The sequence below is a fragment of the Phoenix dactylifera genome, chromosome 7 (assembly GCF_051530095.1).
Source record: "Phoenix dactylifera cultivar Ajwa chromosome 7, Ajwa_hap1_PhDact_Kaust_v1.1, whole genome shotgun sequence".
Lineage (NCBI taxonomy): Eukaryota > Viridiplantae > Streptophyta > Magnoliopsida > Arecales > Arecaceae > Phoenix > Phoenix dactylifera.
This window is the reverse complement of record NC_143196.1, coordinates 29,851,199-29,904,222: the sequence shown is the minus strand read 5'-3', so window position 1 is coordinate 29,904,222 and position 53,024 is coordinate 29,851,199. Positions and strand designations below refer to the sequence as shown.

General features: G+C 37.3%; 4 protein-coding genes across 17 annotated transcripts in view; 1 reads left to right on the top strand and 3 right to left on the bottom strand.

The window, feature by feature from the left end:
- Nucleotides 1-10,821: 10,821 nt before the first annotated feature.
- Nucleotides 10,822-20,437, bottom strand: LOC103703289 (thyroid adenoma-associated-like protein). Of its 2 annotated transcripts, XM_088701573.2 has the most exons (5): nucleotides 20,315-20,429; nucleotides 16,954-20,213; nucleotides 16,299-16,570; nucleotides 14,835-15,434; nucleotides 10,822-13,432 (listed from the first exon to the last, which is right to left on the bottom strand). In XM_088701573.2, the coding sequence occupies exons 2-5, from the start codon at nucleotides 20,188-20,190 to the stop codon at nucleotides 10,897-10,899; spliced, it is 6,645 nt and encodes a 2,214-aa protein (XP_088557699.1). In that variant the 5' UTR covers nucleotides 20,191-20,213; nucleotides 20,315-20,429; the 3' UTR covers nucleotides 10,822-10,896. The 2 variants fall into 2 exon arrangements, with proteins under 2 accessions (XP_088557699.1, XP_008784315.3); XM_008786093.6 differs by having other exon boundaries at nucleotides 16,954-20,437.
- Nucleotides 20,438-22,312: 1,875 nt separating this feature from the next.
- Nucleotides 22,313-35,220, top strand: LOC103720215 (transmembrane protein (DUF616)). 2 transcript variants are annotated; one of them, XM_039127261.3, is made up of 9 exons: nucleotides 22,313-22,471; nucleotides 22,597-22,763; nucleotides 23,691-23,738; nucleotides 23,907-23,954; nucleotides 28,828-29,183; nucleotides 31,704-31,915; nucleotides 32,190-32,446; nucleotides 32,537-32,715; nucleotides 34,789-35,220. In XM_039127261.3, exons 2-9 carry the CDS (start codon nucleotides 22,607-22,609, stop codon nucleotides 34,861-34,863), a joined length of 1,332 nt encoding a protein of 443 aa, XP_038983189.1. In that variant the 5' UTR covers nucleotides 22,313-22,471; nucleotides 22,597-22,606; the 3' UTR covers nucleotides 34,864-35,220. The 2 variants fall into 2 exon arrangements, with proteins under 2 accessions (XP_038983189.1, XP_038983190.1); XM_039127262.3 differs by having other exon boundaries at nucleotides 22,330-22,763; nucleotides 34,789-34,865; nucleotides 35,016-35,220.
- A 542-nt stretch (nucleotides 35,221-35,762) lies between these two features.
- LOC103720216 (V-type proton ATPase subunit D-like) lies at nucleotides 35,763-48,296 on the bottom strand. 11 transcript variants are annotated; one of them, XR_005512152.3, is made up of 5 exons: nucleotides 48,001-48,296; nucleotides 46,312-47,204; nucleotides 44,864-45,012; nucleotides 37,792-37,871; nucleotides 35,763-36,266 (listed from the first exon to the last, which is right to left on the bottom strand). XR_005512152.3 is itself a non-coding variant. In XM_039127263.3 (3 exons), the coding sequence occupies exon 2, from the start codon at nucleotides 47,130-47,132 to the stop codon at nucleotides 46,338-46,340; it is 795 nt and encodes a 264-aa protein (XP_038983191.1). In that variant the 5' UTR covers nucleotides 47,133-47,204; nucleotides 48,001-48,296; the 3' UTR covers nucleotides 35,763-36,266; nucleotides 46,312-46,337. The 11 variants fall into 11 exon arrangements, 4 of the variants coding, with proteins under 4 accessions (XP_038983191.1, XP_089780539.1, XP_008808041.2 ...); XR_005512153.3 differs by having other exon boundaries at nucleotides 37,792-37,868; XR_005512154.3 differs by lacking the exon at nucleotides 44,864-45,012.
- A 1,210-nt stretch (nucleotides 48,297-49,506) lies between these two features.
- The window catches only part of LOC103720217 (cullin-3A-like), an 11,658-nt gene continuing 8,140 nt past the window's right edge, over nucleotides 49,507-53,024 (bottom strand). Inside the window, exons 2-4 of one of the 2 annotated variants that reach the window (XM_088701572.2) lie at nucleotides 50,202-52,298; nucleotides 49,711-49,974; nucleotides 49,507-49,552 (exon numbers count right to left, since the gene is read on the bottom strand). In XM_088701572.2, the coding sequence (XP_088557698.2) occupies nucleotides 50,258-52,298 (2,041 nt within the window). In that variant the 3' untranslated portion in view covers nucleotides 49,507-49,552; nucleotides 49,711-49,974; nucleotides 50,202-50,257. Of the gene's footprint in view, nucleotides 49,553-49,592; nucleotides 49,975-50,201; nucleotides 52,299-53,024 lie in introns of those variants that run through there. The other variant, XM_088701571.2, reaches the window with a different exon arrangement.

The window sequence follows — 53,024 nt, the reverse complement described above, 5'->3', positions numbered from 1 at the left end:
ATAATCTGACCTGAACTAGATCTCGCTCGATGCCCTATATGAACCAACCCATTTGCTATCCTCAATGGGGTCTATATTGATAGAGTTAGCTGCATCTTCCAATGACAAGCATAAAACTATTTGTTAGTACTTATAAAAAAAAAAAGATACAAAAAGTTAAATTATTATACATCATATTTATATGTTATAGTTCGTAATGCATACTAAAACAACAACAACATACACAGAAACATATATATGCAGGCACGTAATACACACATACATCCTTAAATACTTAATTCTTAAACTATCTAAAAGTGACTTAATTTTCCATCGTCTGGATTCTAAACTAACCCTAATCATTCTTTAAAAAAGAAAACATAAGCCACCAAGGATTTTAAATATTGCTACAATAATATTAATTAGTTTTTTAAAAATTTGAAACATACTATATTACACTAAGGATTTAAAATATTACATTGAGCTCTCTCCTCAATCCACCGACCTACAAAGACTTGAGATCGATTTCTTCTATGCTAATGGATTTCCTAGCTGGATGATGTCACCTTTCTTGGATGTCTCTTTTCCTAACTCGACATCCATACAGCTCAATAATTGTATATCATGTCCGTAACTTCCTCCACTGGGTCTGCTGCCCCAGCTGAAATTCCTTAGCATTGATGGAACAAATGTAATCAAAACCATCGGACCTGAATTTCTTGGCCCCTGTGCATCATCGGCAGGAGGGACTGCATTTCCCAAGCTTGAAGAGCTGGTATTTGGCTGGATGGATAACTGGAAAGAATGGTCGTTTGGTAAGGTGGAGGGGGTTGGTGAAGAAAGAAGAGGAGCCCCCCAAGTTGCTGCCTCATCTCAAGAAACTGAAACTTAAAGTGTGTCGCAAGTTGAGAGCTCTTCTAGAAGGACTACGGCATGCCACCAGTTTACAGGAATTGGATCTCATGGATGCCGATAACCTAAGAGAAATCGACAACCATCAAAGCAAATGTGATTCTAATTGAGTCTATAACGACAAATCTCAACCATGCAATTTTTAATTATCCACAAAGTTTTGTACCAATTTTTGGTGGAGAATACTAGAATTAGCCCACTGAGACAAGATGTAGAAATGATTCAAGGAGATCGCTTGAGCTCTAGCCACCATGCTCTTCTTCTTGGTTCAAAACATCCCTCCCTTGCATGTATTGGGCTGGACTTGAACTAATGGAAACAGAGTTTGGGTTTACTTGAAGAACTAAAAGAAATAGAAATAGGTTTCCTTTCTGCTTCAAAATTCATAATAATCTCAGCATAAGATGGGATGCCCAGCTATTAGGAAACTTTCTAATATAGTTAGAGATGTGTCGGGTCTTGTTTGAAGATCAATGTGTTGGATGGAGCTCAAAATTTGAACCAAATCTAAAATCTATGTTAGATTTGAGTTGTATATTTTTCAACTTGTATATCATCTAAGTCTGATTTAGGTCAACAAAAAAAGGACATAATCTGACCTGAACTAGATCTGGCTCGATGCCCTATATGAACCAACCCATTTGCTATCCTCAATGGGGTCTATATTGATAGAGTTGGCTGCATCTTCCAACGACAAACATAAAATCATTTGTTACTACTTATCAAAAGAAAAAAAAAACTAAAAGTAAAATTATTATACACCATGTTTCTATGTTATAGTTCGTAATGCATACTAAAACAACAACAACATACACAAAAATATATATATGCAGGCACGTAATACACACATACATCCTTAAATACTTAATTCTTAAACTATCTAAAAGTGACTTAATTTTCCATCGTCTGAATTCTAAACTAACCCTAATCATTCTTTAAAAAAGAAAACATAAGCCACCAAGGATTTTAAATATTGCTACAATAATATTAATTAGTTTTTTAAAAATTTGAAACATACTATATTACACTAAGGATTTAAAATATTACATTGAGCTCTCTCCTCAATCCACCGACCTACAAAGACTTGAGATCGATTTCTTCTATGCTAATGGATTTCCTAGCTGGATGATGTCACCTTTCTTGGATGTCTCTTTTCCTAACTCGACATCCATACAGCTCAATAATTGTATATCATGTCCGCAACTTCCTCCACTGGGTCTGCTGCCCCAGCTGAAATTCCTTAGCATTGATGGAACAAATGTAATCAAAACCATCGGACCTGAATTTCTTGGCCCCTGTGCATCATCGGCAGGAGGGACTGCATTTCCCAAGCTTGAAGAGCTGGTATTTGGCTGGATGGATAACTGGAAAGAATGGTCGTTTGGTAAGGTGGAGGGGGTTGGTGAAGAAAGAAGAGGAGCCCCCCAAGTTGCTGCCTCATCTCAAGAAACTGAAACTTAAAGTGTGTCGCAAGTTGAGAGCTCTTCTAGAAGGACTACGGCATGCCACCAGTTTACAGGAATTGGATCTCATGGATGCCGATAACCTAAGAGAAATCGACAACCATCAAAGCAAATGTGATTCTAATTGAGTCTATAACGACAAATCTCAACCATGCAATTTTTAATTATTCACAAAGTTTTGTACCAATTTTTGGTGGAGAATACTAGAATTAGCCCACTGAGACAAGATGTAGAAATGATTCAAGGAGATCGCTTGAGCTCTAGCCACCATGCTCTTCTTCTTGGTTCAAAACATCCCTCCCTTGCATGTATTGGGCTGGACTTGAACTAATGGAAACAGAGTTTGGGTTTACTTGAAGAACTAAAAGAAATAGAAATAGGTTTCCTTTCTGCTTCAAAATTCATAATAATCTCAGCATAAGATGGGATGCCCAGCTATTAGGAAACTTTCTAATATAGTTAGAGATGTGTCGGGTCTTGTTTGAAGATCAATGTGTTGGATGGAGCTCAAAATTTGAACCAAATCTAAAATCTATGTTAGATTTGAGTTGTATATTTTTCAACTTGTATATCATCTAAGTCTGATTTAGGTCAACAAAAAAAGGACATAATCTGACCTGAACTAGATCTGGCTCGATGCCCTATATGAACCAACCCATTTGCTATCCTCAATGGGGTCTATATTGATAGAGTTGGCTGCATCTTCCAACGACAAACATAAAATCATTTGTTACTACTTATCAAAAGAAAAAAAAAACTAAAAGTAAAATTATTATACACCATGTTTCTATGTTATAGTTCGTAATGCATACTAAAACAACAACAACATACACAAAAATATATATATGCAGGCACGTAATACACACATACATCCTTAAATACTTAATTCTTAAACTATCTAAAAGTGACTTAATTTTCCATCGTCTGGATTCTAAACTAACCCTAATCATTCTTTAAAAAAGAAAACATAAGCCACCAAGGATTTTAAATATTGCTACAATAAAATTAATTAGTTTTTTAAAAATTTGAAACATACTATATTACACTAAGGATTTAAAATATTACATTGAGCTCTCTCCTCAATCCACCGACCTACAAAGACTTGAGATCGATTTCTTCTATGCTAATGGATTTCCTAGCTGGATGATGTCACCTTCCTTGGATGTCTCTTTTCCTAACTTGACATCCATACAGCTCAATAATTGTATATCATGTCCGCAACTTCCTCCACTGGGTCTGCTGCCCCAGCTGAAATTTCTTAGCATTGATGGAACAAATGTAATCAAAACTATCGGACCTGAATTTCTTGGCCCCTGTGCATCATCGGCAGGAGGGACTGCATTTCCCAAGCTTGAAGAGCTGGTATTTGGCTGGATGGATAACTGGAAAGAATGGTCGTTTGGTAAGGTGGAGGGGGTTGGTGAAGAAAGAAGAGGAGCCCCCCAAGTTGCTGCCTCATCTCAAGAAACTGAAACTTAAAGTGTGTCGCAAGGTGAGAGCTCTTCTAGAAGGACTACGGCATGCCACCAGTTTACAGGAATTGGATCTCATGGATGCCGATAACCTAAGAGAAATCGACAACCATCAAAGCAAATGTGATTCTAATTGAGTCTATAACGACAAATCTCAACCATGCAATTTTTAATTATTCACAAAGTTTTGTACCAATTTTTGGTGGAGAATACTAGAATTAGCCCACTGAGACAAGATGTAGAAATGATTCAAGGAGATCGCTTGAGCTCTAGCCACCATGCTCTTCTTCTTGGTTCAAAACATCCCTCCCTTGCATGTATTGGGCTGGACTTGAACTAATGGAAACAGAGTTTGGGTTTACTTGAAGAACTAAAAGAAATAGAAATAGGTTTCCTTTCTGCTTCAAAATTCATAATAATCTCAGCATAGGATGGGATGCCCAGCTATTAGGAAACTTTCTAATATAGTTAGAGATGTGTCGGGTCTTGTTTGAAGATCAATGTGTTGGATGGAGCTCAAAATTTGAACCAAATCTAAAATCTATGTTAGATTTGAGTTGTATATTTTTCAACTTGTATATCATCTAAGTCTGATTTAGGTCAACAAAAAATGAACATAATCTGACCTGAACTAGATCTGGCTCGATGCCCTATATGAACCAACCCATTTGCTATCCTCAATGGGGTCTATATTGATAGAGTTGGCTGCATCTTCCAACGACAAACATAAAATCATTTGTTACTACTTATCAAAAGAAAAAAAAAACTAAAAGTAAAATTATTATACATCATGTTTCTATGTTATAGTTCGTAATGCATACTAAAACAACAACAACATACACAAAAATATATATATGCAGGCACGTAATACACACATACATCCTTAAATACTTAATTCTTAAACTATCTAAAAGTGACTTAATTTTCCATCGTCTGGATTCTAAACTAACCCTAATCATTCTTTAAAAAAGAAAACATAAGTCACCAAGGATTTTAAATATTGCTACAATAAAATTAATTAGTTTTTTAAAAATTTGAAACATACTATATTACACTAAGGATTTAAAATATTACATTGAGCTCTCTCCTCAATCCACCGACCTACAAAGACTTGAGATCGATTTCTTCTATGCTAATGGATTTCCTAGCTGGATGATGTCACCTTCCTTGGATGTCTCTTTTCCTAACTCGACATCCATACAGCTCAATAATTGTATATCATGTCCGCAACTTCCTCCACTGGGTCTGCTGCCCCACCTGAAATTCCTTAGCATTGATGGAACAAATGTAATCAAAACCATCGGACCTGAATTTCTTGGCCCCTGTGCATCATCGGCAGGAGGGACTGCATTTCCCAAGCTTGAAGAGCTGGTATTTGGCTGGATGGATAACTGGAAAGAATGGTCGTTTGGTAAGGTAGAGGGGGTTGGTGAAGAAAGAAGAGGAGCCCCCCAAGTTGCTGCCTCATCTCAAGAAACTGAAACTTAAAGTGTGTCGCAAGCTGAGAGCTCTTCTAGAAGGACTACGACATGCCACCAGTTTACAGAAATTGGATCTCATGGATGCTGATAACCTAAGAGAAATCGACAACCATCAAAGCAAAAGTGATTCTAATTGAGTCTATAACGACAAATCTCAACCATGCAATTTTTATTTATTCACAAAGTTTTGTACCAATTTTTGGTGGAGAATACTAGAATTAGCCCACTGAGACAAGATGTAGAAATGATTCAAGGAGATCGCTTGAGCTCTAGCCACCATGCTCTTCTTCTTGGTTCAAAACATCCCTCCCTTGCATGTATTGGGCTGGACTTGAACTAATGGAAACAGAGTTTGGGTTTACTTAGAGAACTAAAAGAAATAGAAATAGGTTTCCTTTCTGCTTCAAAATTCATAATAATCTCAGCATAGGATGGGATGCCCAGCTATTAGGAAACTTTCTGATATAGTTAGAGATGTGTCGGGTCTTGTTTGAAGATCAATGTGTTGGATGGAGCTCAAAATTTGAACCAAATCTAAAATCTATGTTAGATTTGAGTTGTATATTTTTCAACTTGTATATCATCTAAGTTTGATTTAGGTCAACAAAAAATGGACATAATCTGACCTGAACTAGATCTAGCTCGATGCCCTATATGAACCAACCCATTTGCTATCCTCAATGGGGTCTATATTGATAGAGTTGGCTGCATCTTCCAACGACAAACATAAAATCATTTGTTACTACTTATCAAAAGAAAAAAAAACTAAAAGTAAAATTATTATACACCATGTTTCTATGTTATAGTTCGTAATGCATACTAAAACAACAACAACATACACAAAAATATATATATGCAGGCACGTAATACACACATACATCCTTAAATACTTAATTCTTAAACTATCTAAAAGTGACTTAATTTCCTATCGTCTAGATTCTAAACTAATCCTAATCATTCTTTAAAAAAGAAAACATAAGCCACTAAGGATTTTAAATATTGCCACAATAATTTTAATTAGTTTTTTAAAAATTTGAAACATACTATATTACACTGAGAATTTAAAATATTACATTGAGCTCTCTCCTCAATTCACCGACCTACAAAGACTTGAGATCGATTTCTTCTATGCTAATGGATTTCCCAGCTGGATGATGTCACCTTCCTTGGATGTCTCTTTTCCTAACCCGACATCCATACAGCTCAATGATTGTATATCATGTCCGCAACTTCCTCTACTGGGCCTGCTGCTCCAACTGAAATTTCTTGGCATTGATGGAGCAGATGCAATCAAAACCATCGAACCTGAATTTCTTGGCCCCTATGCATCAACAGCAGGAGAGACTGCATTTTCCAAGCTTGAAGAGCTGGTATTTGGCTGGATGGACAACTGGAAAGAATCGTCGTTTGGTATGGTGGAGGTGTTGGTGAAGAAAGAAGAGGAGCTCCGAAGTTGCTGCCTCGTCTCAAGAAGTTGGAATTTAGAGTGCGTCGCAAGCTGAGAGCTCTTATAGAAGGACTACGGCATGCCACCAGTTTACAGGAATTGGATCTAATGGATGCCGACAATCTAAGAGAAATCGACAACCATCAAAGCAAAAGTGATTCTAATTGAGTTTGCAACGACAAATCTCAACCCTGCAATTTTCAATTATTTATACTAGAATTAGCCCACTGAGACAAGATGTAGAAATGATTCAAGGAGATCACTCGAGCTATAGCCTCCATGCTCTTCTTCTTGGTTTGAAACATCCCTCCCTTGCATATATTGGGTTGGACCTGAACTAATAGAAACAGAGTTTGGGTTTACTTGGAGAACTAAAAGAAATAGAAGTAGGTTTTCTTCTGCTTCAAAATTCATAATAATCTCAGCATAAGATGGGATGCCCAGCTATTAGGAAACTTTCTGATATAGTAAGAGATGTGTCGGATCTTGTTTGAAGATCAATGTGTTAGGTGGAGCTCAAAAAATGAACCAAATCTGAAATCTATGTTAGATTTGAGTCGTATATTTTTCAACTTGTATATCATCTAAGTCTGATTTAGGTCAACAAAAAAAGGACATAATCTGCCCTGAACTAGATCTGGCTCGATACCCTATATGAACCAACCCATTTGCTATCCTCAATGGGGTCTATATTGATAGAGTTGGCTGCATCTTCCAACGACTAACCATAAAACCATTTGTTACTACTTATCAAAAGAAAAAAAAATACTAAAAGTAAAATTATTATACACCATGTTTATATGTTATAGTTCGTAATGCATACCAAAACAACAACAACATACACAGAAACATATATATGCAGGCACGTAATACACACATACATCCTTAAATACTTAATTCTTAAACTATCTAAAAGTGACTTAATTTTCCATCGTCTGGATTCTAAACTAATCCTAATCATTCTTTAAAAAAGAATACATAATCCATTAAAAATTTTAAATATTGCTATAATAATTTTAATTAGTTTTTTAAAAATTTGAAATATACTATATTACACTGGGATTTAAAATATTATATTGAGCTCTCTCCTCAATCCACCGACCTACAAAGACTTGAGATCGATTTCTTCTATGCCAATGGATTTCTCAGCTGGATGATGTCACCTTCTTTGGATGTCTCTTTTCCTAATCTAACATCCATACAGCTCAATGATTGTATATCATGTCCGCAACTTCCTCCACTGGCCTGCTGCCCCAGCTGAAATCCCTTGGCATTGATGGAGCAGATGCAATTAAAACCATCGGACCTGAATTTCTTAGCCCCCGTGCATCAATAGCAGAAGGGACTGCATGTCCCAAGCTTGAAGAGCTGGTATTTGGCTGGAGGGACAACTGGGAAGAATGATCGCTTGTTTGGTATAGTGGAGGGGGTTGGTGAAGAAAGTAGATGAGCCCCCAAGTTGCTGCCTCGTCTCAAGAAGCTGGAACTTAGAGTGTGTCGCAAGCTGAGAGCTCTTCCAGAAGGACTACGACATGCCACCAGTTTACAGGAATTGGATCTCATGGATGCCGACAACCTAAAAGAAATCGACAACCATCAAAGCAAAAGTGATTCTAATTGAGTCTGCAACGACAAATCTCAACCCTGCAATTTTTAATTATTTACAAAGTTTTGTACCAATTTTCGGTGGAGAATACTAGAATTAGCCTACTAAGACAAGATGTAGAAATGATTCAAGGAGATCGCTCGAGCTCTGGCCACCTTGCTCTTCTTCTTGGTTCGAAACATCCCTCCCTTGCATATATTGGGCTGGACTTGAACTAATGGAAACAGAGTTTGGGTTTACTTGGAGAACTAAAAGAAATAGAAGTAGGTTTTCTTCTTGCTTCAAAATTCATAATAATCTCAGCAAAGGATGGGATGCCCGGTCTTGTTTGAAGATCAATGTGTTGGGTGGAGCTCAAAAATTGAACCAAATCTGAAATCTATGTTAGATTTGAGTCGTATATTTTCAACTTGTATATCATCTAAGTCTGATTTAGGTCAACAAAAAATAGACATATTCTGACCTGAACTAGATCTGGCTCGATGCTGAAACTCAAACTATATAAAATTACTTCTTCTTCACTCTAAATATATTTTCTAATTTATTGAATAAGCTTTAATTTAAAGTAATTTCTCTTTTTTCATCTCAATAACAACATCTCTCCTTATCTGTTATTATTTTTAAAAACATATTAATTTAAATTTTACAATTTGATTTCCTCCAATTTCTAACAATGTAAAAAATAGTTAGAATAATTTGGTGGCATACTAGTCATCTATAAATTGAAAATCCAAGTCAATTAGGGATATAATAACAGTAATATAGTTATATAGAACTACAGTAGTTATATAAAGTTTTCTTTAGGAAGGAATAGAGTTATATAAAATGAATAGAAACAGGTCACAATGCTTAAACAAACCTCTAATTTTTTTCTCGTTTTCTTGTCATCTAAGTTGTGCCTTACTAATCATTCAAGAGGCATGAATATATTTCCCATCAATGAAGTCAGAAATAATAGTTACCAATGTTGTATTAAAAATAGTTGGAGTCCGATGGAGTGTTTCACACTACTTGATGTAGCTTTGTGAACGAGTTGGAATCGTGTCCGACTGAAGTGGTCGTGTCAATCAATTATGGCTGTTTCTTGCTTGCATGATGGCTATGATTGTTTGGGCCATACAACATTTACAAGCATGAGATTCATGTACCGCATAGGTATCATATAATGACAACACTCAAGGGCCGTACACGATACGGGCTTCTCACAAGTATCTCGAGCTCGGCTCGATCCTGACTCAGGTTTTCTGGAAAATGAGTCGAGCTCAAACAATCTTAAAACTTATAGAGTAGCTCAACTTGAGCATAATAAAGAAGCTTTACTCCACAGCCTAAGCTCACAAAAAAAAAAAAAAAAAAGGATTAAAGGGCCAAGCTTAAACAGTTGAAATTAAGTTGAGGCTTGACTCAAGCTCGATTTGAGTTCGAGTAGCTCATCAATATGCTGAGCGAAGCTTGAAGGGCTTGCTATAAATAGACTGCCATGGTTGATGAATCAGCCGAAGTGGCCCAGACTTTGGGCCGATTTAAGTTTAAGATATTATTTAGGTTTTTGAAAAATTAGAAAGATATTCTTTTTTATTTTAAGATGTTTAAATTCTCCACCGTGCAATTAAAAGTTAGTCTGTTAGAATTATAATTTCTTTTTCCTCAAATAGAATATTAATTCAATATTTTTTGTAAAAAAATGTAATCATATTTCTGGAGTATGTCCAAGGTTAGGCCATCTAACTCAATAACTTTGGGGAATTATTTGATTTGTGAATAAATAGAAAGAAACTTGAATAAAATCCATTATCCAGCTTTAAAATAAATCAGGTCATGGGAATCAATACCTATCGGCCTGTTGGTTCCAGCACAAATTTTCCGAGACAAACTCTATGAAATTAGCGACAGAAAACCTATTCTCAAGTATAAGATCTTACAAGAGAGGCCCACAAAGCACTACAAGAACTCAAGAAGCCACCACCAGTAACTACAAGAAAGAAGAACACGAGGAAATAACTGTTGATCACAAGGCCAGCAGCCCCAATATTATCTCCAAGTGAGCCATCAAAATTTGACTTTTGGTATCCCATTGGGAGGGGGCACCCAATTCACAGGCTGTGGTATAATAGACGGAAAGCGGCTAGAGCTGCAGGTGATCCAGTGCCATGATAAACGGAAACTTCAAAATACTCGAATGCCACTCTAACAAGTTGGGTTGCAACATACCTAGGATTAGAAACAACATGCTGAAAAATTCTATCATTGCTATGAATTCAAAGCATCCATCTCCATATGATACATATTGTTTTAGCTTAGATATATCATTTAAATCTGGACACTCTAATTGTTCCAGGTCACAACAGTCACAGAATCAGTATTCAGCAGTAATATGTGAAAATCAGGTAATCCCCTTGACAAGATGAGAAATAAGAAAAATGGAAATCATATCATTTGATATGTACACTGCATGCAAGCCTAGTGAAAATTCCAGTAATCTTATCTATTGAATGATTTTGAGTTTCTTTTATAGTTTACAGATTACAAGTCAGTGTCATCTAAGAAGAAAATAAGGATCAAAACCATCCCAGACCGAGTATCCTCCTTGGAATTGTGGGGTTTGTGAAACTCCAAGCATCTTCTCATGCGACTGGATCACCAAGAAATACAAGTTAGAAATTAAAGGATTTCTAAGAAATGGTCTGATAAGCTCTCTAAGTTCCACAAATTCCAACACATAAACCTTATGAGTATCTGTTATCTGTGCCGACAAATCGTAATCTTCATGTGGGCACTGTGTGAGTGCATAAAGGCCAAGCAGATTGGCATATATGGATACAAAAGCATCCTTATGGTTCCCAATACCTCCAATCCAGTCTGTTCTCTCCTCAGTGTTGAGAAAGCTCTTGATAAATGATATCAGTTGGCATAAAAATCCAAGTCTCCAACTCTGTATAAACACTTTGATAGTGCTCTTATTGAAGCCTTCATCAACCCCATCCATCCAAGGTTTTGATGTTGAGAGCTGCTGTAAATGTGAGCAACAGATTTGGCATATCAACAGCTTTTCTTCATGGTGGTTATCAATCTCTTTGTCAAATATCCGTCGAACTAGATCTCGACAGGAACTCACAGAAATAGCAGTGCTCAAGACCAATCTTGATAGGTAATTGAAGTATCCTAGCCAGTGGCTGAAGACTGAAGATAGAAACTCAAAGCTTGATTCAATCACTCTGTCCACTTGGGTCGGTACTGCATCATTTTTGAGGCTTCCATTCAATCCTTTGAAATTAATGCACTTTTGGACATTCTTGGCAAGTCTTTGTCTAAGCCCGACATCTTCATCCTCTAACAGCTGGATACATGTGAACCATATATCTAGTATCCTGAAAGCATAGAAATTGATGACTTCCAACATCTTCAACTGGGAAAGTTTCTCCGCCATATCAGAAACATTTGGTTCTTCAGATGGGATATGGCTGTTTGACACAAACGAAGCAATTGATTTGGTTTCTTCGAGCAATCCAGATGCTACAATGGCTTCTGCAGTTGCCTTGCGCATGCTTACAGGTTCAGATGGCGAACTATGACGCTTAACCAGGCTAATGAAAGAATTAATGCTACTGAGGGCTTTGGCCCAACCCATAGCTTGGCCGATTCTGCTGTGATCACTAGTAGTCTCTTTTTCTATCAGATGTTGATTACTGTAAACAGAATTCCTAAGCAACTCCACAAACTGCTTCACGCAAATACCCATGCAGCACAGAATGATTTCTCGGGTCTTTGCACGCATCATGGTGCTGTTCAGGTGAACCAATCTGTCCCACAAGCAAAATGCCGAATCACAATCTGTCCCAATATAATTGAGCTTTTCAACTTGCAAGCCATTGGACATCACAAGTCGCAGAATATTCCAGTTAAAGATAATCCTTAAAACATAATAAACACATTTTGGATTCTCTTCCACAAATAAAACATTCGTCAGCATTGGCTGCAGATTGGGCCTAGCCCACTTGTAAATAATTCCATCACCATCACCAACTTTCATGGATTTCACTAAACGAAGAAGGCCTTTGAGCGTTGCAATCCTAACTTCATAAGTAGAATCAGAGATGCAGGACATTATCCTTTCCTGCAGTTCCAATGGAGAAATATCAACTTCAGACACCCTCAACAAATTTAAGGTGGGTGAAGTAAATCTCTGTAGCTGCATATCCTCCTCAGGAGCCTCAGGAATTCCACCCAACAGGCAACTAAAATAGGATGAAGCTGCTTGCCTGCGGAGCTCAAGTTTAGTTGGATCATGCAGTAACAACCCAAAAGAATTTTCAGCACCCAAGCATTCAGAGGCTAACTCAAGCAAAAAAGTTTGGATTGTAGCTAAATGTTGGCTTGTGTATGTTCTTGCAATGTCAAGCATCAAATCTAGAACCCGTAAATATGAGCTATTTAGGGTAGGACAAGGGCATAAGTTGATGCTGCCAATCCATGAACACTTTGCAAGCTCCTTGATCAGTTCACCAAGAATCTGATCTTTCTTGCCTATGTCGATTAAGTTTCTGCAGTTGTTATCGAGAAGAGAAGATAACTGCAGTAGAAGTCCATGAATCGAGTTGAAGGAAGCAGCACAAGTAGCTCTACTTATATCACTGTTGCTCATATTAGCTGACATTGAGGCACTGGATGTTGCTGTAGTTACATCACCATTGCTCATGTTAGCTGAAAGTGAGGCTCTGGATGTGGAATGTCTTCCATGAGGCAATCCATGGACCACTTCATTAATGACAGTCTGCAGTTTGTCATTGGATACCAGACCAATCAAAGCCCTTGATGCAAGAACACGAACTCTGAGATTACTTTGGGTTGCACATTGCCAGATAAAAGGCATAAGCAGAAAGGGATCCAAAGCATCATCCATTCCGCTGCTGATAAGTGACGGCTTCAGCCTGGATAAAAGAATAAGAACCGGGCACAAGCTTGGGTGAATGGATTTTGCCATGTTTGATTCCATATGCCCAGAGCATGCGTCCCTAAGCATAGCAGTGGCAATCTTCAATTCACTAAACAGGAATGGATGCAGAGCAGGATACCTACATAAGAGAAACTATGGTCAGTTCTTAGTTTAGACATAAATGAAATATCTAGCATGGCCAGAAGTACATGATAAGCAAGTCATGCCCCCATGGGTGATGTCCTCTTCTTGGCCAGGATTCGTTCATAATACCAGCAAATGATAACCATCAAAACATATTTGATAACAAAATAATTGATGTAAGCCAATTAAAATAAAAACATCCCTAACTCGGCTATATCATATTCCAAACCCCTAAGTTTGATTCATAGCTCCGATATCCTATCATTGAGATAATCTCAGTAGCTTTCTATGAATATTTTATATGTTTTTTGGAAATTGATAGGCATACTCTCAATTTACAATGTCGTTGCAAAAATTAAATATGGTTGCATACAATTAAGTCTTAGCACTTGATTGCACGCCATGCACATTCCCTAAATCAAGGAAATAGTGAAATTTTTATCTTTCAATGTGGAGATAAGTCAAGGGTAAACTTGAGAATAACTGAAGGCCTTAGAATTCTTATTTTGAAGCACTCTGTAGTCTAACCTTAGTTACCAACAACACCTTAATGGAGTTGCAACATCAAAAGGGCATCAATAATCAAGTCATTATGCTAATTAGAGAATATATTGTCATTAAAAGGCACGACCAAGTTTTCAAAATGCTTGCAGTAACTCAGTGCAAAAGCAATCTAGACTCTTTGTTTAACAATAAATTATACTAATATTATCAATATATATCGTATTACCAGAATCTAGACCAACCATTTGAGGCACATTATGAAGATTGGAAAAATCATATAAGAGTAACAGTAGAGCTCAAGTTAACATTGAAATTTTAAATGATTAATTAGAAGCTTAAAACACGGTAATGCCTCTGAAAAAAAGCTATTTAGTTCATCGACCTGAAAATAGTACTGTTAAGACTAAACAACTCCCAATGAAACCCTTAACAGAATCCTATTAATACATATTTTTAGCGAAACTTCAAATCACAAAATACAAGTTTGATTGCCATAGCATATGTTACATTATAAGAGTAAGATCATAAGGGGTATTTGATGCCTCAATATAGACTCATCTGATAATTCACTCTTCACTGTTCTTGTTGAATTCACCAGTAGCTCAAATGAATCAAACAAAAAAAAAGGATTACAAGGATATAACAAACAATGGAAGTATTGGATGGTTATGGCTGCAATTTTAGTTTGCAAATGAAGATATGTTCTATAATTTACTTCATAATTGCTATATAAGACATAAAACACCAGTAGCACAATACAGGTTTAAGTTTGAACGGGAGGATCATACATTTATGCCATCGAGAATCTTTAACATATCTTAAAAAAGATATTAAAATTATTGCTGTCAAAATCTTCATGCTGTAATGACTCAAAATAATCATGGAAGCATTACCTGTGAAAGAATTCAAGCCCAGTCAATGCACGTCGTGCTGATTGGCGTTTTTGTACATTCAGGAATCCAATCATACGACGAACCAAGGCAGTGTATGCAAGACAAGCACCATTGCGAACCTCCCAGTAAGGAGATGAAAATGAGCGTATCGAGACAATCATAGCATCAGAACAAAAACCTGATGTATCTGCTGCTAAATTTGTGTCATTAAAAGCAGCTCTTAGTACATTGAATGCATGTACTGTGGGTACAACACCCTTGTCTCGAATCTTAGAGGCCCTTATATTGACATGAGTTTCTGTTTTCATATCTCCCAATGCTGTGTCATTTTGATTTGTAGATAATTCCTTATGCACCACTTCAGTCTTCCAGTCACCGTCTTCAGGGGCATTGCACAATGACTTGTTTGCAACATCTATCAGCCACTGCAATGCCCTTGGAAGAAGTTTCTTTGGTGTTCCTTCTGGCTCTGAAAGAAACAGAGCTATGAAAGCAGCAGGAATTCCTGCACTTCTCCTCAATAAATCATCTACAGTTTGACCCTTTGCAGTAGTCCTTTCCATCAGCTGTTCCATCCATGAGTCTGTTAACTTGCAAAGCCTGCAAAGAAGGAAAAGTTCTCAGTGCATTATATTTGACTAATGTTCAAACCTTGTTTACATGGTACCGTGTAAACAAATTAAATTTCTTTTTCCATTATATTTTAAGTTAATTAGGGACATTTACATAGTACCTTATATAGACTTAACAGAAAAATAAGTAGGATAGCTCCTCATCAGGCTGTAAAAAGGAAAGATATACTTTGCAATCATATATTAGCAGATGATGAGGAAAACATTATTTAGGCAAAATACAACTCAAGTTGATGGTTACACTTTCCATGATGTTCACAACATCGTTTTGTGCACAATGACATAGAAGACACAAGCATACTTTACACCATTTATACAAAATAAAAATAAAGCAGCAAGTGCTACCAAAAATGCAGCAGAACAGAACAGCTCTAATGATTTTATCGAGCCTTCCTTTTTTTCTTCAAATATCAAGCATATATTATTTAGAGAGGAAAAGGTTTTGTGACGTGAACTTGTAAGTTTCTCAAAGCATGAGAATCACACACATGCACACGCGCACAGGCATGCCTGCATGCAGATATGCACAAAGCCACAAACATGCATGCAGACGCATGCATGTACAGACATCCACAACAAGATAAAACAAAAGCAGGTTGTGTGTAAGCAAAAGAGGAATTTTGCTTTTAGTTGTCATCTCATTTTCATTCTATAGTTTAGATTACAAGTTTCATGGGCTAGCAAGACTAAGGTGGTTTTGAGAAAAACCAAAAGGAATATACCTATTACATGTCCATGATAAATGAAAGGAATATTCATTTCAAGCAGATGAAATGAATCGTTATGGAGACAAAAGCCCAATCACCAATAAAAGAACAAAAACTAAGCACACCTTGGTACATTTGAGCAAAGGAGGCGATTGCAGAGAGCAGTGAATCCAGCCCTGGTCTTATCAATTGCACCATTATGCTTCATTTTCAAAAGAACTTGCAAAAAATGGTTCCCTATGGTCTCCAGTTGTACCAAATCGAGAATTCCATCAGACATGTTGATGCTTTCTATGTCATCAGCATTGCTATGAGGATAATCCTGACTAGATGAATCTGAAAGGGTGCAGCTAGGCAGTGGAATTTTTCTAATGATGGTTCCTAGAAGAAGACTGACCTGAAAAAGGAAACAAAAGGCTGTCATTAGTAGTTTACAATAAAAAATGATAAGCTATTGATATCTAAATTGTACAAGCATACTCTTGTGCACAATACACAAACTTTTTTTAACGAAAATGATCAATATAAAACCTAAAAATTAATTTTTTATTCGCTTGTTTTCAATGTCATATTACTTAAAATATACAGAAAAATATTTACTACGTTAGCAAATAAACTTAAACAGAATCTCTGCTGTATTAGCCCATGAAGGAAAAAGGTTATATTCGTGAAATTAGCCAGAATTATCAAAAGGAGAGAAACAATAAGCCTTTGTAGTTAATAGCAGGCACATAGTACAGCAAGATAGATGCAGAGTGAACAACGAGCATTAGTCTTTACCTCCTTCATAGCAAGCCAACAACCAACCATAACAACCTGTTCAGCTGGTCTAACATCATTTTCAGATTTCAAATTGCTATCCACTGGTTCTGACAAGGATTCTGATGGATCCATCTCCAATGGTACTTCTGAAAGAAAAGCAGCATCATCGACCATATCATCCATATCATAGGGCATACACCATGCATCTGCAGAAACTACCCAAAGAGCCAATTTAGTTACTCGCATAATTAGTTCCAGAAGCTTCTCTAGTAGACACCTCATCTCAGAGCAACTTGACAGGACTGCCTCAGAATTCCAATTCAATTCCTCGAAAGTGTAGCGAAGTGTAAGCAAAACTCCATGAACAAAGCTGTTCCTACAAGCTTCTGAAAGATCCTTTTCACCCTCCTCGACAACAACATACAACCATTCTATAAGTGATGATATGTACTCTACAACAGGACTCCTAGTTTTAGGAATATCTCCATTCATCAACTCTGTTTGAGAATTGACACAAACAACATTACCAGAAGCTCCAATTATCCAACCAAGATCGAGTACATACTTCTTAAATATGAGGCGGAAAGTCAAAGCACCAGCATCACTTTCTCTGACACGTGGACTGCAGACCAATCTCTTTGCCCACCTGATCAAATGATTCACTGAGTCATTGGAGGAAATTCCAGGAAGTGGGGTTGGAAAGCATAAGAGAATGCGAAAAGAGTTTTCTCTTAGTCTATCCCAACTATCAATTATAGATCCTACCAATGACAATGTGGAATCTGATGAAGTAATTCCTTCACTATAAGGATAGAGAAGATGAGTTCCTTGAGGTGGTCGTGGAGGCCAGACATCAATCATTATCAAAATAAGCTCCATGGCCATGATTTTCCTCTCATATGGAGCAGAAGGATAACAGGAGTAAAAAAGAAAGCAACTCAACCACTTCATAAATTGGAAAAGGTCCCTCGCTCGATGGACCATTGCATCTTGAGCATAATCATCAGGACTATCTTCTATGCCACCAGAGCATGCAGTTGGCTGCCATAACCCTTGCTTTACTTGTCTCTCTAATGCTGTCCGAACTCTAGAGAAGAACTTCCTGAACAGGCTTGTCCACTTCATCTGAAAAGCTGTTGAGCTACAGCGCATGTTCAATGGCACTGCCTCTTTCATCAGGCTGAGCTCTAAGGAGGATGGCAGACTAGAGGTCTTGGGGTTGAGAAAGAGAGACTCAGCTGCATCTATCCGTAGACTGTCATCAGCATGTGCCAGTGCCAAGATTAACCACTCAACAGGAATTCTAACATTAATTCCTTTTATACATACAAGAGCAATATAATCAGAATTTTTCTGCTGAGTCAAGGAATCATGGTACAAATCAATATCCCCCTCAAGAAGAGCAAGTGAGCGGGACACCTTTAGCAAAGAAACTAGTGCAGCTACACAGTGGTCGATCTTTAGATCCATATTGAATCTGCTCTCTCCTATGCTTGGTCCAACTGAGATAAAAGCAAGCATTGGGAATATGCTGTCTGTGTCAACATCAAGAATGACGGGAAGAGCATAAGTATTTAGGTTAGATCGGAGCTTCGAATTGCCAGATATGAGTCCATGCAATAAAGGAGGCAGGCTGAACTCTCTGAAAGAATCATATCCCTTATCAATGCCATCATGGCTCCAACATTCATCACGCAAGCATTCAAGGAAGCATTTCAAAAACGATGTGGCAGCGCAGCAAACATCATCGTCTATATAGGCATAAGCAGTCTCAAAGAGGAGGTCCGGATTCAGTTCCAGAAGAGTCTTTGCGCCCAAGCGTTTGGTGAGAGAAGCTAAAGGAACATATCTGCCCTTGCAACGGGTCCCCAAGTGAAGAAGGTCCCCTGCAATATTGCAGAGGAGTGACTTATATCTTTCATTACCTTCTACCGAAGGAAGAGATGACCCAATATCCAAGAGGAGATCAAAGATGAGATGCACCTGTTTGACCGTCTGACTCAAAGGATCTTCTAAATTATTCCATATAATTCGCAGTATGCGGCTGATCATGTCTTCAGGAAGGGGTTCATAATCTCCGGAGAAATCAGTAAGTTCCGCTAATATGGAGGTTTTTATCTGCTGCAAACAAATCTGCATCACTGTAAGAGCGTGGAAATTGAAGTGGCTATCAATGGGGTTTTCACAATACTTGCAGAGCCCAGGCAGAATTCCGTTGTATAATACAGTCCACGCCATACAATTAGTCAACTCAGTGAGACGTGTATTGAGCAAATTCCTTGGAATTGCTGTCAGTATCCCTCTCAGCAAACAAATCCTACTCAAAACCGAGAGATTGCTCATTTCTAAATACAGATCACCATCTGGAAGCACCTTCTTCATCCCCAAATCACCAATACCTCTGTTGTCATTGTTAAAACCAAAGAACCCACTGGAAATAAAAGCAGAGAGCTCTCTAGGTTCCATACGGGTTTGAATTGCCGCACAGAAACTCACACCAGCAGCCACCAAGCAGTCTCTCGAAAAAGCTGATGACTTCAGAACACCCAAGATAGTTCTTATAACACTCCCAAAAATACCTGACCCCTCCTCCAAACCCAGAAACCTGGAAGGAAACCGCTGAAGCAAGTAGTACAAACAAGACATAGCCTCTTGGCACTGCTCCATCACGACTGGTGAGGGCCGAGACCCACTTTCAATATCTGAAATCACGCCTTCCAACCCAACAGCTACATCCATCGCCGCCAAACCCGAACATTTCTCCATCGTCTCATTCAAAAATCCTAATTTTGGGTAACTTATCAAAGATAATGCTGCCCGAGACACCAAAAACCTTTTCCTTCCCTTGCTATTCAAATCGCCATATTCCTCACAGAGAGACACAAAACAGCTATCAATCACAGAAAGAAACTTCCAGCTCTTTGCGATGGAGGAGATCAGCGTTCGGTGGAGCGGGAGGGAGTTTTCGAGAAAGAGGATTTCCAGGTAGAGCCTAGTGGCCGTCGACACGATGTCGGTGGGGATTTCAGGGGTGGCAAGCAATTGGGAGAAAGCAGAAGAGAGGTCTTTAACAGCAGGAACTTGGGAGTAGGTGGAGTTCAGGGAGATCAAATGCTTCAATTGGGAGAAGAAATCAACAGAAGAGAAAACATTCGAGGGAACGAGATTGAGGGCTTCGACAAAGGGTTTAGGGAACACGACTGAGCTGTAAGTGTATCGGTGCCGGTGCTGCAAAGCGCGCCATTTTGCAGACATTTTGCCTCCTTTTATCAATCAATCTATTGAAATTTGGTTTTTGGGAGGGGATTGATCTAGAATAAATTTAAAGTAAAAAAATGGAAGAAAAAAAAAGATACAGTGCTTAATGCTAAGGATTCACCTGGATATATTTATGACAGAATCCTACTTCGCTGCTTCGGGAATCTCTATCTCTCTATTCAAATCTCTTCTACTTCCCGCGAGGAGGAAGGAGAGAGCAGACACAGAGAACGCGCAAATAGCTGGGAAGAAAGGGCACCAGTTAGGGTTTTAGAACGATGTGAAATGACCACTCTACCCCGAAATTCGGGTTCGAATCCGATGTATGACTCTCGGTTAACCCGACCCAACTGAATGGATCCTCAAGTTAGATCCAATGAGCTGCTGGATCCGGTTAAACAGGACCGGATTATGAAGCAAGATATTAACATGTCTAACCCAATAATTGCACTTTTATGGGCTTGTAGAAGTTTTCATGATGCCATTGCCCGATATTGGCCCCATGACATGCATGTTATATTTATACTACATACAAAAATATTAGGTTTGAAATTGGAGAAAATCTTCTCTTGATCATGTCTTCTCGTTTTATATTGAAAATACTTTTCTATCCATCTTGAAAAATATAATTTATATCCTACCATTTTTATCACTTGTGTTGACCACTCCAATTGCATCGGACCTTTCATAGAAATCAAAAATATATAAGATTATTTTTCTCTAATGTGACTCTCGAATAGATTCGACTCTTTGATAAATTGAACTCTATCACTATCTTCTCAAACATGTGATGCACATAGCTATTTACTAATAAAAAAAATATTAAAGAATTTTTTTTTTTGGAAACGAGTCATTCTTGTAGGGAAAAGAAAACATCACTTCCATTTTTTCTATTTTAAAAACAAAAAATAAAATTCTACTTTTAGTTTTTTTTCCTAGCTTTTAAAAAATATGAATATGTGTCGTATAATCCATTATCCTTAAAAGTATAAATGTGGCAACAACAGCAACAATGATGGTAATAGTAAGACAAGCAATAAAAGTGTTGGTGATGTTGCTGAGGAGGGTAATGATAATGACAGTTGCAACAACAGCAGTAATGGGAGCAACTATGATGGAAGTAGCGAGGGTACCGGCTATTTTGATAAAAACAAAGATGATGGCATTAGTGTTTTGGTAACAATGACAATAATAGTGGTAAAACTACAGGCAATGTAATGGAGGCGATAACAGTAGTAGCAATGGTATGGTGAAAACGGCTATGGTGGTGGTAAAGGCACAACAGTGATGGTAGAGATGGTATTAGTGGTGGTAAAAATATGAATTTTTATTTTTAAAAATATTGGAAGTAAGAATTTCTTATGTTCATCTTTTTTGAAAATAATAAAAATAACTTATGAAAAATAGAAAATAAGAATGATAGTATCAATTATATTTTTGTCTTGATTGTTGTGATTTTATTTTTTTTAAAAAAGATAAGAAATAAAAGCAATATCTAATTGGTATGTAATGTCAAGAGAGTTTCACAAGTTATTCAAAAAACATTCTCAAAAATCAAATCCACATGTTTTAAGCAAATATGATGTTTTAATATATTTAATCATTGGTAACTACTTTTTGCATATAAAATCACCATATTTGGAAGAGAATGAGTTATCTCGCATAAAAAAAAAAGGCAAGAAGATCGAAGCTAGGTATTTCAGTTCCTCTTAAAATCATTTTTTGACTTATTGTAGAAATATTTGCAAATAATGTAACCAAGTGTTTATTTTTTTAATGAGTGCTTTCTATTTAAAAAAATTATAAAAGAATTTTCTAAAACAACACCGAACATGTCCACAGTCAAGAAAGAAAAAATAAATTAAGGCACACCTGCACATAGGGGAACGAGTCAAAGAAATAATTGAAATTTATCAAGAAGAGAAGAGGTATAATTCCGAGTCTCTAATTGAATAAAAAATAGTAAATTTTTAAATCCAGTTATACAGAAAAAGTTGAGCTATAATTCCGAGTCTCTAATTATACTAAAAGTTGAACCGGACCGAGTAGAAGAAATCACCGACACACTTACATTTAACTCCCTATCTATCTAAAAAATTACAACATAACTTTTTATGACGAACGAACACGGGATCTTGGTACGAGCCCTTCATTGAGAGCGGGTCAGAGAGAGAAGAACCTCCGTCCGACCCTCATGGCCTCATTCATCTCCCCTCTCTTTGCATCTCGGTCTTTCTCTAGATCCGATCTCCCGAATATCTCTTCTAAGACCCTAACTGTAAGCCCGACTCTTGCAGGAATTGCGCGATTTTCCCTTCATTCTTCGATGAATTTTTGGTATTTCTCGAGGTTCTAATTCGAGTTTTCTTAACTTGTTCCGTGGTTCGAAATTCCCAATTGGAGTGATCCTGGAATGGCTTTCTACCGGCTCATTGGCGAGTGGTCGCGATCTCGCCGGTGGAGAAGGTATGCGCGAGTCTGGAAGCGGAGATGCCCCCTCTGGATATTCTCGCTCTGTTTGCTTTCTTTAGTTTATCTCTCCTTCTTCGATATAAAGGTCCAATTCCATGGTGAGTTTCCGAAATCTTTTCTCATCGTACTTCTTAATTTTTTTTCAAAAGGTTTGCTTTTATCTAAAATGCGATTTAATCGCTTAAATATTTCTTTTCATGTTTCCATTCGGTTTATTTTTCAGCATAATTCCAGACTTATTGGTGTGTCTCGACTCCTCCGTAATTGGATGGGCTTGAGTACGCTGATTGTACTATCTCATGTTTGTTATCATAAAATATGTGCAGGCAATTCAAAATTGAGTAGAAGTATGGAGTAAAGAACGAAGAGATATTGGAAGTTGACATTCTTATTAATGTTTGTAGTTAAGATAATGACAGTGTAGCTGGGAGAAAGTTGCCATATAGGCCATTTCTCGAGGGGATAAAGTCCAGTCGCTTCTCTTGTCTCTCTAGAGACAACGGTAAACAAGGTTTTAAATGGCCTAAATGGCAACTTTAAATCCTATAGGCCGGGGTTGTTCCAATTTCTCCATGGGAGTCCCACCGGTGGTCGAATTAATTTAAACCAGATTTGGCTGAAGTTAAACTTATAGTAAGCATATAAGACTGCTGATCTCCAATTTAAGCAAATAATTTAGATCTCTGAGAGGACCTTGTAGATTCAAGACAATATTAATTCAATTAGATAATTGCAAGCATTAAAGTAAAACACATGATCTAATGTTTCCCATATAAGTAATTTGGTTACAACCTGCTTTATCACCTGTGTATGTTTCATCTCTGAACCATCTCATGTCTTTCTACCAAGTTAGGTGTGTATAGTTTTCTTTCTCGAGATATTTTTTCCTCATTACATGATCTTTGTTCTGTTATTTGTGAAAGTCTGTGATTTAGCAATTTGGAGTTTTTAGTGCCATTTGCAAGCTTTTTTGTTCTTTATACTCATTACATTCATGTGGAAGAAATCTAATGTATTTTCATCAGGTTTGCGCCACGGGCTGGTGAACCAAGGAATTTCTGTAGATGAAATTGGTAAGAGCAATTGGAGACATGCCCATGACTGCATAACTGTTATTTCTGTTTAGGTTCAACATTCTTATACTGGTGCTGAATAAGAAGGTGTTGTAAGTGCAATAGCTTTGTAAAATTTGGACTTGCTTTCCTACAATAAAAGTAATGTTTCACATGCTAGTGCTGCAGGTGAACTGGAGTTCTCTAGACCTCCAAGAGCCAAATCTCGCAAACATCGTAAGAGTTTTCCCTTAACCTTCTCATGTTTTCTAAACCTTTTGCTTCTTTTGTGTGTGCATTTTTGTGTGTAAGGGTGTCTTTGTCCTTTCCATAATATTTTTCATAATTTTTCCATAGGAAATTTCTTTTTTAATCCAAGTGATATATACTTGGATAGTATTACTTACTTTCTGGCTTAAATTCAATTGTTTATATGTGATAACTAATAGGTTTCATTGAAGATGGCATCTGTTATATGTTATTTTTGTGCCAGATATAACAAACTTAAGTTACAAAGATTTTATTATTGACTTCCAGAATCGGACTATTCCCATTCTTCTTCTTCTTCATCTTCTTCTTTATACAAAATGTTCAGAGAAAGGGTGTCAAGAGAAAGGAGTGGCTGGTATTACCTGAAAAATTTGTTTGGGTGTATAGAGTCCAACAAAAAATAGTTATAAAAGAACTTATGCAGAGGCACTTCCATGCTATCTGCTTAGGAACAGACATAATTGCATAAAATTATGAACTACTGAATTAACTTTACCATTCAATATGAGCTTCAACTTGAATGACTATATTATGTGTTATATTCTGCTAATGGATAGGAGAGGGAAGAAATGGTGAGATGACGAAACACTTTGTGTTTAAACTGCTTTGTGTTTATAATTGAATTCTGACACCTAGATTCAAGTTCCTTTTTAAAAAAGTGTAAAATCTATTCCTACTACTGTCACTTTAGGCTAATCTCAACACATCACTTAATGTTTCGCGTGCCTAGAGGTCCCTTCCATTCATGGCAAGTGCCAAAAGTATCAACACTTTGAAAATCATAAAAGAAATTGAATCACCTAATATGAGATGTTGATAGAGTGAAGTCAACAAAGTATTTTGATAAAGACCAAAATGACATTTTTTACTTTCTATTCATTTTTTCTAGCCCTTTTTGTATTATACAAAATGGTTCCATATTCTTAGGCTGTGGTGGTCATGAAATAACCTTGGAGGGAATTAGAAAAAATTATTGAGGTTCTGTAGAAGTAATGGGCTTATTCCGTAGGATTCCGCAGGATCAATGCCTTTTGGTGTTTGGTTGGAGGAGTAAGCAGGAGGGTAAGAGAAGGGGATAGAGTGTGCTTAATGCCTCTGGATTTAGTGATGATTCAGATTTTCGTTGCAAAGATAAAATTACAGTCCCACTTTTTTGTGTACTAATGAATGGATAGAAAGAATGGAGGGTCATATAGTATTTGGCTAATGACATGGGAGGGGATAAGTCTATTCCACACCTCCCCATGGAGTAGACTCATCCGTTAAGTAGGAGGGATATTGATCCGGGACGATCTCTAGCACTTACGAGTGTCTTGGTTGTCTCAGCCCCACGCCAGTGGAATCACACGACGCGCGGGAGGAAGCGCGTTCCGAGTTCCATGCGAGGAGAACCATACCCGACGTGTGTTCCGAGTTCCATGCGAGGAGGAGAAAGCATCCCAACGTGAAGATGATGGTGAGTCCCATACATTCGCCAAGCAGGAGGAAGCTCGAGCCGAGCCATCCCGCATCATGCACGGTAACCATTGCATGGACGTGGGAGTGAGGAGCGTGGGATGCGTGTTCCAAGCCTACTCCCGAGCCATCATGCATCCGCGCCTGGGTCCCACCTCAAGAACTATGCACAAGGGATGGGGGAAGTTTTCCGAACTAACCCGCGTGACGCGCTTGTTTTGTTGCATGGCATAATCTCATGCAACGTGGGACCCGGGAGGCTTTGAGGTACCTCTGAGCCATGCATGGTTATTGGGGAGAACGTGGGATGTGGGGGAGTAGCATGGGAAGCCAGTTCTTTGTTCCATGCAGTTGCACCACATAACCACTCGACATCTTGCTCACTCCAGAGGAGGTGGTCCACGTCGGGTTCGTGGGATTATGGGAGAGAAAGAGAGAGTAGGGGAAGAAGCTTGGGAGTTAAAAAAGGAAGGGATAGCCTCTGTAGTAGGGGGGGAGACCTGTAACAGAGAGAGTCATAAGTGTATGGGAGCTCTTCCCAATATAACCCCTTGGTCCCAAAAACATTTCTCTCTCCTATTTGAACGATCAGAACGAAGGCTTTGTGATTCTATCTCCCTCGTTCGGATCAGATATCCCCTTACGCATCATAGATATGGAATAGGGTATCTTGTCCCCCCCCCCCCCCCTGTGGATTTCACCACTGTTTTAAAAAGCAGGTTGGGCGCTCAACCAAGCAGCTGCCTAAGGCAAATCAAGCCCCCACACACCCTGCCTTGGCCCGCCACTAAGCAGGCGCTTGGATGCTCATCAACGCTTAGGCGACCTCTCAAGTTGGGTGCCTGGGCTGGTTTTTAGCAGGTCAGATTAGCTTGGGTCAGGTATTGATTTTTGACTTGCTGTCCGACCCATCAGCCATTCCAACTTTCCCTTTCAAATGGAGCGGTTATTGGAATGAGCCCTAGGGCCTAATCCCTAAGACAATGGGAAGAACAAAGATGAACAGCGGTGACCGGCGCTCGAGGACTTCACAGTCAATGACAATTGGTGATCAGGAAGGATACTGTCTTCTTCTTGTTGTTCTTCTTCGAAGCAATAGTGCTGGTGGGTCTTGCCATCATAGGCAGCTGCTACCCTATAGTTGGGGCTTCTTCTTCTTCTTTTTATGTGTCTGGTTACTGGAACCAAAATCATGTTGGTGGGTTTGCCATCGTCAGCAGCAGCTACCCTACAATTGAGGCTCTGGTTCTTCTTCTTCTTCTTCTTCTTCTTTTGTGTTTGGTCACTGGGACCAGTAGTGTTGGTCGGGGTTGGCATCATGGGTTGCAGCTGCTCTACAGTTGAAGCTGCTATTCTAGCCTTCCTTGGACTGCAAAGGGCTGTTCAGAGTAGCAGTGTTTGTAGCTGGTGTCATTGGAAACAGCAACTGCTGATGACAGTAGTGGTGCTGCTGCCACATTGCTGTTAGTGGCGCTGCTGACACTGCTGTTGCTGGTGGTGGTTGTCCAAGGAATTTAGCATCTACTAGACTAAAGAGGAAAAAAACAAAAAGGAGGAGGAGGATTGGGAAACAAATTGGTATAGTCTATACTCTATAGTCTCATTAGTTTATTTATTAGCTGGTCATACCATTGTTTTCATGCTTTTAATACTATTCTTCATTATTGTCTCATTTTTAAAAGTTTTCATGATATCATATCATTTAGTAGTTCATTGTAATGTTAAATTTAATGCCTTTGATGTTTTGAAAATTATCTTACTTTTAGATTTGGTTACTAATATATGAAACATTTTGTGGGTTGTTATTATCTTCAATATTTTCAAGGAATCTCCTCGTATTTATGATTGTTTTGTATTTTTTAATTCATGAGACCGCCTTGAACTCTGGGCGCCTGCCTAGTGCCTAAGTGCTTGGCAGTCCCCTAGTCACTTGTCTTTCACCTAAAGTTTTTTTAAAACCTTGGATCTCACCAATGTGATTGTACTTATTGGTGTTCACAAATGCTAAGATAGTTCATTCCTTCTTTAAGTGCATGGTCATTCAGATGTTTTTGTTCATAATATATGGAAGATAATCTACATTCATTAATTATTCTCGTTAGAACAATGTCCAGTATCTAGAATAACATTAAAATACAGATGCATCAATTATTATCTCTTGGTCCTCATTAGTTTTTTAGTTATGCTTTTTGTTATTGTTTTTCTTCTCCTTGCCCCTTTTTTTTGCATGAGAAGAATCTTTTGGACTTCTTAGTTTGTGTGTTATAAGAAAATAGCACTTACAGAATTATTGTTACTTGATAATTATGATTGATGTGGAGATCAACAGAAGGCCTAATTGTACAGGATGCTTGTGGAGATTTACATAAAGTTGTACTTCTCAACATTTGTGACATCTTTATACTATGATATCAAATCCCATAGTTGAATATTATTGGAAAATCCAAAATAACCCACTCGTTATATGAGATGGTTGTCTGGCCTGATTGGAGGGAAAAGGTAATATTGCATTTCATATACTGCATTTCTTGCTTCCATATGATATGCATGAGCAGTTGGTGTTTGAGCTGCCTGGGGCAAACATAGCACATATGAAGCTTTGAGGAGAATTAGGACATGTGTGTTGTAACACATTAACATGCATATAGAAATTTATATGAGTCTTGCTTGTACATGCCAAAAAAACCTAACCAGAATTTGGTAAGGTTAAACACAATTTTATTGCCAGTGTTGCAGTGAGGAAGAACCTTGCAAACCTTTTGTTGGTTAGCATCCCTGGCCTATCTGTTTGGTGTTAGTTTTTCCATTCTATGCTTGTCTAATAGACAAAATGGTGAACCTGTAACTTGACTTTATCATCTTAAACATGGGAAAGCAAAATGCCAAAACATATGAAGATATTGGATAAATATAATGATACTGATCGATGGAAACAGATTTATGTAGTTAGTGACTGGTTTGAGGTACTTCTGGAGACTTCGAAAAGGTTATTTTTTAATTGAACTGAAGAGATAATTAGGTAGGACATTCCTGACTGATTTACAGAAATTGCCAGTACTTTGAGGGAGGTCTACAACGGCGAAAAAAAGATTTTGCAATATTGCAGAGCATATTTTTTTTAGTATGAAAGTACTGCACTTTTAAGATGGAACAAGAAACATCTCTAATCCAAAATATTAAAAAATTTTCTTATGCTATATAGAAATCACAGTCTTGCTTGTCGATCAAAGATTTTTTACATAGAATATTCTACGTAATAGATCACTGTAGCCTCTTAATAATGCTTTCATTTTTCTTACATGATTCTAAGGTTACTTAGTTTTTCTTTTAATTCAACTAAAACTTATTCCCATGACTGTTTATTTTTGTATGATGAACATTTCAGATGTTCAATGTGAAGTTGGATTTCTGGAGTCAGTTGATGACCTTGTGGAGCCAGAAAACTACATGAATTTTACACAATTTTTGCTAAGATACATCACTAAAGAGGAGATACCTCGTGGGAACAATGTATTTGAGCCTCGATTTGGTGGACATCAGACCCTTAAACAAAGAGAGAACTCATACTATGCTAGAAGTCAAACACTTCATTGTGGTTTTGTCAAAGGACCAGAGGGATTCCCTAGCACTGGATTTGATTTGCATGAGAAGGACAAAGAATACATGGCTACTTGCAAAGTTGTGGTATCATCTTGCATTTTTGGAAGCTCTGATTTTTTGAGGAGGCCAACAAAGAGTAAGGTATGCACTTTTCTAATCCAAAGGCAACCAACTTCTTCGTTTAGCATTGTTATATGTATGTATGTATGTATATATATGTATATCTTTATGTACGTATATCCATGAATAAAGACACAGGCCTCATATCTTTCCACGTGTGAACAACGCATGTATTTGCTGACCAGGAAAGCCAGAGATCGACAAGTGCATTATGTGCCAAATTTGCCGTGTTATATTTTTCGTGCTGATCAATTTAACCATAATCACCTCTATATGCCTAGCTTCGGTGTTGGTTCTTGAAGTTTTTTAAGTCATAAAGTGGGTACTTGGTTTATATTTTAATGTGTTAAAGCAGGAATTTTGCCGTGTTCACATCTACCGTTTGGTTCAACTTCTCATTTATCATTGATAACTATAAAATATTTTGAAAAAATATATGTTTTCCTAAAAAAAGTAATTTAAGAGATGGCAAAGTTGCTTTTGAAGGAACCCATAAGCTTGTGTAATTTTTCTGGTGTATATTGATTTAATCAGAGTGCCATGAGTAAGGAAATCTGCCATATTGGTGATACTTCCAAGACTGACAATGAAACATCGCCACATTGTAGCAATATCCTCTCATTAAACAGTGAAATGAACTTCTAAGGTGGCTTGCCATTGTTGGCTAGAGAATTTTTGTTACTCCAATCTTTTTCCCCTCTTTGGAAAATTTTTGCAAGGATGTTGGCCTCCAGTTTTTATCACGTCTTCACCAAGAATGAATTGGAAACCTTCAGTTAAATCTCACCGATATATTCTTGTACCACTTAACCATAAACAGAAGCCAGTGGGTTGCTAAAGAAGCTAACATTGTAGTCAAACCTAGGGATTGCCAGGGAAGGAGACCTTCACGTTGGACAACAGAAGAATTTTGCAACGTTAAGTCCAATCACACTCCAATTCCCATCTCTAGGCAAGATGAAGGAATTTTACCTCTTCAAACATGCTGGTAGACCAGACCATTTGTTTATTATCAAATATCAACTCTAATCACAAATAGAAGGCTCTGTTTAACTGTTTAAAACTTTATTTTTCCATATGCTCTACATCAGTGGGTGAAGTGGAGCTGCAATGCTGAACTGCCTAAGCAACCCTGACAACAATAAGAAATATCACACTCTACATGCCACCTTATAGTGGAGGAGAAGATGGTTTGCTAACTTGCCATACCATTAACATATAAGCAAAATGTGCAAGTTGATTTGAAATTGTATGTTGGAAAACTATTGATTCTGATCTTATTCCAATGTTATTTTTTTTTCGCATCCAAGAACGTTTTCATTTTGGCTGTCATGGCATCTTTCTTTTCTAGTGTATGTATGGAAACTCTCCTCTCAGATCACCATCTTCACAATTACCTAGAGAAAAAAAAATGAAAAATCTTAGAGAAAGCACTTAAAAGCTCCAGGTTTCAGATTCATTTCGCCCTCTTCAGCTTGTGATCATAAAAGAATTCATTCCTTCACCACCAACTAAAGTACCTGCATATTTGATTTTGCAAACATAACATAAATCAGCACAATCTGTCCCAAAAATTTCTAAATCTCGCCCAACTTCCATCTAATAATGATTAGTCCCTAATGATCAAGCATTTTTCTTCCAACAACATGGAGTCTCTTCTAAAGAATTTCAATTTTGATATCCATCCACCATGTGGCTTATATTTGTTCAAACAAATATTGTTATTTAATCTTTTTGAATACCTTATCTTTCATCATCCAAGCAACTTGTATGAGATAGATGGCTATGACAAGCCATTAACTGGGCATCTGAAGCTTGGTTTGCCATGCTGCATCTAAGGGAAGTGGGACAGGTCATTGAAACATATCTGTTTCCGCATAGTTTTAATGATTATTTCACATTTTTTGCTGATTGATTTTATCTTGTTTTTAGTTAGGTCAGGGGAATGTTTAATGTTTAAGAATACCCATGTTGAATATGGCGTTTCTTCATTTAATTGGGCGATTGCCATTCTTCATTATTTTGTATTTAAAGCATTTTGCTTAGCTTATGTTATATTTGAGTTTGTTTAGTCAATCGATTTCATGCTTGATACTGAAGGGGATTGTCACACGTTTGTTATCCATGTTATTATGAAGCCATTGATTTTTATGAATTGGATAAATTATTTGAAACCTTTTCAAATGTTGAAAGATATATCTGTTCTTTTGTGTGCCTCAGCAATCTTTGTAGAACAGGAGGATTTTTGAGTGTGTTGATTGCTTATGGAGCGAAATGCATAATTTTGTTTTTTTGTAACTTTTCCAAGGATATTGGTCTTTAAATTTTTGCACATGTTACCAGCTTGTGTATGTTTCACATTGAAATAACATCTCTGAAGGTGTATTGCTCCTTGATTTTTTCAAAAGAAGGGAACTCCTTAATGTTATTTAATAGGAGAATAGGACCATGATTAGGCAAATTGTTGTTTGTGGAACAATTGTCTACTATAAGTTTTATATCATTGGTTTGATGAATGTTACCAGTTTGTAAATGTTACAGATTCGCGCATATTCTAAGAAGAATGTATGCTTCGTGATGTTCCTGGATGAGCTAACATTGGCAAAACTTTCTTCAGAAGGACAAATTCCCGATGACAACGGGTACATTGGTCTGTGGAGAATAATTTTAGTGAATAACTTACCATATGCAGATATGCGGAAATCTGGGAAGGTGCCGAAATTTTTGTCCCACCGACTTTTCCAATCAGCTAGGTAAGACAAATTCCCAAGAATATTGTTCTGTATTCTGAGTTGTATAACATGTAAATCATAGGATATTTATTACAAGTCAAATATTTCATGTTTTAAAAAGATGCATATAGATCTATTTATTCTTACAAATCAACCTTGATGATTTTGTTTTCAGAATTATATGAATGCCAGCCATTCTACACTATGTTACCAAATTATCTTTCTTTTGCAATCCTGGATGTATATGGTGCAAATGTTGGAAATGGGTTCATTAATTGGTATTTATCTATTCCAGGTATTCTATTTGGATTGATAGCAAAATGCGTCTTCAAGCTGATCCTCTGCTGATTCTTGAATACTTTTTATGGCGGAAGGGGTCAGAATATGCTATTTCAAGCCACTATGACCGCCATTGTGTTTGGGAAGAAGTTCTTCAAAACAAGCGCTTGAATAAATATAATCATTCTGCCATTGATGAACAGTTTCAATTCTACCAGTCAGATGGTCTGATCAAGTTTAACGAGTCTGACCCTAGTGTTCCTCTTCCGAGTTGTCTGTGTCATTTTCATGTCTTAGTTGAACCAACTTTATTTTTTCCCTTGTCATCCCATGATAGATTTTGTCATTACTGTGTTTTTGCAGATGTACCTGAAGGTTCATTTATTGTGCGTGCACACACACCCATGTCGAATTTATTTTCGTGCCTTTGGTTTAATGAAGTGAGTCGGTTTACCTCACGGGATCAGTTGAGCTTTGCATACACTTTCTTGAAGCTAAGAAGAATGAATCCTGGAAAACCATTTTTCCTAAACATGTTTAAGGTAAGTAAAACAAACCCTGGTAAGAGCTTTATTATAATGAGGTTTAAGTCCTCAACTTTGATGGCCTGATTATTTATTCTCTAACTTATGACTTTAAGTTTCTTTTCGATTATTAAATCATATTAATATAGGAAAACTACTAATGCTAGGGGATGAAGCTTTTATGCCATTATTTCCAGATAGGATGCCCATTTGCCATACTACTTTCATGCACTTCAGGCATGTGCAATTACCATTTTTGAAATCCAGAATCTCGTTCTTTTAAAACTTAGAAAAACTTATTAAATTAGAATGAGAAGTTTACAATTTTTTTTGGAAATGTGCATCTGTATGTAACTACAATATTGTGTACGATGTTACTCAGATAACGCGACAAATTTGCAAGCTTCCTATTGGTGACTAAGGTACAACTTGGCCACCAACAAAGTGAAAAAAGCCTAGATGGAGTGGCTTCATGTGTGGCTGATGCAGGACCACTTAGAGATGGTCAGTCACTTGTGGGAGGACCTAGGGAAAAGATTAAATACGTTAGGGCTAATCAGATCCATTTCTGTCTCTAGCCTCTATACAGAACAACAGCGATTGAAGGTAAATAGAAGGTCAAGAAAACCTGCCTTTAGAATTTTGATGATGGGGAAGGACATGACAATCAAGATTCTGAAAAGTTTTGGTCTAAATTAGAGGTTCAAGAGCTGACCTAAGTAAAAATCAGTAAACAAGATTATGACAGGTGGAACAAGATTCTGAAACCATAAATCCATAAAACTCATTTGTGTTTTAATTTTTCATCGCTAAAACTCCTTTTATAATCCCAAATAACCCATAAAGCCCTAATCTAGTAGCTAAACTTCAGGAAATCTTCAATCAGGAATGAATCGGAACGTTAAATGTTGTGTCTGCAGTTCTCTTTCTAGATGTTGATCATAGAAGGATGGAACCCTAAGGTACCACATTAGCTATCCACTTTCGTGTTCAGCCCTCCATTGTCTCAAACAGCAATTGGCTGGGTTTGAATGATGGGATTCTTAACCTTTGAGGCCACCTGTAGTTTGCAAGGTTCCTCAGTTGCTGTTGCACCAGTAACTTATGAGAAACCTGAAAAAATGGGTGTTTTCTCTAACTAGATTGTTAGATTATTTCTCGAGTGTTCTTTTTAAAGCATCAAACAGACACATCGATTTGGATGGAGGCCTACCTTTGACAAATTCAGTTTCCATTCTTCTATCAGCTTCATCTGTTGATTAACGGTCCTATCCTCCATTGTTATACTGAAGGTGGAGTCTGGAATGGCTACCTGAATGAAAGTGTTTTTGCTCCTCATAACTTTCAGGTTTATAATGCAAAAATGATATACTTCTAATTTTTGTTTTCAGCTTATCCATTTTAGTCCTTTTTTTTAATCAAAATTTGTTACTGCAGACATTCACAATTAGGTATTTTGATGAGAATTTTCCTTATTCCTCTCTTTTTTTCCTTCTGTCATTAAATGGATCATACTAGTACCCAGATTCTTTATTCTTAATATGCGATGAAGACATCATTTTATATGAGGCTGTAACAAGTACTCTGTGTGAAAAATCTCTCGGTGGATCTCCTATACTTTGATGCATGTAGAGTAATGAATAGTAAGGTACTTTTATTGCTGGATAGGGTAGTTGATATGGCATATCTAGGGTAAACAATAAATGGAAAATAAGGAAGGCAGCTATTATCCTTGTTGCATTTAAATTATTCCAGTTGGGACAACCCATTACTTTAAGAAAGACTCATTATAAGCAATAAATTCTGAAGGATACAGATGATTCTTGAATTGATAGAATCCACCAGTGTTTTAGAAAATGGGAAGAATAAGCTCCATTTCCTTCTGTCTTCAGCAATCTGACCTAATGAATGCGGACAAGAAGAGAATATGTGAGTTACCACTCATTTCATTCTTGGGACTTTTTTGGACAGTACAACATTACTATTGCATCGTCATCATCAAATGATGATGGGCTGAAAAGAAGTTTGTGACAGCACCATTGATTGATTATTTAAATCTTTTAACTTCCCCTCTTTTTTGGTATGACACAGGACTGCGAACGGAGGGCAATAGCTAAATTGTTTCATCACAGGACAGAAGATTCACATCCTCCACCTGCTTCTTGATGGTGAATTTTTTTTTGAGAAATTCTTCTTGGTAGAGGATTTTTTTTACATATTACTATCAGATTCCAGCTTGGTTATCATGGGGATGGGCAGTTCTAGCTGCCAGTTCTTCAGCTGCTATTAGACAATCTGACGGCTGAAGTTCTCTGCAGTTTGATGTACCTGAATTGATTTATATCCAGAACTATGAAAGGAAAGCATAAGGCTCTTCAGAGGACATTCAGGCTAGTCATCATGTGCAGTCTTGTAATTGGTGTTATGTATCTGATTTCTCTCTCTCTCTCTCTCTCTCTCTGAGAGCATCAAATTCACTGTATATCATTTCTCCGTCCAATTCAAATTTTATTGTGCTTCTCATTCTTTCGTACTAACTATTTTTTAACAAAAGCCAATCACATTTTCCTAGCATGTTTCTGAAAATGTTGTACAACAATTGATTTGGTAGTAACTGCCTCGCTAATTTCACATTTGCAATGAAGAATACTCAATATTATGAGATACCAGGGATGTTTTGCAGCATGATGCAAAATTCGATCTTATCTGTGTGCATTAGACTTCGTTGGTTCTGTTAATTTGTACATGTGAAACAACTGACTGGACAAACAGTTCCTGGGTTGTATATTTGTTAAGCTAGAGGCATTGTACCAGATCTGTACTGTACATTAGGTGCAGTTTTTTTTTTTTCTTCCCCGTTTTCAATCATAGTATGTATATGTTTTGAGGCATCCATTTGGAAAGATACTGGGCAGCGAAGGATATGATATCATATAAAGTGTATTAGACGTTCAATGAAAGTGTTTTGAGCGTTCGGTAAATATGTACTACCTATCTCGCACTTGCACCCTGGGGCAAAAATATCCGGAAACTTTTAAACAATTATGGGTACGGAAAATTCAATCTTTCTTCTGTAAAATCAATAGCTAAATAGATCTTTTGTGTAAAATTCACAACAAAAATATTGGCCCTTATTATCTTTGCTGACATAAAGTGATACTTTAAAAGATATCGATTGGAATATTCTGTTTCCATGACCATTTTCAGTAGAAGAATATTGCCATCGAATCACATGAAAGAAGGTTTGTTGGCTTGGCAATCGCGTTTAGCTGCTGCCTAGGCGTCGTGGCTCCTTGTGATTCTCGAGCGAGAGAGGGATTGGAGAGGAACTCCCTTTTTCGTGTCCTTTAGCTATGTTCGACCATGTAGTATTCTACCATGTAGAGCCATCCAAAGTAGGTTGCCCAGTGATCAACCAAGCCCTTCGGCAAATGGCGGTCGCTGGACATTTTAATTTGGTAGGATCACTATCCAGGAATGGTTTGGGATTTCGACCGGAGATACCGAGAGCAAGAGCCAGAGGAGCTGAAGGGCCGGCGGACTGGCGGCGCAGCCAAGAGGAAGTAGTCCTGCAAAAGCAAGCAGCGCAACTTCAGCTCTAGAAGGTCTTGGTAAAGTTCTGCCCATTAGGCATGAGTAAGCTGGTTGATACCAGCGAGGAAAGATAAATGAATCTTAATATACGGAGCAATGAAAAAAAATCAGTCTAGAATGTCAGCCGTCTTCCACCATGAACGTTGCTTGATTATGTGGCACAATTGGAAATGCAAATATAAAGAGAGCAATGAGAGCACAACACACCAGCCGATCGACTTTCTGAGTTGCATTTTGAGTTACTAAAGCATGTTTGCATTTTGAGTTACTAAAGCATGTTGTTTTCAGATGATCTAACCGGGCCGCTGTAATAATAAATCAACCTAAGTTGTAAGAAGTTTTCACAACCGAGTACAAGGCAGTTTTTGATATGTGTCAGAAATTATATATATTTACTTTTTGATTAAACATAAACTATTCCAATGTAATGGATGTGGATCAAAGTTTTATGGCTAATTAAAAATCTGTCCCATCCTTATTGTAGAAATTTCCTCCAACTGATATTATAAAAAATCAGCATTGAGGTCATATTTGTAATCAGGCTTTGGTGGTAGCATTTACATGCCTGTTAAGAATAACAGATAAAAATTACTATTGGTACTTGCATTGCATTTATAAAGATAAAGTTTAGATCTTAATATAATTTAATTTTGATTTACTTGTATTTAGTTTATAAAATAATTAATAAAAATGGGCGACAATAGTGATCAGATATAGGGCTTTGATTATTATAGCCAACACTTTGGTACTCATACAAGCTCAATACCTTTGCAATCCATGGTGCAAACAATGACTTTAGTAAAAGGTTGACTGAAAATAACTTTTTTTGCTTGGTACAGAAATAAGTTTTTTAATTAGAAATATACTGAGAGAACTTAGCAATATATAAAAATCACATCAAACAAAAAATTGGATAATAGATGAATAGGACTAAATGAAGATTTAATAAATTCTAAACATAATCAAACAGCAGCTGACTTCCCACCCCAACTTTTCACCTGCTTATCTCCTTTCTTCTCTCTTTCATTAATTCTTTTTTGGTTAGAGAGTTCCTCCATCACTAATTGACCATTCTCCTTTTTCACTTTTTGTACTTCATCATAGTCTCAAAATAAAATTAAACTAAGATGCAATGTTTATTTTTTCCCGTTGTCAGAAATGCTGTGTTGAGAAAAATATTAAACAATATTCTATTAATTCAAATGAAGCTTTTGTTATGCATAACTGGTATATATGAAGTGTATATATAAAAATATATTTTCAGAAAGGTAAGTATGAAGTATGTATTTATTAAATGTTCATTTACTGCAGGGCCTAAAAGTAATAAAATCCCATGGTTACACTATCACTTTGTATAACAACACTAATCCACTATCAAGGTTCAGGACATGAGAGCATACCCGACAAACGTTCTATGCTGTTTTCAGAGTGTCTTATTCTGAATTAATCTTCATGTCATACAATTTAAGCACAAAAAAATGCTGCTAGAGAAATGCTTACCCACAAGCCTTTCCGGCACAACCAAAAAGCTTTTTGTGTCATTAGACATCACAGGTAGGTAAATGACTCCACGCTATCTTCTGCCACCAATTTTTAATTCATAATAAGCTGACTAGCTTGATCAATATGAAGCATTTAAACATCATGATAACAACAATCTTACCCAAACAGAGAGCATCGAATAAGATACAACAGTGAGCCACAAGGAAAAAAAATCTAAGCCGAACAGGCTAATGAAACATTCTAAATTGGATCACTTAAGATGACAACTGTGAACCGTAATGTTATTCTAAGGTTTCTATATAATGTTTAATTCTAGGAATAATGGATCCTGCTTGAAGCAATAAAATCTACCCCCTCAATTTTCAATGGTTATACACCATTACTTGAGAGAAGGAAAGGTACTCTTCTGGATGCAACTGCTGTTGATTTCCTTGCAACTGCCCCAAATCCAATCACTAGAACCAAGATGCATCAAAGAAACATCATCAGGTCATCCCATGGAATTATCACTGAAACAATGGTGTCTTTTTAGTGTATTATAGCAAATAATGTCAACTTCTGAAACAATAGCTAAATACGAAGTGACAGCAAGCAGCTTTTTAGTGTATTATAGCAAATAATGTCAGCTTCTGAAACAACACCTAAATACGAAGTGACAGAATGTGATTAAGCATTGTATGGTAAGAAGGGCCTCACACCATCACATTCATATGGAGGATACCAAGTTCTAGCAACTTACACTGCAGACCTTGGTCATTGAGTTCAATTATGAGAAAACATACAAGAATAGACACTAATGCAGCTAGTTAACACCAAAAGACCTGAAATTAAGCTTGAAAAATAGATATACATGTAATGTTCATAAAAGGCATACAGATATCCCTATATTGGTTGTTAGGGATGCTATGTATCTATCATCCTCTATTATCCTCTCAGATCAATTTATCCAAAATTATCACCTCCGTTGATCCTAAAATCTTCCCAAATCTCCTTTTCTTCCTTTTTTTTTACATTTTTTGGATCTATGCTCTGATTAAGTGTTTAACAAAGCATGCAATTTTCCTTCAGCTTTCCAACAGATCTAATTTTGAGATCATTAGAGCTCTTCATTCTACAAAATATTTACCACTCAATCTGTCATGTTCCACAGGGCTGCAAAAGTTTCTCAATATGTTTTTGTTTTCTCACTTCATCTAACATCATTTTGTTTTCTCAAAATCCACTCAATAGGATTCCTACATTCCCACCATTCAAACCTATAGCAATGGACCTCCTTCAAAACTTTACGATAATAAAAAGTAATAGAATTTAGTGACACCATGAGAAAATGTAAAGAATTCCTGTGCTGATCTTCTCAATAGATAATCCAAAGTTCTGTAAGTTAGAGCACAAAAAATTTACTCTATTTTTGACATAGAAACCAGAAATGACATCAAGGATTCACAGATGACAGAATGAAAATAAATTTGTGTCCTGCATTTTGCAGTTAAGATGGTATAGCCATAGGGAATAGAAGAGGAGGCAGCCACAAGAGTTAGTTTGGCTATACCATCCAACAGCATTTCTTCAAAATTTCAAACTTCTTGAACACTTGATGCTTTTAGGTGTTTAAACTAACTTGCTGACAAAGATGGAATATAACAGCAATGATCATCCCTCTAGCAGAAAGGTTATCCATAAATCCATATATAGGTGAAGTCCTCATAATAACAACCCCTCTTTATGCAGCATAACTTGTCATGTGCTCAAAACAATCCAGATTCTAGATATGAAAGCCCAAGCTTGCCTAAGAAGCACGGGCATAGAAGATGGTCTAAACATTACCACTGGAATGACCAAAAAAAAATTGTTCTACTCGAATTTCTGGTGCTTGTGAAGCCAAGAGATATGCAAAAGATGACACCATAATTGCAAATTACAAGCAAAAGATAAAAAACGAGCAGGATGCTCTGTTCACATAAAAATATGGGTTTAAATAGATAAACCACAGAAGGATGTGAATGTTTGAGAAGTTGGTTTTGATTTTGGTTTAGGTTGAAAAAAATGGCTTCTAGTTTGGCAGTTTCCACGCTTTTACTCTAGTTCAACAGTTTCAGCTAAATATGATAAAGAAATTGAAAAATGTAAATTAGAAAAGCAAAAATGTTAAAAAAAAACACAATGAAGAAATACAAAATCAGTCAAGCATAACAGACTAGACATCCTTTCAAAACATATTAAATTATTAAAAACCTTTAGATGATTAGCTTTGCTATTTAATAATCTAAAAAATATATTTTGACAATAAAATGTCAAAAAGTCGTGTTTAGTGTTTTCTGTCGTTAGCAATTTAACATATGATAACAGATACAATTCTAGGGTAGCCAAATCAATGTCAAAGTCATATTTCCTCTAGATAGATCTACTAGGAATTTAATACCACCATATAAATTAGAATAAACATTTTATATATAAATTAAACTGGGTCGGCAGTTTCCAATTTAGGTTCTGACTTATGTTTCAATTTCCCACTTTCAAACAAAAAAAATGCAAAGTATGATACGATAAAACCTATCTAGAAGAAAGAAAGAAAGACGAAAGCAGCAGTCCAAGGATCTGGATTCATGAAAAAATGGAGCTTAGAATAAAAACAATTATCCATCCACTGTTGAATATATAATAGCTGGCGCAAGCATGGTGCCTGCAGAAAAGCATCCACAAGGGGAAGAACAAAACAAAAGACCAGCTAGGTAAGGTCAAATAACAAGAAAAAAGAGAGAATGCCTTAATATCATTTTTCAGTAGTGATGGTGGGATATAGTCATGAATATGGGCTAGACAAAACAAGGAATGAACAGTGAAATTTGATTCAAAAAACTGATAACAAATTAGTGCTGCGAAAAGCCGGCAAGCAACGCTTCTGATGCTTGTATTTGGTCATGGCGTACAGGTCACCTCGTCCATGATTAATTTCCCACAAAGACAAGAGAAACATGGATGTATCTAAGATCATTATTAGCACATTATTCAACCTCCTAACATTAGGATTAACTCTGTTTGATCATCACCTAGTTTCTTCAAATCCAAACCCTTGAGCCATTCACTTGCGCCATCTTAAAGAAGCTACCGATCAATTACAGAACCATATAGCTTGATTTCTTCTGTAAAATCTTCAAAACACTCTACACAACATGTTTTTGATATAACCAGTATGTCGCTATATGCCGTCAGCATAGAAATCTTATCTATTGTGTAGTTGAAGTTACCAGACCGTAAGAAAAAAAGAAACTGATTGTGAAAATAAATTGTTATTCTATTGGAGTTTTTGCTTTTTTCTTTCTCATTAGTTTAATTGAGTCTTGCTAAAACCTAATGATGTAATGATATTCTGAACAAAAATTACTTTTTAGCCAGTTGGAAAAAAGGAATAATAGGAGAAAGCATGGAAATGGGGAAATGCAGTCACACAACTAGAGCACAAAAAATTTACTCTATTTTTGACATAGAAACCAGAAATGACATCAAGGATTCACAGATGACAGAATGAAAATAAATTTGTGTCCTGCATTTTGCAGTTAAGATGGTATAGCCATAGGGAATAGAAGAGGAGGCAGCCACAAGAGTTAGTTTGGCTATACCATCCAACAGCATTTCTTCAAAATTTCAAACTTCTTGAACACTTGATGCTTTTAGGTGTTTAAACTAACTTGCTGACAAAGATGGAATATAACAGCAATGATCATCCCTCTAGCAGAAAGGTTATCCATAAATCCATATATAGGTGAAGTCCTCATAATAACAACCCCTCTTTATGCAGCATAACTTGTCATGTGCTCAAAACAATCCAGATTCTAGATATGAAAGCCCAAGCTTGCCTAAGAAGCACGGGCATAGAAGATGGTCTAAACATTACCACTGGAATGACCAAAAAAAAATTGTTCTACTCGAATTTCTGGTGCTTGTGAAGCCAAGAGATATGCAAAAGATGACACCGTAATTGCAAATTACAAGCAAAAGATAAAAAACGAGCAGGATGCTCTGTTCACATAAAAATATGGGTTTAAATAGATAAACCACAGAAGGATGTGAATGTTTGAGAAGTTGGTTTTGATTTTGGTTTAGGTTGAAAAAAATGGCTTCTAGTTTGGCAGTTTCCACGCTTTTACTCTAGTTCAACAGTTTCAGCTAAATATGATAAAGAAATTGAAAAATGTAAATTAGAAAAGCAAAAATGTTAAAAAAAAACACAATGAAGAAATACAAAATCAGTCAAGCATAACAGACTAGACATCCTTTCAAAACATATTAAATTATTAAAAACCTTTAGATGATTAGCTTTGCTATTTAATAATCTAAAAAATATATTTTGACAATAAAATGTCAAAAAGTCGTGTTTAGTGTTTTCTGTCGTTAGCAATTTAACATATGATAACAGATACAATTCTAGGGTAGCCAAATCAATGTCAAAGTCATATTTCCTCTAGATAGATCTACTAGGAATTTAATACCACCATATAAATTAGAATAAACATTTTATATATAAATTAAACTGGGTCGGCAGTTTCCAATTTAGGTTCTGACTTATGTTTCAATTTCCCACTTTCAAACAAAAAAAATGCAAAGTATGATACGATAAAACCTATCTAGAAGAAAGAAAGAAAGACGAAAGCAGCAGTCCAAGGATCTGGATTCATGAAAAAATGGAGCTTAGAATAAAAACAATTATCCATCCACTGTTGAATATATAATAGCTGGCGCAAGCATGGTGCCTGCAGAAAAGCATCCACAAGGGGAAGAACAAAACAAAAGACCAGCTAGGTAAGGTCAAATAACAAGAAAAAAGAGAGAATGCCTTAATATCATTTTTCAGTAGTGATGGTGGGATATAGTCATGAATATGGGCTAGACAAAACAAGGAATGAATAGTGAAATTTGATTCAAAAAACTGATAACAAATTAGTGCTGCGAAAAGCCGGCAAGCAACGCTTCTGATGCTTGTATTTGGTCATGGCGTACAGGTCACCTCGTCCATGATTAATTTCCCACAAAGACAAGAGAAACATGGATGTATATAAGATCATTATTAGCACATTATTCAACCTCCTAACATTAGGATTAACTCTGTTTGATCATCACCTAGTTTCTTCAAATCCAAACCCTTGAGCCATTCACTTGCGCCATCTTAAAGAAGCTACCGATCCATTACAGAACCATATAGCTTGATTTCTTCTGTAAAATCTTCAAAACACTCTACACAACATGTTTTTGATATAACCAGTATGTCGCTATATGCCGTCAGCATAGAAATCTTATCTATTGTGTAGTTGAAGTTACCAGACCGTAAGAAAAAAAGAAATTGATTGTGAAAATAAATTGTTATTCTATTGGGGTTTTTGCTTTTTTCTTTCTCATTAGTTTAATTGAGTCTTGCTAAAACCTAATGATGTAATGATATTCTGAACAAAAATTACTTTTTAGCCAGTTGGAAAAAAGGAATAATAGGAGAAAGCATGGAAATGGGGAAATGCAGTCACACAACTCGAGCACAAGCTTTCAACAAATATGCTGGGCAAGCAACCAAAATAACACTACAGCTGTGTCAAAGCATTATTAAAAACTTATGAATGCATATCGTCTCAAAAGAATTAACTCAAGATCTTAATATTTAATTTAATGAGTGCATGAAGATGATAATGTGCTTCTAGGGTGTTGCAAGATCGTTAATGCCAGTAACTTAAAAGAAAATGATTACAAGTATATTAAGGGGAAAAATTGTTGTATTTTTCAAAAGGTTGGCAAATAGAGAGATGGATAAATGTGAAAAGTAAGATGGACGCTAGTAATAGCTAAGAAGGATATAGCTAAAAAACAAGTAAACCAGAGAAGCTTGAAATTCATATGAATCTAATCTTTAGAGAATATATAGATAGAGAGCTTATACAAGACAGTATCATCACACCCAATACAAAAAATATAAGGCCACTGAAGCTGAGAGGTTACTGGAATGTGTTGGGAAAAAGATTCATGTGAACGAGTGTTGTGAGAACATATTAGATAATAGCCTGCATTGACAAATAACATAGCAGTTGATAGATACAAATTGAGGAAAAAAGGTTCCATAAAGCCTAAAGCTCAAATAAACGGTATGGGGATTACTGGAATCAAGTGATGTTACACTTTTGTTTAGAACTTATGACATCTGGAGTAACATAAAACAATTGACAAAGGACACTTTGTTAATAACTCTAGTACAGGCATCGGTATATTCGTAATAGTGGAATTGAGTGATAAAGACAAAATTTGTTCATAAGCATCCAAAAGCATGGGGGATTACACATTTTCCTAGAAGAAAAGCAGCAACCCCCCCCCCCCCCCCCCCCCCTTCTCTCCCTAAGTGATTGACCTAAAGTAATAGTGAACAAATAGAACAAATTACAGCACTTGCAAAAGATTTCTTACCTCTACAACCTACATAAAAGCAAGGTAATATAATACAAGCTAGAATCAAGGGTGTAACAGAAAGGTCTACATTTCAAGTAAACTTATGAAAAAGAATTAAGAGCCAAAACTCATAACATGTGTGAGTCTGGTAAAGAACAGAAACCAGAGTAGTAGAAAGTTAATTCTATAACAATTAACTAGGGGTGTATCACCAACTTGAGTGTGAAAGAAGGAAATGGGTGGACTTGAAAATACATGGGGACTTGAAGGATATGGATATATCACAAAGCCTACTAAAACAAATAATGACAGTTAAAAATGAAACAAAAACTAGAGAAATAAATCCACAGGGCAAAGCTATGGCCTTATTAAAAATTTTGGAATAAACCAAAAGGTAGGCAACTCTTAGGGGCATCTTGGTTAGCATGGATTTTATGAAAAGCGAAGATAACAGAATCCTATTTTAGATCTGACGCTTTTCAAAGTGGGCTATGGAAAAGCATCCAAATTACATCCAGGCTTGGTTCATTCATAGCTTAAGTCTCTCTTAAATTCATAGAGGTGTGAAATCAAACAGCCACCAACAAAATAATTTTAGGCAATCATCTTGAATGTTGGGTTAAATGAAAAATAATGTTGAGCTTGAAACCTTAGGCTTAGCAATGTGACAAGTTAGTTGAAGTGTCCCATCAGCATAGACAGTCAGCCCCATGATTGCATTGTTGCAATTTTATATCTCCAATACCCTCGTAATCTGATGAGTAACCAATAGCAGGAGGGGCTGAGGTATGAGCATATCTGGAGCCAGATAGGAAAGTTTAGAATTTTTTTAAATGATCAAAAAGTCCATAAATCTTGGCCTATATAACAACCAGGATATAGAAAATTCAGTCGATATAGTAAAAAACAGATAAGTTGTCATTTTATGGTCTAACTTTAGTATTCAGTGACTAGAAAACTGAACCTATAACAACACATCTAAAGGATATTAAAAATTTGATTGATACAATAATATCTTAGCAACATGCATCTAGGGCTATATTAGCCTATATCAGCCAAGGCCAATAAGTTATATATTGTATCAATAAGTGGAATATGGATACTCACCCATATATCCACTGAATGTAAATGCTAAGATGACCAAGTGGCCTCGTGGAGTTCGTCCTCACACTCAAAACTTCACTTATAAATATAGAAATTTACATACATGAGGATGATTAAAAGTAGCAGCAAAATTGGGGACAAACTGAAGATAAGCAATAGACGGATGAAAAATATTTATAAAAAATAACACAAGGGTATTGAAAAATGAGTAAGCCACTTAATGATGATTGCGTACTAGGATAAGAATATATGGAAGATAAACAATTTGCCTAAGCGGAATAGGACTTCGTTCATATGGTTAAGTCTTCATTTGTGCACCAACATCAATGGCAAAAAAATCAGGGTTCATCATTACTTCAATGAGAAAGAATCATTTTAAGCAAAAAAGGTAGTCAGTACTGGTAATCCTATTATTTCTACATGATTGCAAATATGCAAAAAAAAAAAAAAAAAAAAAAAAAACAGAGGAAGATATAGTAACAACTAAGAGGAGTAGAAGAAGCAGTGGATGCATTTAACTCATGAACCAATATCTGAAAGAACCAATAGCCCAGAAATCTTCACTCAGAGGTGACCAATTGGATGAGAACACAGGAAAGAAAAAAATGACACCAAACATCAGGATAAGAGTTAAAATCAAGAAAAAACAAGCATGCAACCTTGCTTTAGAAGATAGGGCAGATCTTTTGACTTCACCACATTGGTTAATATGCTGCCACTATGATATTCAGGATTGAATTATAAATCCTACGAGCTTCAAACAACAAAGAAGATACATCTCTACATTATTTGATCCAGTACTACCTTTTCCTCTTTTGGGCCAAGTCACAATTCGTTGACATTATAGTTCAATACATGCATAAATAGATAAATAATGGATTTGGTCACAGAAATTATTACCATTGACTAATAAAAATGTCTAGGCATAGAATATGCACAATATTACTAAAAAGCCAGTAAACCTTTATTGGAAACAACATGAGAGCAACCCACCTAATCACCAAATGAATGTTCCCACATCAAAAGATAATATCCGCATCCTTCTCAGCCCCAGCAACAAGCAAGTTGTGGGCAGAGTTAATGGAGATACCCTTCTTGAGTGAGACCTTCTCAGCAAACTGCTCTTCAGCAAACTGCTTCGCAGCCTGGAGCTGCCGCTCAACCTCCCTCTTCTTGTACCCCTGTATCTTCTTCAGCCGGAAGAAGTCCTCTCGCTCAAGTTCATCAAGCTCCCCCCGGATGTAGTTGATGGTGTTCTCCAGGCGCGGCTTGACGACATTCTCAAGGGCATTGACTCTCCGGTTCGTGGTCTTAATGGCTTCATCAAGGGTGAGGAAAGAGGTCTGGAGCGAGGCAAGCTCCACAAGGACCTCAATGGCCTTAATATGTGCAGCACGGCAAGCCTGGATCTGCTGGCCTCCACGGGCAAGTCCAGTGAGGTCAGCCTTGGTATCGCCAGCACCTGAGTCAGTGAAGTGCTCGAACCGTGGGAGCTTGACTCCGGCAATATTCTCCTGGCGGGAGCGCACACGGAGGGAGGCAGACTTAACCGACTCGAGGACAACATGCTTGATGTTCTCACCAGCTACGTACTTGGCCTCAGTAAGGGCGAAGGAGGAGGCACGCATGATTTCACCCATCGATTCCTTGGTAGTGACGATCTTCTTTAGGATTGCTCGAAACTGGACAGTGAGGGCATCGCTCTTCTTCTTTAGGAGGGCATGGCCGCGGGTAGCGCCCACGAGGCGCGCCTTCATCACCCCAAGCATCGTCACCGTGGGAACGACATTCAGTCGCTGGCTTTGGCCGGACATCCTTCCTTAGTTACTAGATTAGGGTTGAAATCTTCTATGAGATGCTCGGAGGAAATTCTACAAATCAAACCTCTGCAAGGGATTTAGCTAGGGTTAGGTTTTTCTATTTTTTCCTTTTTTTGCCTTCAAAATCTAATAAGATGAACCTGAAAGCATTTAAAGTGAAGGAGGAATCAAAAAAAATCTCGTAAAATTCACCCAAAAATTATGTAATCAAGGAACAAAATCGGCCTTTTTAAATCTTACTTAGGGCATATAATAGGGTCAGGAGATCAGAGTTTCTTTAATTCTTCTATGCAATATTCACGAGAAAGCCTAGAGTACCGTCTCTGCTACGGATTTAGCTTACTATTTCCTTATAAGATCTAAACAAATGGACGACGCACTAGATTACATGAAACATCACAAAATCTCGCCAAAATATCCAAAACTAATAATATGAAAATTGAGCCAATGAACTGCTTAATACCATTTCTCAGAGCTTGTACAACGACTACACGATCTTGTTTTTTTTTTAAAAAAAAACCCTTAGATTTTTTCGCTTTTCCGCTAGCTATAGCCTATTCTTTCCCATAAATATCCAAAATAGAGGATGATCAAGGGAGTTTTAAATATCAGAAATATTAAAAAATCGTAAAAACTACTGTACTATATTATACAACAATTGTTGCCTCGCTTCATGCGGAAAAACCAGAATGAACATCTGTCTTATCAGACCGCTTGAGATCCGTTAGGGCGCCACCCCCCGTCATCGGCCTCAGAAACAAGAAAAAACATCAAATTGTTCGCTTTTACAGGGAAATTTCTCGAAAATTGCTATAAATATTGATTATCGAACGATTCCGAAACGATTTCGTTGGATGCTTACCAGATAATCGATCAGGACCACAGCGATCTGCGATCCCTCTTTCCTCAACGGAATTCTCCGATTGAGATCTCCAACCGGAAATCTCAGCAGGAAGAAGACGTAGCAGAGAAAAGAATCTCCTCCCCCCTTGGAAACGGGAATCAGGGCCAACTACCCGAGAGTTACGAGTAGTCCGGACCTGAGAAAAGACCAGTCCCGGCCGAAGCTTAATAGCAACCCGCGATTCGGGCTCTAGCCTGAGTCCGTACAGGTGTTAATGGAGCCCATGTCACATAAACAGATAGAGTGAAAAAAAGGAATCATGGTGAGAAAGTTCAATGACTTTCAGGCTTCCATAATGCTCACCATTCTAATGAGAGTTTTTGGACTTAAAGTTCTATTATTCCAGCTCTATTGAGTTGTCTTTTTGTTTTTTTTCTCTAACACAGCTGGTTGTACTCACACACACGATTAGTATAAGCAACTAATGTAAAAAATATAATAAAAAAAAATTATGGTGGCGAGTCGGTCGCGGCCGTGGCGGATGGGTGAGCATTCAACTAGGATTTATATTGCGACACCCAACCCCAATTATAAGAAAAAACATCTAAATGATACATTTACTGGTTCGACGACAAAAACTACGTGGAGTTAGCTTTTTCCCTCCTCCAGTGAACAGTGACGAAGCTGTGTGAAACATGCAGCGATGCATTTATCTAGGTTCTCAGATCATGGACAGCAAACACTGGGTGGACCAGTGTGCCGACAATCTTGTCAATGGTCTCTTGATGATTGCATTAGAAAGTCTGTATCGAGTTATTTGGGAAGGCAAAATTTCGTAATACCACGGGCAACGAGAAAACTGGTCTGGGCAAACTTCCAAATGCCACCGCATCCGACGAGGAAGTGGGGAACGATGTACAATTCGGAGCTGCATAAATGTAGACCCAACCTTACATTAGTCAACGAATAACGTCTCATGAGGAGTCCTTTTTGGATTTAAATTATATATCTAGAATGTATTTGATTTGCGGCCAAAATCAAAATTAAAATTAAAATTAGAATGAACTGAAATAAAAATCGAATGCATTTAATTCATAACTAAAACTAGAATCGCAATGATTACATTCCCTACAAGATTAAATTTTCGAGATTTGGGATACCATGGAGGAAACATAATTTTCAACACCGAAGCCAAATCTTCAGATAAAATAGTCAGCCTAGAATAAACCAATGCCATTCCGAGATCTATTGCCAGGCAATCATATCCTGCAATAAGATGTGCCAATCAAACCAAGCTGTACCTTCAATCTCTGCAACAATGTCTCTTGCGGTACTCAAAATCTTAAAATGCAACTCTCCATGAGCTCCTGTATTATTTCTCTACTTCCAACAAAGCAGCAGGGGAAATGTTATTCCCACCCTCAAAAACTCTCTGCATGCTCCATTGGCAAGTGAAAGCTGCCCCAAAGCGATGGCTGGCATAACGCGACCATGGATCTCGGATCACAAGAACAAGCTCAAACATATAAGCAACCACAATGCAGCGTCCTCTCCGTAGTTTGACCACCCACTACATGCAGGTAAGTCTCACAATTACGTACAGATCAGTGTAGCTTATAGCCAGGGATAACTCTTTCATTGTTCACAAATATCAAAATGAAAGGTATGATTTTCTTCATGACAAGTAACATTACCTGATAATAAAGAAACCACCAAAAATTAACTTACATTTTCCAAAGACAACTGAGAAGAGAACAGTGTTCCCTCTTCTAACCAAAGACAACTGAGAAGAGAACAGTGTTCCCTCTTCTAAAATCCCCACCGCCACTGCCGTGGGATGAAGCAGAGTGCTACAATGAAACCAGTCTGAGAGCAAGGAGGTGCGTTCCTCTCCCAGATTTTGCCGAAGAGGTATGGTTGTGCACACATTGTGATTCAGCTTTAAGAAATTAATGTTGGCCCTCCCATGTCCCAAGCATCAAAGATTTCCATCTGAAACAGGAAATGTAATAGATGGAAACCAACTTACAGAAACATGGCAGAGCATTTGATTTTGATGGGAAGAGAATAAAACAAAACTAAATTCTGCTGACGTTACGAGAAGAACAGAAAATGCAAGTAAAAATTTTATATTTCATCAGAACAGGTCAATGAAGCAAAAATAAGAAGCAACATTAGCAAAGCATTTTGACAAATACATCAGACAGCATTTATCTTACCAAATGCATTTTAATTGAAAAGTAGGGCCTCAATCCACAGGACATGCATGCGAGAATCAAGCAAGATAGCGATACAGTTTCCTGTCTGCTTTGTCCCTTTCTAAAAACTCCCGCTCAATGAGAGATTCGATTCGTTTCTTTATCACAACAGGATTTGGCAGGAAACGGGACTGCAATTGAGTGGTAACCTCAGTTACAATGCTGTTATGATCTAAGACCCTTCTAGATTTCATTATTCTCACAATAGCTGCCTCAATCTGAGGCTTTCTGTCTTCCTCCACTCTTTGGCGAGTCTCGTGCTTCTCTGGCTCTGACTCCTTCTGTGCCACCACTGTCCCTATCTTCACCTTGATAAACTTGCTCGTAAACTTATCATTGAAGTAGAAGGCATCATCCTCTGCAATGTCCTTACTCATGGGCTCCTTACGGAGAACATTTTTACCCTTGACACAAGCAAGAGACTGAAGACAACGCTTCAGATCAGAAGCCGGTATTTCTGTTGCCTGCTCAATTTCTCTATAGCTTAAACGATCCGCAGAATTGAACAACATGAGGACACACATTTGGTAAGTAGAAACATTCAACTCATGCTTCTGACCCTTCCCAAAGGTTGCTTTTATATCTGCTGTTCCCATATTTGTTTGCCATGTCAATCTCCGTCCGGTATGAGTTCCAAGATAATATGCACGAAATTTCTCACACACACCAAGAATTTCTGCTGGAAGGTTGCATGGGGCACTGGGCTGCGTCGGCCAAGACCCAGTGGTGAGAACTTGGACAGCCAGAGTAGGGCCATCTCCTGTCTCAGAATACTGACTGGCATAGAAACCTTGCATGGTGTCTTGTGATGTCCTCATATCTGTAAACATACCTTCTAGTTTAGATGTGAACTGATACCCACATTCAGTCTTGAGCTTGACTATCATACTTCTTTCCGCATCATCAGAAACAGTCTTCCCAGAAAGAAGTCTTTTTGCCAAGTGCTGCTTGTAATATTTCTCAAAGACATCCTTCTCCTGCAGGTACCGAAACAGCATCATCACTTTGTCCAAAACCACCTCTACATCCTCTTCAGTGACCCCCTTGAGACCTTTACGAAGCTTATCATCAACATACAAGGATATAAACTCAGGAGACCTGTTATTTAGATTAATAAAATATTCAAATGATGAGTTCAAAGCATTCTGGAAGGTCTTGTCATTGTTAAACGCAATGCTGATGATCTTATCATGTTTGTCCTTCATATCCAAGAGGCGTTGAACAAAGTCCACAGGATCCCTCAATCTCTCTGGATCACTTACCAACTGTTTCCCAGTTTCTCGAAGGTGAGATGTCATCACATCTCTGATCGTCAAAAGCCCTCCAGGAACTCGGTGAAACAAGTTGTACATTCTGCTTAAGTCTTCATACTTGTCATCCACAAGCATATTTACAAGACCAGAATTCTCCATGTGGACCAACCTCTGCATGTGGTTAGCGATCATCTCTTTCTCCACTACACTTGTTATTTTTGCCTCGCTTTTAGCGTCTAAGTAGTGTGAAACTCGCTCCATCTCTTCATTAAGCCGCCTCTCAGCTTTCTTAAGGTAATCACCACAATCACAGCACTCGATGAATTGCTGGGACTCACCACTGTAAAAACTAGCAGAGACCTCTAAAAATGGTCTCTCAAAATCTTCTTGATATACCGAAGATCCCAGGTCCATTAACATCTTTGTAATGTTTCTCATCAACCCCCGGTTTATTACTTCACCTGTCCGCTCTCTGTGTATGAGGTCAAGGAGTGTGTCAAGCAACCTCGTCTGGATCTTGTGGGAGTGAATGATGTTATCCTTCCACAGGTTAAGTCCAAGCTCGTGAACAGGTGTCTTGCGATTACTCGGAACAAATGTCCTATCCATGTACATAAGTATGTCCCGAATCATCTGCAAGGCCTTGTTGTGATCCCCCCATTTTCTGTTCAGCTCCTCTAAAAATAAACCTCCCTGAGCAGCCTCTATTGATTTTGCTATTTCTTTTAGGTGCCATGTCATAGTGGTTACAAGGCCAGAGTACAGCTTTTCTCCATATTTGTGCAGCACCATATTGTAAGCATTCCTGAATTCCCAAGAAGAAGCTCAGGTTTTCACCAAGAAGGGGCTCAAGTACAGAATAATTATGACCAAAACCGCAACTCAATATAAACACAAATGAAATTATAAAAACCTAAACAATCTTTGGTGGTTGTGAATACAGATGCCAGTTCAGAGTGCAGGACATCATTCAGTAATCAGTGGAGTGGAGAAAGCATATGTGACATGAAAAGAAGCATCATCCTTTAATATAAAATAATATAAGTAGGAATTTTTTTCTAAGCAGCAGTATATCATAAAATGAGAAAAACATACAAAGTCCAAAAAAGATGGGTATTTCCACTGTTCCCCTGAAAATAGCACAAAGAAGAAAATTCAGACACAGGTCAAACTCCACACAAGCTTAGGATGACCGAGATGCAACTGATCTGTGCACTTCTAAATATTCGAGTATGCAGATTCCCATGCCACTAAGGCATATGCCACGTTGAAACTTAAATTCTATAAGACCCCAACATGATCATGACTAAGTTATAAACTTGCTCATCGGCCTCAAATGTGATACAGGTTAATTAGCCTCAAAGTTCCCTCTCAAATTCAAATACATACCTTAAAGTACAAGGCACTAAAACATGCTGCATCAATACGAACCCCATAAGGAAAAATGTCATACCAAGACTCTGCAAAAACCATAATTACAAGGCAACATCCAAATTTAGCTGGTACTCATCTCCCTGCATGCACAATTCTG

What these genes read in the sequence shown, in the direction of transcription:
- LOC103703289 (XM_008786093.6), bottom strand. Translation starts at nt 20,190, where the DNA reads ATGTCTGCAAAATGGCGCGCTTTGCAGCACCGGCACCGATACACTTAC. An exon ending in GTTGGCTTGCTATGAAGGAG is followed by an intron (nt 16,571 to 16,953) that starts GTAAAGACTAAT and finishes TTCCTTTTTCAG; the next exon opens with GTCAGTCTTCTTCTAGGAAC. An exon ending in GGGCTTGAATTCTTTCACAG is followed by an intron (nt 13,433 to 14,834) that starts GTAATGCTTCCA and finishes TCTCTTATGTAG; the next exon opens with GTATCCTGCTCTGCATCCAT.
- LOC103720215 (XM_039127261.3), top strand. Translation starts at nt 22,607, where the DNA reads ATGGCTTTCTACCGGCTCATTGGCGAGTGGTCGCGATCTCGCCGGTGG. An exon ending in AATTTCTGTAGATGAAATTG is followed by an intron (nt 23,739 to 23,906) that starts GTAAGAGCAATT and finishes CTAGTGCTGCAG; the next exon opens with GTGAACTGGAGTTCTCTAGA. An exon ending in GGAGGCCAACAAAGAGTAAG is followed by an intron (nt 29,184 to 31,703) that starts GTATGCACTTTT and finishes TAAATGTTACAG; the next exon opens with ATTCGCGCATATTCTAAGAA.
- LOC103720216 (XM_039127263.3), bottom strand. Translation starts at nt 47,132, where the DNA reads ATGTCCGGCCAAAGCCAGCGACTGAATGTCGTTCCCACGGTGACGATG.